Raw genomic sequence first — 70,190 nt, 5'->3', positions numbered from 1 at the left:
TTATTTGTCTGGTCCTTCATTCTTTCATCAGGAGATAATTCTCCATGCAGCTCCATAACCACAGCTAAAATACACTGCAAAATGTCAACATTTAGAAAAACACCCCTGGAACTATCAGTGTCTCCTGGATCTGTTCCCCCACAGTTTTGCACACATATGTACATGTGATGATGAGAGGTTTATGCATTATGAAATTCAGTTTTTAAATTAGATGTGGGGGTTTTTACATAGCTGTTTTACTTCATGTTGTCTTGTCATACAAAGTCTTTGAAATTCTGTGTCATTCTGGGATTTATTTTTTTGGTGAAATTTATTTTCTTAGCTTAGGCGGGGATGGATAAATCAACAGGGCCACTCATTTTGGGTTTTTTGACAGAGTCACATTCTCTCTGTAACTGCTGGACATGGCATTGGATGCCAGAGCTTGGGTTTTGGTTTCTTCTTGTGCTAAAAAGCACCCTCCTAAATAGTAAAAGTTAATTTACTTACACCTAACTGGCATTTAAGATGACAATTGCCCCAGAGATCCCAGGGTGGGACTGGACAGAATATAGGTCTTTTACATCCCTGTAAAGAATTCTCACATTAATCTGAAATCACTTTTTTCTGAGCCAGGTTATTGCTGCTTTCTGAATTTAGGGTTAGATATAAATCAGCCAATTTCAGCTGCATTTAAGAGCCAGTGCTATTTCACTTTTCCTGTGTCTTGAAACCCCCCATAAAGCAAATTATTTATTCTTAAAATAACAATAATAAAATTAATAGCCTATGTATTTTCTCAAACAAATGTTTTTTATAATTTCAGAATGTCTTGTTTAATGACCATTATCCAGACATTTAAAATAAAGCCTTTCAGGAAAGATGTCTTCCTCCTAAAGAATATTTTAAATTGATTTTTCTATTTTTCATTAAGATTCACCACCAAATAAAAAGCAAATACTGCTTTTCAATGTAGACAGGCTCCCAACATGTGCTGCCAAAATCTGTGCTTGTCACTTTTTTGGTGGAAATAGCTATTTTAGAACTGTTTATATATTATCAAAATTAGGTTTCAAAATGAGCTGCAGTATCTATTAAAAAAGGGGATAATATTATTTTAGAGAAACTAATTGGAAATTTGTTTTTAGCTAAAGTAGTTATTATTTCCATTATGACAAGCTGGAAGCAGATGAAATTCACCTTTATCTTCTGCAGCCTGGTGTCTCACACTATTTATTCAAACTGAAATTAAAACCTGAGAAAATCCCAGCGAGACATTTTGCACCAGTTAAAGATTATTCTTCTGGAAAAGAACTTTTGCTCAACAATTTCATTATGTTGTTACAAACGTATTTATTATAAAAGGGGGGTACACCAATTAAAATATACCTGGCCTTGCAATTCTCCCCCTACCCTTAATAAAAAAAATAGCTTAAAATTGAACTTTTTTAAAGCAACTAAATGTAAGGAAATGAGGACCTGAAAGAGGGATGGTGCAGCACCAGGAAAACCCATGAGAAAACAGATGCTCTGCCAGATTTGGGAACTACCTGGGCCCTCCCAGAGCTGTGTAAGGGCAGAGTTCATGCAAGAGAAGGGCAGAAAATAAGGCAGAAATCTCTGTCTGCACCAGGCTGCCTTCACCCTGCCCTGCCAACCTGTAAGGGGAAAAAAAAAGAATGTCCTGCTTGGACTTGTATGGGAGAAAAGGACAATGTTGATCCTGCACATTGCACAATTAAAAACAACCCAAAAAAAGCAGCTGGATGTAAACTTTGCCAAGGGCTGCACACACAGGTGCTGCCCTTGGGTGAGTTTAAAGCTGTGAGTCCTGTCCCCCTGTGAGGAGAGCCCCACAAAAAGCCACTGGATCCACAGGGTGCCCAGCCTGGCAGTGGCCCTGCGAAAGCATCGCCTGCACATGGGAGCAGTGGGGTGAAAAATTGTTTTCTACTCTACTGCCTAAAGTATATTAAAAGGAATAAGGTCACAGGGGTGCAGGCTACTTTTCATATTTGGAAGAAATTTTTTTCCAGAAGTGTATAATGATAATTGCATGAGGAAAGGGTGGTTAATAATTTTCCGTATTAATTCAAACGTACAAAAGTTAATTGCGGCTTGGCAGTCTGAGATATACAAATTAGGAGAGTTTAATTCTGCTAATCCTCAGTTTAAGTTGCAGGGTATTGAATATAAATATGATTGTCTCACAAAGGGATGAATCCTGCCTCCACCAAAGCCTGTAGGAGCTTTCCCCTGGCTTCAGAAGGAGCTGGGCTCTGTCCCACGTGTCTGGGCTAACTGCGCATGGATGAGAGAACTGGCTCAGGGAAAGGGAGTCTAACATGATTTTTCACTCAGAATATGGGCCAAAAATTCCTTGGAGATCCTGAAAAACTTTGGAAAACTTCCCCAGCCCTGCTATTCAATTCAATCAGCTATTTTTGGCTACTCCCATGCACTGTGGATGAAGTTGAGCTCTCTGTGGTTTTCCATTTCCCACTTCACTGTCTGACTGATCAAAGAGCCAACTCCAAAAATCCCTGAAATTCAAGGGCTGTAACACAGCCTGTGCCATTTCACATTCACCAGCCTGCAGCACTCCAACAGCCTGACCAAACTCTCCTCCTTCCCTGAATGCTGTTGCCACCACTTGTTTTATACGTCTCCTTTGAGAACACGTCAGACTTTAACCCCTTCCTCCTGTGAGTAAACTCTGGGAGATCAGAAGATAGCCAAGCAAACTTACTGCCAGAGGCTGGAAATTGTAGGTGAAAATGTTGTTGTTAGGTTTCAGTGGATGTAGGATGAGGGATGATGCAGTTCAGACCTCTGCCCCTGAGCTAGTGTGTGTTTTGGGGCAATTCTTGTCTTTGAACACCTCTAAAATGGCAATAAAGCTATTTATCCATCTTTGCAAAGTATCTGCATACCTGTCTAGCTAAGAGGTGAAATGTAAGGTTGATTAAGTGAGAAGGATTTAATCTCTTATGTGATATGTCTGGGCCAAGCATCCTGCCATCATTTGATTTGAATTCATGTGCACAAACGACATGATATAAATAATACAATGATCAGTCCAATCAGAAATGTATATTGCTTGAAAATACCCACTTGGCTTGAAATAGTGCAAGAAAATCAATCCAGAATCTCTATAGACTTTAATAAGAACACAAGTTACCACACACACCTGATGTGAGCCAAACCCCCTCATTCTGAGTTCAGTTATTGCTGACCTTTCAGCCATTATTCATCAATTTAAGGGGAAAAGCTGAACCTAGAGTATTTTCCAAACATTTCTCCTGCCTTCCTGGTGATGACTATTATATGCTGTTCTAATTAAACAGCTTAATTTACATCTCCCATCATGAGAGGATATGAGCACCAGAGCAGATTTATCCCTCTGGACTGCTTCCCTCAGTCACCATGAGGCTGCAGCAGAACTTTCCCCCCTGGACCTTCAAAAATGCAGAAACAGAGATGCTCTGTGATTCTGAGTGAAATAATTTCGATGTCACAAGAAATGTCATTAAAACCACTGCAGTCTTTTAATAAGCTCCTTCTTGGGAGGATGGATGTTCAGCCTCCTCACACCAGGGAGCTTTGTGCCCATGTCCCTGTTACAAAATCTGTTTCTCCAGGGTTTATAATTACGACATGCCTATAAAAATTTACTTTAGTCTGAAGCTCAGGATATAGTTTCTCAGATGGGGAGGAAATATTGCTGGCTGAACTTGGTTTAAATCAATTTTGAGTTTCAAAGATACTAAAATAATAAGGTTTGTGGGTTTTATATGCTTTTTCCATGGTTCTATAATTCAGAAAGAAATCACTTTGTAGAATAAAGTGTCATGTTTGTTTATACAGCAGAGAGGGAGAAAAAAATAACACAGATAAAACTTTTTATAGTGGCTAGTGAAAATTGTCAGAAATTCATTTTCTTAAAGAATTTCCCTATAGCGTCCTCAGACCAAATCCTGGCCCTGAATAGATATGATAATGCATTTTGCAGGAAATCAGTGGGTTGTGGAGAACTCTTTAAAGCAGTAGAGAAATAAGGGACTTATTCTGCATCAGATGAAGATTTGTCTGCTTTGTTCCCTTATCCTGGACAGCAGAAGAGTTATGGATGGGCAAAGGGGCAAAAGGCATTGCTGAGACACCCTGGAATTGTGGCAGATGTGTTCAATCAAAACTGGCTCATGCTTAGCTAATTCCAACAGGCATTTTCCTCATTTCCACATTGCAGCACTGAGGAGGAAAGCAGAATGTGGCCTTACAAAGATTGCTAATAAAAACATCAATAACTGGGCTGTACACAACTGAGAATTCCCATTTATACTGGCATTGCCAAATGTCTTGCAATATTTAGCCTTTGGCTTTTATCAATAAAGAATGGAATGGTGCTGCTAAACTGAAATATTGGCAACATGAGCAGAGCCCAGCAAACACAGACAGAAAAGAAAAGACAGAAAACAAACCCTATAAATCTTAGTGTAATATTTTTAATTTCATTTGGAATACAAAATCAAGTCAGTTTTATCCATTTAAATATTATTCAGTCTGTCTTTGTCAGCTCTTCTGTATTAGACAAAATGTTCCACTTCTCAATATTCTGCTTCTGTGTCAAGTTGACAGGGTCATTTTTCACATGGCAAGCTGAGATTAAGGTGATATTAAACCACTTTGCATACAACAACCAAAAACATGCTGCAACAACAAAACAAACTTGCTATTTTCTTCTGCTGGTGTCATTAAGGATGCCCTTCCTAGCTAACCTGGTGGGTTCCTGAATATCTACAGCTCTCCTTGCCTCAGGGAATACTGATATGATATTGCAGGTTTGGAAATTCTCTTTGGACCCCCAATCATAACGCTCTCTTTTTCCCATTAGCAGCTTTCAGCATAAAGCAGCAAAATTCAGCCAGTCCTTGGTAACCACCAACAGGCAGTGCAGGGGAACACCCAAAATATTGCAAATAAGATACATTTGCCACAGTGAGCTTTTTCCTTACATTTCAAGGGAGGGAAAGGAAGTGTTTTTAACTAGTTCAGTTAAATTATAAATTTTAAGCCTAGCACTAGGACTTCTTTAAAGTCAATCTGTATAAGGAGAATTACCTCCGTGTGTGTTACTTCCACCTTGCAATGGATCAAGCATGTCACTCCCACAAAATGATTGCATAAATGAGTTGTTTTTTTTTAAATAAAAACCTTATCAAGAAACATGGCTATAAATGCATTTGTCCTTCCTTCAACTTCAGGCTTTTAGTATTACTGCTTCAGATTCCATATGTAAAGGAATATATTGAGTGTGTGCGTGGGTATAAGAGGAAGTATGTATATCTTCCATGCCTGGCTGAAATCCAAACGTGTTCCTAAATCCCAAAGAAACTCTGCCCATCTGACACCCTGGCAGTGTAGGAGAGTGTAACTGTGGGGGACAGGGCGGGCTCCAAGGAGCAGCCAGTGCTGTGCAGAGATGCAGGGATAACTTGATGAGGATGCTTTACTCCAGCAGGAATGCTGTCCAGGAGTTTAAAAGCTCCATTTCTGTAGCAGCTCTGGAAATCCCAGAGCAGATGTTGGACATAATTCAGATCTTTGGGTATTTGAGACTCAGTTTTCTGCTGTTGCACCAGGTTTGGTTTCCTATCTGTTCAGATATGCTCCCTGGTGCTAAAAGGCATTGGAAATCAGATTTTTCTGTAAATTTGGGCTGAAATCATCAGGACTAAACAATGCAACCACAGTTCCTGCAACAACACAGAAAAAAAAAGATACAGGGGCATCATCACAAAACAAGTCACTTGGCATTAAACAATCAATACACCACGAAACTTCACTGTTTGTCTATCATCTCTTTTCAATATTTTCCTTTCAAATGTCATGGAAATCTAAGCAGTCTGATTTTTCTGAGTGAGCCTTCAAAAATGCATTTTTCTTCCTTAATAGGAAATTTTTCATGATCACTCCTGTGCTTCCTTTGGCAAAACAAAAGTGATATTCACCCATATTAAAGCAGTGATATGCAATGGTCCATTGCAAGAGAATTCAGGAAGAAAAATTTAAAACTAAACTGTAAGAAGGGTAGCTAGACAATAGATACATTTCCCAAATGAGGACCCAGGGCAGGCCTAAGCCAGTAGCTTTTGCCATTGTTTTACAACATTACTTCACTGCTTTTATTCACCTTTTAGACCCTGCAGTTTCTTAGCCAGTATTCCATAAAGTCAGGGGAAGTTCATCAGTTCAGCTCTTTTCTGCTGTATAAAACTTCCAGACAGTGATTTTTTTTCCTCTCTCATACTCAGGTAACTTCATAATGAAACACTAACTTGGAACCCATAAATCCAGTTACTTTCAAATAAGTTTCAGACGGGCATCAGGACTTTAAAGGACATTTTAAAAAGAAATAGATTTTTTCTAGGTTTGTCCAGTAGCCTCCAGTCCTCATAAAACTACATTAAATATCAGCTTCACTTTTCACAATATTGCAGTGATGAAGAACTAGCTCAAAATTGATTTATTGATCTCTAAAAAGACAGATATATAAGGTTATTAAGTTAATACGTCAATATGCGAAAAATCTATTACTTGGGCTTGCTAACATTGCTGTGTTGGTTAACAGTGGATAGAAAAAGGAAAAGGCAGACCCCTCCCCTCTGAAAGAACTGCCCAAAGGCAAGGATTCAGCCTTTTCTGGAAGGTACCTGCTTCTAGCATGGAGTCAGTGAGAAGCATCAATTGATGTTTATTTACTTCCAAAATTAAGTTTAGTATTTAGTCCACATGCCAAATTTTGTCCTCCATTTTTCCAACCTCAGTGTCTATAGTTGTACCTGACATAGACTTACACTTACACATGTGTCTGAATTATTTGGCTAATTCTTTTTCATATGAAGTTACAGGCAAGGAGAAAAAAAGTGAATGTTCAGTGTTTGAAAATCAGCCATGAGCCAAAGTATGGATTTAAGGATAGACAGATAGATAGATAGATAGATAGATAGATAGATACATACATACATACATACATACATACATACATACATACATACATACATACATACATATGATATAGATAGAGATATAGCTATATATAGATATAGATTAGATAGATAGATAGATAGATATAGATATAGATATAGATATAGATGATATAGATATAGATATATAGATAGATAGATATAGATATATAGATAGATTAGATATAGATAGATATGGATATAGACAGATATATTCAGAGAAAAGGGTTTCACTTCACAGACATAAACAAAATCCTTTTTCAGTCAGAGAAAGCAAGGTTCTTGTGATCCTTTATTTTGAATCCATTAGAGTTTTCAGTGATTTATGCCCATGCAGAGTTTCTGTGCAGTGGGTTGGCTTTTGTCACATCACCTCAATATTTCTAATGAGTCGCTAATGAGAGGTCAATTACTTATGGAAATTAGAAAAACATTCATTGAGGAACTGGTCCGAGGCAAAGTGTGCCACCCCATAATGTTTTGATATAAATCATTACGGCATTAATGAACATTTTACTCTTTTTCATGTTACAGCTTATTTCCCCAACTTATAAAGTAGCCTTAATATGACTTTGAAAAAACACGAGTAACTGTACTAAAAATGTAATCATATTGTATTTATGATAACTGCAGAGAATCTTTTTCGCTTTTGCTATAAATGGTTTGCTCAGGCATCAACATCGTGCTGTGAAACCTTCAGCTGATCAGAACACCAGGTTTGCTGTGCTGAATCAAAGCCCTGGTCTGACACCAGCCCTGGCTGCATTTCCAGGCACTACAGGGTGGGAAAAGCACATTCTGTACAGCACCCAGCTGGCTCGATGGAATCCAAAGTGGTGCTTGCAAATTGTCCTCCTGACCCAAGTACCCAGCACTGCAGGAAAACATCCAGAGCCTGCAGCACCTCATCCTGACCCCACTGCTGCTGAACCCTCCCTCCCTTTTTAGTTAAAAACCATCAAGAATTGGTGGCAGGTAAGAAGTTAAAATATTCCCTTCACAATTCACCTTCCTTCTGGGCATCTATTTTGTGCTTTCTAAAGGTCTCAAATGAATGGTATAGAAGCAGAAGAAAAGAGGCAGAAAGAATTCCAGGGACCAAGATGGATAGAGGGTTAGTTGCAGTACCATGCAATTAAATTTAGAGGCCAGGGATATAATTCACTGCTGAAATTCAGCTTTGCACCGTTGTAAGTTATTATTTCAGAGCAGGAGCTGAAATGGCCAGAAAGGGGAAAGTGTACAAGCAGAAGTATAATTGGACTTCAGTATTTCATATTGATACCCTGAGATTTCCACTGCTAAGCACTGTTTCAGAGTCTGACCAGGGTAACACTGCAGTGCAAGATCTCCCATATTCAGGCCACTAGATTATTCCATTTCCCCTGTAGGCACTGTAAATCAAAAGCAAAAGATATCCTGTTATGTTCTAGAGGACAGTTTTGTTGGCCTTTCTTTTCAAACACAATCTGAACACACATGTTTTTTATGTGAGTCTCATTTACTTCAGATTTACTGTCTTGAATACAGATTTAAATTGGGGGGAGTGAAGGAAAGTAAAAAAAAGCAGACCTTGAAACCCAGGAGTTTTCCACAGAGAAGGAAGGTGGCAGCTGGTTAAATAAAAAAATGAATGCATCATCACATGGATGTGATTTTCTCAGTTTATAAAGAATTACAAGGTCTTTGTCCCTTTGAATCAGGCTCAGTCTGGATTTAGGTGAAACCCCTGCAGGTTTTTGACTCAGAACCCATCATTTTGGTGCAAAGAAATCCATCGTGCGTATTAAGGGGTTGGTCCAAAGTACAGTGCTGCCACTTACTCTTAATATCACATTGGGTGGCACTCATTTTATGTTTCTAATTCCCCCTCCCTCCCTTCCTTCCTCCTCAGAAAGATAAATGTGTCAACAACAATGAGGTATCCGACTACTAATCGAAAGCAATATAGCTCTGCACAGATCAGCTCCGTGATGGAATAAAGAAGTGAGCATGGATCTAAGCACTTTCTCTTCATATCATGGCCTTCATGTTGTTTTCAGGAGCATTTTTGTCAGGCAGTGATGAAAGGCTGAGAACAAAGTGAACAAAATTTCCTTTTACTGCTTAAAAATTCTCAGCTGCTTTGCTATATCAAAACGCTGTCTCTTTAAACAAATCGCATGGTTAAAAATGCCAAGTTATAATTCAGCAACTAACTCTGAAAATGACAATTTAATCAATCAGAACCAACCCTCCTGAAAAGAGGGGTGGAAAAAAAAGGGAAAAAAAATCTTAAAGCTTTCATGCATTGCGAGTGGTTGAAACTATAAAAATGTTCAATCACGGTAGAACAAGCCTGCAGCATCAATGTTTATTAAAGTCAGGGGAGTCATTTATTGACCTGGGAAACAGCAAAGCACCAGCAGCACCGCTGGATTGCATTTTTATGGTTAACAAACAGAGGGTGATATTTTCTTTTTCACTTTTAATTGTGATTCCTTCAAATCCAAAAAGTTAAAAGCCTCCTGATTTTTAAAGGAAAGCAAAGAGAAGGATGCTCCACACCGTTCTACCGTCATTCTCTTTGCTCTGGCTTCTAACATGGGCATATATCAAATAATTTCAAATATTTAGGCTTCTCCACATGCCAGCAGCATGAGTTCTCTCCACCACTTCAGCTGATGGCAGAATATAGAGAGCTGCCATTATGAGGCTGGCTCTTTCTGTAATCAAAAAGGAATTACTCTATTTATTCATACAAAGCTCACCCTGTCACTGGACCAGCCAAAAGCACTCAGAACAAACTGTCCTCTCCCAAACTGACATCAGGCATTTTCTCCAAAGACACATCTTAATTGTTCTGTAGATTTTGTAACTGTTTTGCCACGAGCACATTTTTAAAACACACCTTTCCCTGCTGCACAAGTTGTGAACTATTGAAGGCTATTACAAGGAAAGAGTCAGCAACGTGAACGGTGCTCACAGATCTGTGTTACCCAAATTACAGGAGTCTGGCTGTAATTCTTTCCACATCATTTCCATCCGCAGGAAAACCCATGGTCAGCTGAGGAATGCAGGGCAGGGATTTAAAACATCCTCTGTGCGTCATTTGCTGCAGGAAACAGGACTCCTGTATGACTACTCAATATGATGAAGCAGAAGATGTTTATTGTTTATATTACACACTTATTTATACATTCTAGCTCTACTGCACACCCTGATCATGTTCATTTTCATTGGTGCCTCTGTCTTGTCCAGGTGTTCTGCATGCACCTCTCAGAGTATGAGACTGGTTACAGTCCAGGTGCTTCACAGCCCTCTGTTATCTAGTTCTTGTGGTCTTGGTATTCTGTTTCTCAGCCTCTTCTTTTTTAATTTAACACAGTTTATGTCTTAGTAACTTTGATGCACTCCAGAGAGCTCTGAGAGAACTCTGATAAGAATAGCTACAAGCAGTATGGCTGGTGCACAATGGGGCTTAAGTTCAGATACGCTGCTACAAGCTGCCACCGAAACCGGTGTCAATGCCAGAAAAGCAAAAAAGCAAAAGAGGGTGAATCAGTGCGGTGTGAAGGAGAGCTGGAGCTACCCTGGATCCTCCGTGGATGAGGTGAGGTTGTACAGGATCACATCAGAGGTGATGAATTGTGTAACAAACCCCCGGCACCCAGCACCTCGGCAGCTGCCAAAGCCCCGCATGTATTAGCGGCTCGGAGCGGGGTGGGAGCAGCAGGGATGGAAAACGAGTCCTGCCCATGAGAACAGCACCTCTGCCACGCGGAGATTTCACACTCTCTCCGTGGGGTGCACAGGGGACACAACTGCTTTCCTGATCACACCCAGCCCCAGTGCACTTCACACCTTCCTTCAGGTTTGCAAACAGACCGCCGGCAGCTCCATTTCTCATGTTCTTTTTCTCGTTCATAGAGAAAAACACATAATGTGCTTATTTAAAACACAGTGGAGGAGTTTGACACAAATTAATGATTCGTCTGTCATACTATAAGAATTGTGATATTTGCAAGGAGGGGAAAAGGGCTTCAGGTATTCAGAGGGCTCTAAAAGGCTGCCTCAGAACTCAAAGACAGCTCATAAGAAATCAAATCAACTGATAGGTTGATGTAAGGTTTGAGATACCTGTTTTGCACTAAAATCACACTACTACAATAATATGAATAAATAAAAGATTATGGGAAAAGTAAGCCACGAGCTCCCTCAAATTAGATCCCATTGGCGTGAAATTACTTCACAGCTGCCACATGTGTTGCTCCAAGAGAGATTACTCCTTAAATAATGTTAATGACAACTTTGATTTGACTTCAGTAATTACTAGGGGGAGAAGGGACCACATTTCCTAGGAAGAAAAATCTTTTATCTGCTTGTTTAATGTACAATCTTTGACGAGATGGAACTCCTTTCCCCCAAGTTATTTCCTGAGTATTTTTGTTTTGAAAAAGAAATTGATTTCTAGGTTGAAAATGGAGCTGCTGTGAAGCACTCAGCTGTGGGAGAGAGTCTAATTGTCATTTATAATGACCCTCAATTCTTCTCTAAACATAGAGAGCTTCTTTTTCTCTCCTAACTCTCCTCTCCCTCACTCCACAAGCAGGCGTATTTACAGGGCTGGATTCTTCTCTGAGTTACCTCCACCACCACCAGTAAATCATAAAAATTTCTCCTGCAATCAATGGAGTGTCTTCACATTTACCAGACAGTATAATCTGGTCCACAAGGCAGCTGATTGTTATCTATAACCTCCCCATCCAATTCAAGTGATGGGAGATGCAACCCAAAAATTTCCTTTGGGCTTTTTTACTGCCAAAATAGATCACATTTTTGGCAGCCTTTTTACAATCCCCACTTTTCTAAATAAACATCACAGAACCTATACTGCTTTTACTGCAAAATGCTTCTCCCTGCCTGTATCAAGGCAGGTTTTTAGCTGATGTGCCAACAGACAGTGAGAGAAACTGTGCAAGCCTGGGGTGCAGCACCAAGACATGGGGTACAGATTATTCCTGGACCAGGGAGCACCAGGAATAATCTTCATGGTTAGATAAAGTGAAGATTCCTTGCATTCTCCCCATCTCATACATCGCTGCACGGTGATGTAAATTATTAGATTGTAGCTCCCAGAGAATTTGGGGGCAGGATGCTGCTTCTCAACAAAAGCAGAGAGGAGCTGTTGGGTGCAGTGCCCAAATCCCAAATCCTCTGCTGAGGAATTGTTGAGCTGGAATGTTCTGCAGGATGGAGGGAAAGAACCAGCTCTTGGAAAGGCCACCAAGCAAAGGCAGGCACGACCACAGCTCAGTGGCTGCAGAAGAGCTGAGGGGAGCACAGTATTTAGAAGGAATCATTCAAAGTACATTCCTGCACTGTAAATGAACCGAAACTGCTCAGAAAAGCCCTGACGTTGAAGGTCATGCAATTAAATACTGGGCTCTGATTTGCAATGATCAACAAAAAGTAAATGCATTATTAAAATGCACGGCAAATAGAACAGAACACCAAAAATGGACAGATTCTGGCTGTACTCTGCCATTACATTAATTAGCAGCTTTCCCCTATTGGTTCGCTCACTAAGATTCAAACATATTCGTTCTTTGATGAACATTTGTATTCAGAAAATGGCAAATTTCTTCCCAGCCTTCTTTTGTTGGGAAGGGACGATAGCTGTTAATGAGAAAGGGAACAGAGAAGGAGCAAAACAGCTTAGCTGCCACACTCACAATGTGACTTTCTCACTGGGGCCTTGAACTTCAGAGCAGCTTCAACTCATTTACAGAGCCTGGGAATGAAGGTGCCTTCCCTGCATGAAAATTAAATATTTTCACGCAGTGTTATGACTTTGCCTTGAAGCATTTGTGGCTCCATGTTTCATTGGCATTTGCGGTCATTTTAGTCCACTGAGCTTAAATGTGTAATAAGGATGCCTGGATGTGGATAATTCTCCCTCCTTTCCCACTGCAATCAGGTTTTGTACTTCATTATACTTTTCTGTGGCGTCTATTAGAACATAAATCTTTAGAGTTCTTCAAGCTTTGACCTACATCTTGCATATATGAGAACTTTTCTCCCTAAATTGTCTTTTGGAGCACACCAGTTCATTAAAGTTTTGAACACTGAACCCTCACTCTCATTGCTTTATCACCCAGTTTATGTGCCAAATGTCAAAACAGGCATCAGAAATCTGATTTATGAGGATATATAGAGAAATTGTGGTACATGCTTCTGACTGGGAGTCAGCTGGCAATTCCCTATCAGGATTTCCTCCTCAGCTTCCAGCACCCAGCGGGGCAGTCCAACAACAGCACTGCCAATACTGAATTCATAAATCACAATTCCGGACTAGCAAAGCTTTGAAGCTCTTTGAATCTGTGTGCTTTCCAGTTTTAATCACATCTGACCATTTTGTAATTTTTTTTTAAATAAAAGTCAGTGCTGATTGTAAAAAAATAAGTGCTTATAAAGTCAAGCAGTCTCCAAATGTCAGTGTGGGAAGTACTTAATACCCTTTTTGAAACACCAGAAAATAAGGGATGAAGCTGTAAGCCAGCAGTATTACACAACAGACAAGCATGGGTAAGGCATGTAGGGTTCACATACTGATTTGCCATTTCATACCGAGCGGATTTCTGTCCTGCTCACACCCCCGATCTCCCTCACCCCGCACAGCCGTAAAGTTTATTTTTATCGCTGGTTTTGCACCACCACAGCGCACCCCCCGGCCCCGGCAGCTCCCAACGCTGTGGAGAGGGTGCTGTGGGCAGGGTGCCGTGCCCACGGCCGCCCCCGGCCGGAGGGTGGAGCCGCGCCGCCGCCTCGCCCCGCTCCTCCCGCGGCGTGCGCGGCCTCGGCTCTACGCGAGCGCGGGGATCCGCCGCGGCCTGCGGGCCGCCATGGCCGGGGAGGTGAAAACCAAGCTGTCCAAGAACCTGCTGCGCATGAAGGTGACGGGGGAAGGAGGGGAGGGCGAGCCGGAGGCCTGCGGGGGGGCTGGAAGCTCGGGCAGCAGGGCCGGGCAGCGATGGCGTGCGGGGCCCGGCGCTGTGAGGCGCGGCCGGGCTGCGCGTCCCCGGCCACACGCGGCCGTCCCGGAGCCTGGTGTGGGGCATTGCCGTGCCCATCGCCGGCCAGCCACGCTCCGGATAAACAGATGTGTTTATCGATGGGCTGCTCCCCCGGCAATAAATCGCTGATACCGGCACCGAGCCGCTCGAACGCGGGGGTTACAAACTGCAGGATTCGGTGCAGCCTCATGGTTCCAGCTAAAGCCTGGCCTCAAGGGCCGGCTCCAGCGCGCCTTTTGGGAGTGCTTTCGTTCCAGCTCGCTCCTCTGCTGCTGGGTTGTTTGTTGTGAATGTAAATAAAAATATTGCAACGGCACATTGAAATGAAAATATCAGTGCTGTTTGCTTTGCTTGGGCTTGGGGCTTTTAGTGTTGAGAAAAGAAAGGTTTGGTGTGTTCATTTTTACCCTGTTTGCATTGCTAGCTAAGGAAATCCCAGCCTGAATGAGGATTAACATCTAATATTAGCCAGCTTTCCCAACTCATAAAAGCCAGGGATCTTAGGAACATCCCGATGTGCTTATTACCCTTGGAATTGTGAATCTCGTGTCACCAGTGTGAAATTAGTCTCTGCTCACTGGCTAATGGATTCTGCTTCACACCATGTACTACAACTCCTAATTCAATACAGTACGTTCTCTGATTGATGGTCCTTTATTGCTGGAAAACAACCAGGAAAAGTTGAGTACTTTTTTTTTATGTTAATATTCAATTTTTTAACTGAACATGATGGGGCCTTTGTGGCTTCTTGCTTGTGGTGTTTTATTTAGCCATTTTTTCCCCACGTATATGGGCTTATATTTCACATTCTGGCTGAAAAGAGTTAGCTGACTTCAGTTCAATTTTTCACATAAAGTGCACTCTGATACAGTTGGATGATGGAATATTTACCCTAATTAACAGATGCTTCTAAATCTAAAACTTGTACACATAAGGAACAAAATACATCTTGCCTCTCTCTCTAAAGGGAGTAGGTGTTGAACTGAGTCAGCCAGCAATGTGTGATACAGACTCCCATAACCTGGATGGCAGCATCATTATTTTTTCTTATTTTTGTATAACACACTTTTAAAATGAAATTTTTCTTTCTCTTGTTTGTCTGCATACTAACCCCCTGGAGATTTCAAAAGCAGGTTTTTGGATTGTTTTCCTCTGGAAGGCCATGGAGAGCCAGGCATGTGAATATGCTGCCATGACATTTGCAGGTTCACAGTCCAGGCAGTAATAACCAGCTTTGAAGAGATCAGTAAGGTTTTGAAAAGGTCATACACAGATCTTGCATTTAGCACTTTGTTTCTGCAGATCTTCCTGTTTACAAATGTTTTAATGAAGCCTTTAGCAGCTGCCTCTGCAGGTAGTGATCCAGTGTATTAGCAGCATTCAGCAGGTGGGTGCAGTGGCACCCAGAGGTGGTGAGTGGTGTTGGAAGGACCTTTGCAGTAAATTCTGGGCCACATGGAGACACTTTTAGATCTTGCACCATTTGATCCAGATCTCATAGCTTGGGGAAACTCACCCAAACAGCTCCTCAGTTACTGACTTACACATTCTGTGCCTACCACAACTGATATATTTTTAATTCATCAGTGTGTGTTTACATTCGAGAGAAACCTGATCACATAATTTCTATCTAGGTTTTTCCTGTAGTAATCTTCAGGAACATAATCTTTAAAATGGAGTGTGAAATGATTATTTAATTGGGTTCTTGTAGCAGAATTTCTTGTGTTGAGATTTTCGACTGGCTAACCAATTTCCTTGAGCAATATGTTTTTCCACATGATAGATTCACTTATTTTCCTCAAGAAGATACTGTAATTTTAATTGGAAAGCTTTGACATATTCTGAATTGACTCAGAAAACAGAAGTCAATTTTTCTTTCATTAAAGATCTTGTACAGTGGATGCAAATAGAAACAGAAAATGAAGCCCTAGCTCTGTTGGCTTGCACTTCTGAGTTTGGTTTGGTTGGGCATTTTGTAAAGACTGGAGATGTGTGGGTTGTTTGTAATACATACATTGCACACCTGTATATTTTTACAGGACTGTGTGTGAACTGTACTGTTAGATTTGCCTCTGTCTGGGAGTTAGCTTGGTATAAATGTAGACTTCTGACAGGTACAGTTATCCAAACACTTTCTGTAGATCCTCAGGAAGATCCCAGCTTTTAGGGAGGTGGGACTATATGGGTTATCACCACAAAATTTTGAAGAGTTCTGGTTTTCCCCACCATGTATCATTGACATTGTTTAGACTTCATTGTCACTCAGTTCAGGCACCGGACTTAAGACAAATGGAAATTAAAATGCTGTTTCACAGGCCTCAGGTCTGTAGTTCTGTGCTCTCAGCAGTTTTTTATAGACTGTGACAGATGTCTTCTTCTGCTCCCAGCTGTTGAGAGGTTGCTGTTCCTACCTGCCTGTTCCCATCCTCTGACAGAGGTTATCACCAAGGAAGCCAGTGACAGGAGTGTCCTTGTGTTAGGAGAAAATAGAAACTTGCCCTAAACTTCATTATTGGTCTCAGCTATTTTGGCAGACTGTTCCTGCAGAGAGTTAGCCGGTCCTTGAATACAGTGCTGGACCAGAACTTTACAAATCCAGCCAGTGGGTCAGTGAGAACTGAGGAGCTGGGAACATCTTCCTTTAGCACAGCTGGATACAGAGTAGTTTTCCTCATAGTCTGCTTTCAAACTCTGACATTTTTCCACTTCCAAAGGCAGGTTTGTACCTTCAGAGCTACAAACACAAATCCAGTTCATTAAATCTGAGAAAAGAAGAGGATGGTTGAAAGTACAGATGTTTCCAAAAAAGGCCAGCCTGGTATGAGCCACCTCCAGCTCTGAGCTCCAGTGCTGTTTGTATGGGTGGAGTTGCTTCCTGATGTGCAGCAATAACTTCAACACCATTATCTTCTTTCTGGCCTTTACTGAAACATTAGAAAAACCTCACTAAAATTAGGGAATTGTGACAACTCCTGTCCATCAAAGCTATCCAGGACAGCTCTGTTTCTTTATATGTAAGTACAGGTGTGACTGTTAACTTTCAGTAGATAGCTGTGATCAGCAGCTGTTTTAATTTTCCATTGTCTGTTTGCACAAACTTTGACCAAACTCAGAGAAAAAAAAAAAAACAACAAAAAACATTCACTTTGTATCAACTGCTAAACATTATGTAATGGATAATTGCTATCATGTAATTACTGCATGTTCAGAAGATACTCATGATGCAGAAAACTGAACTGTGTGTTTGTGTCTTTCTTTGTAGTTCATGCAAAGGGGTTTGGATTCACAAACTAAAAAACAACTAGAGGAAGAAGAAAAGAAGATAATTAGCGAAGAACACTGGTATCTTGATGTACCAGATCTAAAGGAAAAAGAGTAAGCTTGTAATCTTTTGTACTTCTTATCGTCATTGGATTGTTTTGAAATGGAAATACCAGATTCATGTTTTTTCCTGTAAGATAAGTATTATAAATAACCAGTTAACAGAAGCAAAAATAGTGACAGACTGGCATTACAACTTTTTTATTACTTATTTTTAGGGCTGTTCTTGAGGTTCCCTAGTGTAGTTTGACCTACTTTCAATTCTTGTATGTGTTGTTTTCTTTCACTCACACATTCTTCTAGATGCATGCAATTAGTTTCTTTCAGTCAGGGTGCAATTCATTCATTGCTGCTTTTCCCCTTCATTAGAAACAAAGTTTGGAACCTTGTGTTAGTAAATTCAGCTCCAGACACATGGTTAAGATGATTCAGGACAGTTCTGTCCTTTTGTGCCCAGCTCACTTCAAATCCTGGTTTTGAAATAGGAGGGATAATGGCAAAAATAAAGGAAGGCTTAGTTAATAAGGAAAAAAAATGTCCTGCTCTTTAGAAAGGTGCCTTAAATAGCAGGAGAACTAGTTTTGAAATTGCTTGGGTTTCATCCTTTCTAAAGTGAAAAAAAATTCCACTGAGGGAGAACATACATAGTTTTGAAAAAGCTGAGGCCCAAGGAATTAACTGTAGCTGAATAAGGCCATTGATAACTCTTTTCCATTACTCTTGGTGGATATGACAAAAATGTATTTGAGCTTCAGTTGCAGCAAGGACTGTTCAAGCTGGACATTGGGAGAACTTTTGTAACAATAAGGCTATTGAAGCTCTGGAGTAGATTGCCTGAGGAGACACTGGATTCTTCATCATGAGAAGTCTTTTGAGGACAGGTTAGCTGGACCTCTGCTGTTCATGGCACACGTGTGACTGATACTGCCTCAAGGCAGGACAATGAGCTCAGTCTCTTCAGCCTCAGTTCTGTGATCATGAGGGTTTGATTTACATGGGAGATGAAGAGGATGAGGGAGCAGGTACATGTGTGTGAGGAAAAGGATGGAACAATCCACCAAAGTACTTTTATCTGGCACGTGTATTATGAATGCCTCAGGGTCATGTTTCTTTTCTCACTCCACGCTCATTAAAAGAGGGAAAAAAAGGAGGAAGAAGGGGGAAATCTGTCTGCTGAACAGAGAGTGACACAGTGTTTTATACCCTGACAGACTCAACTAATGCCAGGTCCAACAGCACAATGAAAAATTAATTAGAAGCTTTTGCTGGTATAGTAGTGCCACCTGGGGAGTGATATTTATGTGGTATTTTTATTCTGGTAAAAGTATTAACGTAGGCAGAACCATACCAGCAAAGAGTGCTTTTTGTCAGAAGAGTTAATTTTGCTTGTGGAAATGGCAGAGCTTTGCTGGCAAAAAGGATTCCTTTGCACTCCAAGCTCTTTGTACTGAAAGATTTATCAGGGCAATTGAGCATAAAGCAGTTGATGGTTTAAAATACACTGTGGTTTTGTTTATTTGTGTGGGGGGAAGACAGCACATTCTTTTTGCATTTGTTTAATTTGATCATTTTAAAGTGCATGGTTTGACAGAATGCTGGGTTTGGGGTTTCAGGAGCTGTATAATAGAAGAGAGAAGCTTTCTGCGATGTGAGGATCTCGTTTATGGCAGAATGTCCTTCAAAGGATTCAATCCTGAAATTGAGGTACCATTTCAGTGTCCTGCTTTGAGGTTGTCTCACATTCGGATTGAAGCCCTTGGGGATGGGGATTTGAGTGTTCACACTGCAGCATTATTGGCCTTTGCAGCACCTTCCATAAACCCTCCCATGTCCCAAAACTCCATCATTCAACCCTAAATGTTGATCAATGCAGCATCTGGTAAATGGAATCTTTTTAGCTCCCTGTGTTGTTGGTCAGTAATTGCAGACTCCTGCAGATTTTCCCTCCCTTAAGTGAGGAAGCCATCCCACATGCTGCTCACCAAAACAAAAGCTCGCTTTTCCTCCTGACATAGAATGCAGAGTCCAATCTACAAACACTCAACTCTATTTATTCAACACTTACTTGTATCAATAAGGGCTTAGAGTTCCAAAGTAAAAATGCTGGGCAAGAGTCTTTAATTTCTTTCTGGCATGATTCATGCTGATAGAAGTACACAGGGACAGGAATCAAAAGGTTAGCACTGAACCTGAAGCAGGAGGATGAAGGTGTAAAGACTGAGAGATTTGCAGAAGGCCATGTAAGGTAATTTACTAGAGAATTCTTTTAGTTACTTTGAACTTGCTGTCCCTGTGACTGAGCATATGATTGCTTCATGGCTTTTACTGTAAATGCTTGAAGATATTCTTTCTTTTTAGCAAAACCATTTCAAGGTCTGTGTGCTAACATCACAATGAAAAATTAATTATGATCTGGTCTCCTGGAGATGTTTGGAGTGCCCTTTAGGATGTTTGAGTAGTACAATACACTAAAACACTGTTGCCTTTTCTTCATGAGTTTTCATAATGATGGGCTCTAGCCTAACCAGGAACAGAAAATAATTACTAAATTTGATTCTTACCTCTTATGCTCTTCTACCAGTGAATTTCAGCACTGTTGCCATTGTGTCATGCTTACATGCTTGAGCTGTTTCTCACTTCATTTTCAGAAGTTAATGATCCAAATGAACTCTAAGTGCAAGGAGGAAAACATTGAAGAGGATGATAAAATGGAGGCTGATGTATCAGATGAAGAAATGGCCAGAAGGTAAGTTACATTTTATGACATAATCAGTACTAGCTAGGAATATGATGTGTTAGTGTATTATGTGTGGGGAAATAAAACCCAAAAATGAAACAAACAAAATTTTTAAGAAGCCCACAATAGATATGGAACTGTACCAGATTGATTTTCCAGGAATGCTGGTGTATTTTCACTTGAATATCCAATGCATTTGGGGGTAAATTCTGCATCACTTGTGGGGTTTTCTGCCCTTTGATATCAAGGTATTCCACGCTAATTCCCTCCTTGTTACCAGCTGCTAACAAATTGAAACTATCAGAGTGAATAATAATGTAATAAGTCATGCAGTACTTGTGTTTCTCCAAGCTTTTAATGACCAGGTTTTTTACACCACTTGAATTGTTGATTATGTTTAGGATATGTGCCACGATTTTTCCTCTGATTTTAGTTGAAGGTGTAATTTTTTTTATTCTCTCTACAGATATGAAACATTAGTGGGAACAATAGGGAAGAAATTTTTGAGAAAAAGGGACCAACGCGTACTCAAGGATGATGATGAAGTTGAAGAGGGGAATAGTAATGCAAGACCTAGTAAAAGAGCTAAGAAAATGTTCTTAAAACCTCAGGATTAATGTCAACTGCACAAGTGGAGCTTGTTACCTAATGCCTACCAAACAGTACCAAGGACTGGAGATTGTTTGGAGTTTTTGCTATTTAATGTGTAAAGTGTGGATTTGTAAATCTGTTCTATTCTCATTGAAATTTCTACCATCCACAGGACAGACACTTTCCAAAGTGGGTGTTTATATAATGGATGTTGTACATCCTTTCCTCTCTCAGCAGCTTTTCAGGAGTGGGGCACTCATCCCATCAGTCTCTTTAAATGTTCTGCATAGTTAAATTGAGTGTTGCATGCAATCAAAAGCAAGGTTATTTACAATTTAGGATAACATCTGAAAGAAGTATTTGGAGCAAAGATGAGCTGTGTCCAATTCAGTAAGGCAGTTCAGCTTTCACTGCTTGCTTTATTATGAAAATGAAACCTGCGCTCTCTTCAAATTGAAAAAAGTCAGCAGAAACATGCTTGGTTTGTGATCTTTTTTACTGTGCTAAAAATAAGATGAGAGAAGAACAGAGAGATGAAATCCACTTTATTGAATTTTATTTTTTATAAAGTTTATTTAAAAATAGAGGATTTTGTAGTGAAACTTTTTTTTTATACAGCAAGCCAAATATTGGGCGACGTTTACAGTTTGACATCTTAGCAGATTGTGAATCTTAGTTTCTGCCTTCCAAAAGAAATTTGCTAATTTTGCCTCTTTTTCAGCAAAAAAATCCAATCTTATAATTATGTAAGTCTTGTCATAAAAGCATAATAACAGTTTCAGAAACATACTTGAAAGCAGAATAAAAACTGTGGGGTTTTGTGTTAATGATTGTGGATTAGTTTATTTAGTGTAAAAAAATTATGCTTAATACAGTCAGATACAAGGAGAAATCCTGGTTTTGTGCTGGCCACAGATGTCCCCCAACATTTAGCTGAGTGCACTGATTTATTTAGCATGTGATGAAGCCATCTGAAGTAGTATTAGGGTAGAAACACAGTTCTCTTTGGTCAGTTGGTGCTCTGGGTTTTTTGAAAAACATCAGTGTGTTCTTTTCTAAAATCATAGCAATTCTTTGTGCACAGCCTTTCAACAAGAAATATTGCAATTGCTACATTTCCTCAGGATGTCCAAACCACTCATCCTTAATGCTGGCTCTCTGCAGAAAGGAATTTGTTAATTGAAGTGAGGAGTGGCCATTTTGCCATGGGCACAAGGCTTTTTTTTTTTTTTGTCTTTTTTTAGCAGCTCAGTGAAACAAGATGTGAAACTCAATTATTTAAAGAAGGACACACTGTGTCTGCTGTATTTTGCTTGTGATACATGAACTATGATCCATATATCAGGAGCACCTAATTAGATATTCAAGATGGATCACACATGGAAAGAGAAATATACTTTTAACCTAGTAAGGGGACTTTGTGCAGGTGGAAAGGCTGTGATTCATGATCTGAGATAGTTTTTGAGAGCTAATTAAATGCTACTGGTTCAATTACTTAAAACCTGATCATATATTACTGCTAGCTGAAAAGGAGTTAATGATGGCAAGACATTTTTCTTCCCATGGAAGATGTGACCTGAGCTATGAAATGATTTATTGTTGGTCATCACAAGAAAAACTTGGAATACATCCCATTATTCTTCTTGCTTATTAGTAGGAAAATGATTCCTCGGAATGGATTTCTTGAATGGAGAGTGAATTTCTGCATAGCTGTGCTGAATAATTGAGGGGTGAGGTGTGTTCTGGTGAGCCACCAGCAGCCAGGAGATGTCACTGCAAATGCATGTCCTGAGGGGCTGTGGGTTGGGCAAGTGTCCAGTGGTGCCATGTAAAGAAGCTTTTGGGTTATTTTGGTAACAGCAGTGGCTGAGATGGATTCTATGTGGAGTCTTTCTTTTTCAGGGTTATGCAGAGAGCTCTCCTGCATTGCAGGGTCTGTTCAGTCCAGTGGGGAGTAATTCTGGTTAAGGGCATCCTGCCTCCTTAATTTCATGTCATTCCCTGAGGGATAGCTGGACACGAGAGTGCCACAGTGCATAGATAAGCACATGAGAAGCTAAACAGCTTCCTAGAAAATCCACGATTTTGGAATTGGGACAGAGGAAGGTTGGTTCTGTTTCAACAGAACTGTGTTGAACAAACTGTGAAGAAAAGGTAGATTTTAGTTTATTGTCTTTAAATCTGGGAGCTTTGCTGTTCACATTCAGCTGGTGGCTCAGTGCTACAGTAAAACCAGCTACTTATTTTAGAACAATCTTTTATTCATGGGGCATTTGCAAAATGTGCCTTTAAGAGCACCATCCATAGTGTGTTTTTGTGAGCAAGACAAAACCAAAACTCAGCCCTGTGTGACTTTTTAAATGTACTTTAAATACAGAGTTACAAGCAGACATGGTGGGATGTTCTGAAATACTTGTCTGCATTTCCAATGGTATAAATACACTTATGGATGGATTTAAGTCTGACTTGAGCTTCCTACCTGAGGTAGAAACATGTGCTGTATAAAATCTATGCTTGAACTACTCTTGACAGAGGTGTAAGCATAGCAGTGAAATATTCATAAAGCAAACCTGCATTGATTAAGGCTTTCTTGGCTCTGGCACAGGCTCCAGTACATTTTATGTGCAACCTCCTAGGCTGTAGCACTTTCCCACGTGGTCATGTTTCTAAATGAAAGTGTTTCTTCTCTGGAAACAGAAGCAAGTAGGGTAAGTAGTGGTTTTGTTGTAGAAAATGGCTACCTGCAAACTGGTAAAGTGTTACCAGACCCCAGAAGTGAAGTGTGGTTTTAAGTAGTGGTCACTGACGGCTCATGTCTGTCCCTTGTCATGTGAAGTTTGGTCCCTCCCTTTGGCAGGCTCTTGGTGCTTATTTTGTAATAATTGCTGGGCTTGAAAATATGGAAGTATTGAACAACTTTGTCTTTCTTGCTGATGTTTCTCTTTTGCTTCTCTTTTGCTTAGTATTGGATCTTAAAAAGTCCAGGACAGAGTCCAACTGAAGTGAGCCATCCAGTAATGCTTGAGCTGATTAAACTTTGGTTCTTGGGGAGGGGCAGGAGTTCAGTGTTGCTGTGGAGTTTGAACCATGTTTTGTGCTCTGCCTTGTTCTCTAATGAGACTCTCCATGATGCAATGTTCCAGCCACGGGTGACTATCATTGCCATTGCCTGTGTGTGTAATGGGCAGCTGGGCTGGGATTCTGGGACTTCATCCAGCATTTAAGCTTTAAAAGAAATTGTTTGTCTTTCTCTTGATTGGAATACCATGATTTTAAATTGTATTTGGAATTAGATGAATCTGGGGGTGGAGGGGGGCGGTTTCTCAGCATTTGTTTTGCTTCATTTGAACAACAGTCCCCAACTAAAACTGCAAAATCATTTAGGCTCTCATTAAACCCTTCTCTGAGAATGCTAATGGAGCATCATGGTAGGGAAGGATGGCAGCCATCCCACAGTTCCCAACCACATGTGAATTCAAGTTTCTGTGAGAGCTGATGCTTTAAGGACTTGGTGGTTTGTTTTCTTTTCAGGCTGGGAGAACATCAGCTTCCACAATACTGCCTTGCTAATGGAACCCCAGCATGAGGCCTCAGAGTTTGTTTGGTTTTGTTTGGTTTTACACCATTCTCATCTCAGACCTCTGAGGGATTTCAGGCCTGGCATTCACACCTCAATAACCTGCTTTCATCAGCTTTTGGGAAGCTTTAGTTAAACTGTGAAACTGTTCCTTAGCTGCATGTGTTGACATTTCTTTGTGTGATTTCATGTTTCTCAGTGAGGACCTGCTTATAATTGTCACGTCAAGATGAAAAATTAACAGATGGGAGTCAGGGAGATGGTTGGAGCCTCAATCACCAGCAGCTCTGTAGATCTTTGGTAAGAACCAAACAGTGGACGGGGTAGCTGGGTGAGTCCCATCACTGCAGGCCCAGTTAAATGTTGATAGGAGCCCACTGATCCCCAAGAAACCCTTGTGTACCAAAATCCAAGCAATTACCTGGGAGAAACAGCAGGAAAATCTCTGGGGAAGTTGGGACGCAAAATTACCACCCTGTAAATGGCTGTCCACAAGACAAGAAAACAGCTGCGGTTGGTGGCACAGAGAAATGTGGTTTGGTGAGCTGAGTAAATGAGAATGCCATCAGATGGAATGGAAGTGGTCAGTGTTTTGAAGCTTGTAATGTTCCCTGGCATCTCAGGGAGCACCTTGCCATGATCAATTATTTAGAAAGGGGTAAAAACCCTTAATGGGATATTAATATGAGGGAATAACAGAACACAAATTACTGAACAAATTCCATCATTCCATTATTAACAGAGAAGCTGTGTTCTGACCTCAGTAAGATCTTTCACTGTCCTCTGTCACCCCTTCTTGGCTCTCAGTTCCTTATCCCTATGCAACCATGTGTGCACCCAGGCCATGAGCTGCCACCACAGGAGGTGGCACACACCAAGCCCAGCAGAGATGACTCTTGGGCCTCCTCTTCAGTGATCATCTTCCTCATCCTACAACCTTTTCATCTAGGCACCTGCAGGAACTCACCATCTCCAATACCACTGCTGCATTTGTTCAATATTGGCCTGTTTAGTTCAAGAAGTGTCAGGTAACAGGTTCCAAGGAACAGGTAACAAGGGACTGGATGTCAGGAAATGGCATCCAATTATACCAGGGAAAGTTTTGATTAGATACTAAGAAAATCTTTTCACAGGGTTGGAAAGGACTGGAAGAATGTCAAGGGCAGTGGTGGAGTCACCATCCCTGGAAGTGGCACCTGAAAGGCAGAGTTTAATGGTGAACATGGTTGTGATGTTGGGTTGATTGTTGAACTCTATGATCTTAAAGGGCTTTTCCAGCCTCAATGATCCTGTGATCCTAAGAAGTCTGAGGTGGGAAGGGTTGGCCAGCAGATCAGTAGCATGAGTGAAGAGCCCTCACTTGGCAGATGGGGTGTGCAGGAGTCAGTGCAGCTGGGGCCAGCTGTACCTAAAACAACTCATAATGTCTTTATTTTCCTTTTATTTATTTTCAGGTATACACTTACAGCATTTGTGAGATTAATGATCAGATTATGTCTTTGAGCAGAAAGACTGTTCAGTGGGAGGAATCAACATTTGACTGATATTCAGGCTTATTACAGACTGAGGAGAAAGAGTGTTTTTTGGTGTTTTTGCTATTTTTTGATGCATTTAAGAATGTTTCCCCTTTCTTAGTGCTTTCCTTGGTTGGGCTTTTTGCAGAGAAGCATGGTAGGAGGCACAACATTTTCTGGAAAATGGGGAAACGTGATTGTGAAAAAATAAAAGGTTTCCTTTAGGCTGGCTTCTTGGGTTTTTTCACTTTGATACAGATGAACAAACACTAATGGCATTAAAGCTCCTGTGCTAAGTGGTACCCATTTAGGACAGGCATATAGATACTCATGTTTGCAGGACAAAATTAAGGGTATAGTTGGCTTAGCTTCATACACAAATATAATGCAGTCCTAAAAGTACAGAATTTCCACCCCTTGTGGGACAAAAGTAAATCTAAGCCAGCTGTGACATTTAAGTACTAATCGCAGTTTACAGGATGATTATATCTCAGAAACAAAGCTTAGTAGTTATCTCCTTAGAGCCCATCAGCCACAATACACTGCAATATAAAGAATTTTCATCACCAGAAGAATAGTACATACCAAAAATTACTTGGGGCAGTTTACTGCAGTAATGGCCAGAGGGATGCACATGATGACGATTTTCATTTTGTACTATGGTTTGTCTAAGGATGATGGTGAAAGAATTATGCCTCCTAATGCTCTTTTCCAAGATGACAATGTTTTACTCATATTAAAGGTAGAGGAATGAGATGAGCTGTGAGTGGTTTGATCTTGTGAAAAATGAAGTTTTAAATGCGTGCTTTCTTGTCTAAATGCTCACAGATTACTTGTCTCCCTATAATAACCTTAGAAAATGTGTTGGCAGCATATCACAATTAATAATCCATACTCATGTGCTACAGGCAGTCCAAAATTCCCCAGACATATTTCTCACCCAAGCTTATAACCAGATTCAAATGAAATCCTACATTTGTGCCAAAAATTGAACGGCAGTCATCTCCCAGCAAATAATTTTACCTAACTGACTCAAGAGTCTTAAATCCCTGATTTTTCCCAAAGTGAAATTCTCATTAATCTCATACTAATGTATATATCCTTCAGTCACCTGCAAAAGAATCCCATAACCTTGCAGTAGGGATTGCACAGACAGTGGAAGCTGCTGTACCCACATAGCCTTACTGTAGGTTTTCCTGGCCATCTAGATTGTGTAAGATCCTTTAACATTAATGGGGACAAGTTTTCTCTCTAGGGTGATGTTAAATTTCTCTTTGAGGGTTTTTTCCACCTCTTCATCTTCAAGAGTTACAAACTCCACCAGATCCATGTTTTCCTTGTAGTTGTACGTGGTCTCAGTGAGCGTCCACCCAATCAGCGCCCGGAATCCCTCGGTGGTCTGCAGGGTGCAGATGGACTTCTTTGTGAAGAGGGAATCTGGAGAGGTCTGGAGGTACGTGCACTGGAAACGGAAATCTTCCACTGTCCGTGGCTCCAGGCTGAACATATAAACCTTGCGACACTCCTTCTTCTCCAGCAGGTCAGAGTTGGAGAAGCTCTGGTTGGGGATGTATTGTTTCCGTCTCATTTTCTCCAGGTACCAGACACCGTTTTTCTCCGTGAAGCGGAACACGCCGGGAGCCTGGGGCTGGTCTTTCCCTGACACGAGCTCCATGGGCTGCCACATCTGGTAGGACACCCCAAAGCCTCCATCAACGATGTAGGCTTTGCCATCGATGACCACCTTTACCACCAGGTGGGTCATGAGGGTGGCGTAGGCGTTCTGCTGAGGGTTGAACACGTAGGCTCCCAGGAAGCTGGTGTCATAGCCCAGGCCCTTCAGCACCCAGCCCAGCAGCTGGTTGTTTTCCATGCACCAGCCACCCCTCTTTCTCCTCACAATCTTGTTGTAAACATGCTCCAACTCCAACGTAATTTTCTCCCCACAGTGAATGCTGAGGTTTTCGAAGGGAACAGCACGGATGTGATGCTGGAATATATCGGTTAAGGTTTCCAAATCTTGTTTTTCAGTGGAGCCTTTATAGCCAGTTCTTGCAAAGTACTCTTCAAGGTTCATCTCACCTGTAAAGGAAGGAATTGTGTTTTGGTTTCTTTACATCAGTGATTTATGATGCTGTGAAAAGCTGCCCTGGCTCTGCCAGCAAAGATTCTTTAATCTACTGAACCTCATCAGAACAGCTTTTAAAGGAAACAAGCATTCCTATCAAATGGTTCCCTGAGCAAAGAGCAGTGCACACGAGATTTGCTTTTGTCTTAGAGTCATCCCTCTGGCAGACAGCTGATGCCATTTCACTTTCATATGAGATAGCTGTGAGATTAGGATTTCCTGTATTTGCATTGTAACAGCAGGGTTAAGAAGAAATGTAAGGTCTTGCTGGGGAGTGTGTACAAGGGTTCATGAGAAATGGTCTAAAGTCACTGCTCAGTGACAGGACTGTCACTGGGAGAGGCAGTGTCTGCCAGTGGGAGGGAGGACATTCTGAGCCAGGATTCACATGTTCTTTTCATGAGTCTGCCACTGATGGACGTGACAGTAAATGAATCGCTTGTTCAGCACACTCTTCCACCACTTACAAAAAGTTAACATGAAAAGTAAGTGACAAGCTTTATTCAGATAACTGAAAAAAGTCTGACTTTTGAAAGTCACAGACCACTGAGTCTTGTGTCTGCTCAGAGTGTTGTAGAAACTCATTTTGGTGTTGGACTAATGGATCTGAATGGAGGGAAGTGAGTGGCCTAAAAGACAAGGAGCACATCTCCATTCCCTCCTGTGCCCTGTGTCTCACAGGCCACTCTGAAAATGAACAGGGGTGGCTTTACTCTCTCTGGTCCTGAGCTTTCTCAAAGCCCATCAATCCTTTAAGTCAGCAGTGAACTATTGAATGTTTACTGCAAACTGGAATTTCTCACAATGATTCTCAGTGGCAGATTGATGCTGTACATATTCATGGTGTGGAGGCAGCTGGCCCAAGTGAACAGAGAGTACCAGCAAAATCTACACATTACCTGCTACAGAGAGGAATTAAGTTCCAGTGATATCTAGGTATGTTGTTGGAGGATATATTCAATGTAATAATATTTTTTAATATTAACATAACATAAAAGTCATGGCACTTTTGATTTGCAGAATCTGAGCATATCTGATCCTATCACTCTGACTGTGAATGCTAAATAGATCACACCAGTGTAAAGCTGGTTCTCAAGTTTGTATTATTTGTAATTTCTTTGTGCAGCTCCATAATATGCTTGATCAGCACTAGATCTGGACTGCAGGAGATGAAAGCCACTGTTCTTTTGAAATGTGAGCAGACCAGATGAAAAGGCAGGTACTGAAAAGGTCGTCCCACAAATGTGGTTATGATTTATGTACAGAAAAACATCAGCAGGAGAATATTAAAGGTGCAAATGAAGGTGTTCATACAAAACTATTCCTTACCAGGATTATACACAGTATCAGCAATTCCACTGTTGAAAATATGTTGTCTTCTTTATCCTAATACATGGACTTTCTGGGTTGTACAACCCAGAGTCTGTAATTTTTTAAGTTGTTTTTAAAAAGCTGTAATTTTATTCCCTTAAAACAGAATCTATTGATTATTAGACTGAACTTTTGTTTCCTTTGCACTTGCAATGCTTCTAAATAAATTCAAGTCTCTAAAAGCACGATTTCCAACAAGAAGTTGCAGTTCTAAATTTATATCTACTATTGTACCTAAACAAAGGAATCTATTTTATAGTGAAGCTTCCCCTGAAGAGTGAAAGGTAGAAGAATTGAAGTTGCACATCCCTGTTTTGCCCTCTTTAACAGCCCCTGTTTAGCAGGTGATATTTTAGCTCTATATCCACATATTTTTAGAACATTTTTCCTAGAGAATGTTGCTTACGTTATTGTCCATGACCTTTACCATCATAAAAAACCCAGGGTTTTGTATCTTTCTTTGGAGGGGATTTTTAAGAAAATAAACTTACCTCTTATGAGATCCCTTTTTATTTATTGAGGTATTCAGTTTCTGGGGGGTTTATTACAGGGGCAGCAGTCAGTGAAGCCAGGAGTGGATACAGATTGTGAGGGTTGTCTTTCTAAGCTCTGCTGGTCCTCGCTCCTGAATCTTAAATTCCAAGAAAGGGCAGAGTCCATCCAAATAGAATTCACATTTTTGGACTTCGCTGATCCGTGAGCAAATTAAACTTTGTTTCTTCCTATTAGTAGATGTTTATGCCTTCCCCTAGTTAAGACCAGAATGAACTCGTTTTCTATGTAAAATAATTACAGTAGGCAATTGCAGATGGCGTTATAACTTTTTTAAAGCCAAGGTGTTGCAGGCTGAGCTCCATGGATGAACAAATGGCCCTTCTTTGCCCACACAGGAACCGTTTCAAGCTGTTCAACTCCTCAGCTGTAGCAGGGAGTTATTGTGGAGCTAATGAATGCCATGGCAAATATTTATTTGCATCAAGTAATGCATTTCTGCTCTAAAACCTGGCCTCCTGCATCTCCACAGCATTGCAGTGCTGTTTATTTAATTGCTGTTCATTTAATTCTCCGTGGTCAAGCCCGTCCCGTCTTCATTGGATGGAGGTGGAATATCAGAGGAGGCCTCTGGGAAAGGCAAAGAGCACATTAGACTGCACCTGGGGAAGCACCTGAGTTTTAGGCAGGTAGGTAGGTCTGTGTGGTTGATTAAAACAAGAATCAAAGACTTCTCCTTGGCTGATGTTCTTCTGTCACCCTCTTTCATGGCACGTCCTGTACAGTACCACAGGTATCATCAGGGAAAAGGCTTCTGTGTCATGGGTGTCTTGCTGTGAAACCACACTGGTGGCACATCCTCACTTCCCAGGGCTTTCTTTTGCATCCACACTTTTTAAGGTGGCTTTTGTGCAGAATACTGTTTGTAATAAATATGAAGATTTTATCTATAATACCATCATCTCCTCTTGACATCACATGAAGGTTTGGTCCCGAAAGTTTAGATTATAATGTGCAAAGATTGATCTAACTTTTTTCCAGTTTTGATACCGAAAGCCTGATTTTTAAGAACTGTTGAATCATCTCATCTTCTACAGATTTTATTTTGAATTCAGAGACACAGATAAATCAGAAAAAGTAGGTACTCAAAATTAGAGAGATTTTGGGGAGGGTTTAGGTACCCTTGGATAAATATCTTCCTTTAAGTCAGTTTCTGCAAAGGGAGCAGGACTTAAGTCTTTCAACTTTTCATAAGCTAATCAGCACCTAATGGTGGCTTGTTTTGAGAAAGTCTTAACCTTTCTTTTTTCTACAGTATTTAAAAGCCAAATTCAGCTCAACTTTAAGACTGTTAAGAGAAGTGAATAATTTGTAAAAGATTGGAAATAATGCCAAAAAAGATTAGAGGTCCTTTCTGTAAAATGGTAACACAACCTCTCCTTCTGCATAATTTTGGTCTCATTTGCCACAAAATATATCTGCAATAAAATGAGTTCTTGAGAAGGTGAACAAAAAGTTAAGGAGTCAAAAACCAGCTTCCATATGAGCAAAACAGAGCTAGTAAGATGTCTTGGTTTCTAAAGAAGGAGAGGTTTAATAAAAAATATGCAATTCATATATGCAGTTAATTAGCAATGTACTGGAATTTACCAAGATTTGTGACTAGCTCGAGTTAAAAATGAGATTATTGTAATTAATGTTAATTTTAGAATTTTCTTCTTGGCTATTTAAAGATCCATCTAGCACAGTGTTACAGTTAAATCTTATCCACTAAATTAGGTGGCAAGCCACGAACGTTTACTGGTACGAGTTTGTTCTGCAGTTCTATACTGAATTTATCTTTCAGTGTCTTCTCAACCTCTTCATCTGTAAGGGTTGTGATGTCCACCAGGTCCATGTCCTCTGTGTAGTTGTACTTCATCTCACTGAGGGTCCATCCAACCAAGGCAAGGACCCCATTGGTGGTTTGGAGACTGCAGATTGACTTCTTCCGAAGGAGGTTATCTGGAGACACTTGGAGGTATGCATTTAGCTCCTGGAAGTCATCTATGTGCCGTGGCTCGAGGGTAAATTTATGTATTTTTCGGATATTCCCCAGTTCTGGAGTATGAGGGAATTCATCCTTGCTGTGCTCAGCAATGCAATGCTTCCTTTTGACTTTCTCCAGGTACCAGGTGCCGTTGTCTTCCACGAAGCGGAAAATGCCAGGAACCTGGGGCTGGTCCTTCCCAGAAATCAGCATCAGCGGCTGCCACATCTGGTAGGCCCCACCAAACCCAGCATCCACTATGTAGGGCTCTCCCTTCACCACCACCTTCAGCAGGAGATGGTTCATCTGAGCACCATATCCCTTCTGTGCTGGTTCATAGCTGTTTGCACCAAGAATACAGACATCATACCCTAATTCTTGCAAGGCCCAGAAGAGGAGGTAGTTGGTTTCCAGGCACCACCCACCACGTTTCTTTCTCACAATCTTATTGTAAATAGCCTGCAAATCCAGCTCGATGGGCTCCCCACAGTGCATGCTGAGGTTCTCAAAAGGAATGCTGTGGATGTGATGCTGGAAGATGGCTGTCAGGGTTTGCAAGTCTGCATCCTTATGGGGCTTGTTGTAAGATATTCTTCCAAAGTACTCCTGAATGTTCATTTTGCCTGTGGGAGCAGAAAAGTAGCCAGTTACTGCTGTGCAGCTGACAAGGGGTTCACTGCTGTTTCTGTAGCACAGGTTACCCAGCCTGCACATGTAATCTGGGCTGTTTTATTGAAGATTTAAAAGAATTTTCAGTATTTCTTTAAAAAGAGACAGGGACAGGAGCAGGTGGCAATAATGCTTCCCCTCTCTTAGGGGCTGCCTTCAAACCAGGAGGATGTTTTTCCCATGGGAAGATACAGCACATGCCATAACAGAATCTATGGCCACAGAGGAGGATAGCACATAACAAAATTTTTCCAAGTCGCAGCAAGATCTTACTGTTTCTTTTACAGGTAAGCAATTCTTTCTTTATCCCACAGTAATTTAACTGGAAGGTTTTGCATTCATGGATTAAGTTAACTGGGATTAACATCTCAGTGTGCCACCATTTCAGACAGGTTTCCATGTGAAGTAGAACATTGTTTTCTTAATCTCTTAAATTTCCCTGAGGAGTTTAGACAGGGCTTTGACTGTGAAAGGAAAGTACTTCAATTTTTCTAACCTAAGGATCAAAGGAATTGATCTAAAAGTACATACAAAGCAAGTCATAATCTTTTCTTTTCTTTGATCATCTTTTACAAACTAAAGGCTTTAGTTTCAGATCAAATTATTGGAAATATTTTGTGCTTTTCTGTCTGTATCTCTGATCCCCTTTCATTAGCAGAAAGACACTGTCATTGGCACTGGTTGTGTGGCCAAGATACAAAAGGTTCCCTGTAAGACTTTTAATTCAGTGACTCATCTTCTCTCTGCAAGGATTTCTTTTGCCCTTAGTTTAGATTTAATTTGGCTTTTTCCCATGCAAGGATATTTGTTGTCCAGAACAATTCACAATCTGTTAAGGGCTGTGTTAATTTCCAGAAAGTCTGAGGATTTCTTGCTTCCTTCAACTAGTTGAATGTTCCCTGGGAGGATTTTCCAAAAATCCTTCGATGTGGATGAGATGGGACAAACTCCCTTCCACTGAATATTCTCAGCTTTGCTCCAAGTGTTTCCCCCCAGCAGTTTGACCCCATGTCCATGCCAGAAGCCTGTGAAAATCCCACCTCAAATCCATGGGTGGAAATGCCCCCACCCAAGCAGATGAGCGCAACCAATGGCCTAATCTCTAGACTATAACCCCAATCTTGATGCCAGCAGCACAACTCACATGATTTGGTTGTGTTGTTCCTGATCTGCACTAGTACCAGCATTCAGATTGGCTAATGCAAACCACAGGAAAATTTGATAGAATAGAAGATCATCCCAGTAAGGGAATAACAAATAAACATTATCACTTCAAAAGGAACGAAAGAGTCTACATGAAAAAACAGCAATGTCTCTTTGATACTGCATTTTATGATTTTTTCCATCCCTTTCTTAGGACAAGGGTCTCATCTGTAGCAGGATCTCCTTGGAAACACTTGTAAAAAGCCATTTCCCCCCCAACACACAGCACACGTGTTGGGCAGGCTCATCCTATGGGCCTCTGCCTCATTTTTCCTTCTCCTCCCACTTTCAGCTGTTTTACATAGGAAGATAGAAACATCTTTACCCCATGAGGGCGTGGAGCTGAATCTCTGTGACCTGCAGGAGTCCAGAGAAGTGCATCAGCTTGGTGAGTCTGACACACTTGGAATTTACCTTCAAGCAAAACCAGATCAGTCCCTGCCCTGGGTCAGAGCAGAAGGCCTGATGCTCCCCCTGTAACCCATCTCCTGGGCCTGGGTGTCCCCATTATATGGTGAAAGCACAGAATAAAACCAGCTCCCTTCATCCAGCCGTGGAGAGCCCCCATAGGGCACTGCCAGTGAGGCTTTGGGAAAATATGTTGGGAAAGCCTTTTGGAAAATTCCCTTCCATGCCTCAGTTTCCCCAGCTGCCCCTTCTCTGGCCTCATCAATTTAAAGAGACAGCCTTGCAGTGGCTGACAACATGTGCTCTAATCTCAATGAATACTTAAAGAGGTTTAAGTACAATAAAGCTGCACTACAACATCATTGACATTAGGGAGCATCCACATAAATCAGTGTTTACTCCCTGCCTTTCCTGCAGGCAGATTTTTCCTTGGCACAGCCATTGCTGCTGTGTGAGCCAGGAGGCTGCAGCAGTGAGCAAACCCTCTCCCAGGGGACAATTTGCATTCCAAAACTGAGTTGCCAAATATCCCAAGCCTCAGTCCAGATCTCAGCCTTGTTTGCTTCTGCCCCTGCAGCAGCTGAGCTTTGCTCAGTGTTCCTGCAGCTTCGAGATTCAGATGTTGGTTCTGCCTGTCTGCACATGTCCCTCGGGATCACTGGGTCCTTTTGTAATTAGGCTGAATATTAGGATCAGTTCTCCTCTGCTGAGAATCAGGAGCGAGTTACAAGGCTGGATCCTCTTGTACATGCCCACATTGTTTGTTTGATTCAAAGTTACACTGTGAGTCAATACCGGCATTTTTCACACACTCTGGCTCAAAATAAAGGGTTAGTTTCACTCTCAAACACTCGGTGTTGCACTTAGAAATGCCCTTCACTCACCCTCAGCCTCGGTTCCTGTAGTTTGTGCTTTGCTAATGCACCTGCAGGGCTGTGCACAGGCTGTGCAGACTCACAGGGGGGAGCTTTCCCAGAGGGGCTGACCCAGAGCTGCAGGATGCAGTTAAAGATCAGGCATGCAGAGCTCACCTCGCACGCAGTCAGCTCAGGCTTTCCACCCTGCGCTGCTCCAAAGGTCCCAGGAAGAGCTGAACTGGCAACAGCAGCTCTTAAAGGTCCAGGCAGCCTTTATTGCCTGTCAGGGACTGCCTTATCCTCCAGCACAGCAGCCACAGAGGGCAGAGTTTCTTCTTTAATAGTAGTTTATATTTGATGGTTTTATTGCTTTATTGGTATTGGCATATGTGTGGAAATCCCTGTCAAGCATCCAACCAGTTGTGTTGGGTGCTGCACAGAGAGCCTGGAAATGATCCAGTCCCCAAACTACTTAAAATGTTGAGGAAATTTTAATGTTCCACATCACTGAATGACAGCTGAACTCTCCTGCACTGCAAAGCATGGGTACCATGAGCAACTTCTGTAAGTGGCTATCACCTATAAACCCATCCTCCACCCTGCAGGTCACCCAGGGGCTTCAGTGCCTGGGGCACCTTGGTGGGTGCACCCATGCTAAAGCAGCAAAGCACTGGTGCAAAAATGATGCAGATTTTACATTGTTGACACTGATGTGGTCTGGATTCTTGTGGGAAGTGACTTATGATAGACAGAGAGCAATCCAGGGCAGGAAGTCACTGATTTATGGGTGGGGATGGCAGCTGTTGAACTCATCACAGCACACTGAGCTGTTCCTCGTGGCTGACACCAGCCCCAACGAGCATCAGGGTCAGATTTGCCAAGTCACAGAGTTGTCTCAATTCCCCAGGGTTCAAAGAGAAGCCCTGTCCTTTGAAAGGGAAGATGCTGCTCCCAGAGAACTCTGAGCTCCCTCAACCTGCTGTGCCTTTGAGTATCTTCCCCCAAGGTTAGTGATAAGAAAAAAACAAACTAGCACAATCTGAAATGGAAACCTCTTTTCTTTTTTTTTTCTTTCCATCCTCCAACAGTAAGTTCCATTGCATTGCTGAGCAGTGCACTGTTCCTCTGTGGTGAGCAGGAGGCAGGAGCTCTGAGCTGTGATTCTTGGCTCTGTGTGGATCTTCTCCTGCTGCACATATTTGCAAGACCTGCCTGCACTTTTACCTCATCCCAATGCTTTCTCCCTGCTGTCCCACTGAGTTTAGCTCTTTTAGATCCCCCACTAGACTGAAGGCCATAGAAAAACTTGGGTCAAAAACCAAGATCCTGGGACAATTTCTTCTGATCATTTGTGTTGCAAGGTCCTGGTCCACACCATAAGAAGCCTCTCCTTCTTTTACAACTACATTTCATCTTCTCATAGAATGGGAGGGCCGTAAGTGCTATGAAGAACTACTACAGCCAAGCATATGTAAGTGAATATGACTCTGGGAAGACGAGGGTTTCAGGAGCTTGCTGTGCCTCTAAGTAATACATTATGAACATGCAGAATAGCAGCTTTTATTGAATCTGAACTGCTAGTTCTAGAAACCTGTAGGTCTGCATAACAAGTGAAAAAGATTCAGTGAGATATTCTCCTTTTACAAGCCATAGCTGGCAAAAAATAGCACGTACAAATAATCAGGACAACTTCATTAATTAATCACATTTACTTTTTACTATGGGAATAAATGCTGTAATCTGGGGGGGGGGGAATGTCTGAATAATTCCAGTTCACAGTGCTTGATTTTTTTTTTATTTAATTGTAATTCACTGATATAATTTGCTTAATTATAAGTGCGTAGTTGTAATGCTTCCAAGATTTGTACATAAAGGAACATCAAGCATCTTTTAAAGGGCAAAGGGGTCACGTATGAGTCGTTTCTCCTACTAGGAATCTTAGCCCTTAGGTATGTGATTAAGATTCACCACATCTCCTTATATCAATATAATTAGTGTCACTGCAAACACATCCTCAGTAGAACAGATCTGTTTCACAGAAAGAGTTATGTGCATGTGTTTGGGTTCTGCTGTAATAATTAATGTGCAATAGCACCCAGAGTAGTCTGAGGAAAGGAACATGTATTGTCAGCAGTCTGTTGCTGAGGGTGAGCAAACAAAATGCTCAGGAGATGCTTTCAGTTCAAAGAAAGGTTATGTCACTGGTTATGTCACTGAGAGAGCAGGAGCTGTGCAAAGTCTGAAACAACAAAGCATTGTCAAGAGCATTTTTTATCATCATAAATAACCTGTCCTCAGGTACTCACATGGTGACTTTGCACAGGTGTGGGATGGCCTGAGTGCCCTGTGAGAGGCTGTTGTGGATGTGAGAACAAAGAGAACAGGCCCAGGATGTCATCGTGGTTGTGGCTATTACACTCCCAAAATAATACAGTATTCATTTTAGAGGCAGGTATCATTTTCCCCAGGTGGCAGCACCAGGTAGTAAAGACAAAGACATACAGCTCCACCATTCTGCCCAGCTACACTGGGTGTGTTTAGAAAAGCTTTTAAGAGATGGAAGGAGTAGGGAATGAGCTGAGTCTGCTTCCCGCTAATCACAAACACAAGAGTAATGATTTGATTGAACTTAGCAGAAATTATTGGTACCCAACCTAAAGAGAAATGCAGGAATAGTTGTGAAAATCCATTTGTTTTCCAGATTCATGATAGTATGTTCTGCCTTACACAGGTGTAGCTGGAAGGAGAAAGATTAACCTTTGGATGCTTATCAGAAAGAGAGGGCAGAATTGCCTGTAATGCCACTGAATTGAATTGTAATCCAGGCAGTGAGTTAGAACAACTTGTTATCAACAGGTACAAATTTCTTGTCTAGTGTTAGACTGAATTTCTCCCTCAGTGTTTTCTCTAATTCTTCCTCTGCAAGCATTCTGATTTCCACATGATCCATATTGTCCCTGTAATTGTACTTTATCTCTGTGAGTTTCCACCCCACCAGTTCACGGATGCCGTCAGCAGTCTGCATACTGCACATGGACTTCAACACAAACTTTGAGTTAGGTGCTGTCTGCAGGTGGGCATTGCAGCCCCTGAACTCCTCAATGTCTCGTGGCTGGAGGGTAAAGAGATAAACCCGACGGCAAACTTCATTTTCCACATTTGGGGAAGTCGAGGTGCTCGGGTTCAGAACCCACTGCTTCCTTCTCACCTTCTCAAAATACCAGATCCCATTCTCCTCCTGAAAACGAAAGACCCCAGGAGTCTGAGGCTGATCTGTCCCTGAAATCAGCTCCATTGGCTGCCACATCTGGTAGGCCATCCCAAATCCTGCATCCAGAATGTAGGATTTGCCATCAAGATCCACTCGTAGCAGCAGATGATTGATATCTTCTGGGTAGGCATCACGCTCTGGGACATAAACTTTTGCTCCCAGAAGGGTGATGTCGTAGCCAAGAGTTTTCAGGACCCAAAACAGAAGGTAGTTGTTTTCCATGCACCAGCCCCCACGTTTCTTCCTCACTATCTTGTTGTAGATTGGTTCCAGGTCCAGCTCAATTCTTTCTCCACAGTGGATGCTCAGGTTTTCATAGGGGATAGCTCGGATGTGATGCTGGAATATATCTGACATGGTAGCCAGGTCTGGTTTATTGTGGGACCCCTGGTAAGAAATTCTGGCAAAATACTCCTTGATGTCCATGCTGCCTCTGAGAGAAAGGTAGGAAAAAATAATAGTCTATGTCAGAAGTGTTGGAAGGCTCTTCCCCATCCCTTATAATGGGTGCCCAGAAGAGGAGCAGGATTTGACTAATATCTGAATCAAAGGCAGCTGAGTAATAATGCTGAGAGAAGCCAATGGGACACTGCTGACAAGCACAAATGTTATTTTTATTTGCCTCTCTTACAGCTGTGATGAGAGGCTCCAGCTGTGCTAAGCACATTTCAGCAGAGATCCTGCCCAGCAAAGCTACAAATCTCTGTAGGAAGGAACAAAAGCAGTAGCAGCAATATTACCCTGCTAGAAATTATGGGAGCTGAGACAGTCCAGATCTGAACTGCTTTGCTCATGATTTCAGCAAAGCAGAAGCAGAAAACAAACCCTCCCACTCTTGCAGGGGGATCCAGAGACAGGCACTGCTAAATATCAGACATCTGTGAATATGGAGCAATCTGGTTCCCATTATTGACATGATGTGTCCAAAATGCTCTCACGTTCCTGTGTGCAACTCCCAAAGTATAATCAATGGAAAAATATCGAACTGTTCAACAGGATTATATTCCCAATCTCATGAAAACTGGTAAACCAACAATTGTATGGGAATATTGGAAAGGTACTTTCAGGACATAAACAAAACAACGAAAATGAAAAATTCCCATTTGGTATAATATCCTGGCAGAAGCAGAGGGTGCCATGATTTGGATCCCCACATAATCTTTAAGACAGAGGCTTTACAGAACTCTGATTATTGATCATGGCCACCACTGTCTCAACATCCAAGCAGGCCTGAGTGATCCACGATAGGGTTAAGAGCATTAGAGTCAGGAAGTTCTCTTTGTTCAGCTTTTGGCTGTTCCCAGGATTTTCCCAGAACTACAGTTCCATTTATTTCTGAAAACTTGGCACAAGCTTAGTTCTTCTTTGTGAATTTTAAACCAACATCCCAGTTAAAGCAGTTTTTCCCTTTTTCTCCCTTTCTTTCCCTCTGCCACAGCAAGCAGAACAGGTGCAGTAACTTTTTACTCACAAGGAAAATGTTAATGTGGGTTTGTCTGTCTGTCCATCTCTTGAAGGTGTTTGCAGAGCTGTTTTCATGGGGGTTGCTGAAATGAGGCAGATGGCACAAATGCCCGAGTAGCTTGAGGCTCACCACTGAGTAAATAAAGCAGCGTAGCTACAACAGCGAGCAGCTGAGCTCCCTGCTCTGCCCTTACACCATTCCTGCTGTGTTCTGTCCCCAGACAGATTTAACTTCCTGGTTAGAGAGCGCTCAGCTGCCAAGATCCAGGACTTAAAAAAAGGGCTTACCTGGAAATTCAGTTCAAGTGCCAGTGTGCTCCGGGGCTTGGGGTGGTTCTAGGTTAAAGTGGCATAGCTGGCTGTCCTATATTTAGCACAGAGAGGGTTTGAGGACTGCTCTCCAGCTGCTCTTCAGGGGAATGTCCTTTCCCTCAACGTGCTGTCACCCGCCTCTGTCCGATAGCAAAGGCTGAAAAAAAAAAGCCAAACAGAAACGGAAACCCGGAAGGGTGGTGCCTGAGAGCTGCTGTGAGCCAGCCACACCAGCAGCAGTGTGTGTTATAGATACATGTTATAATATTGGCTTTTTGCAAATATTCCGTGGATTTTGTATGTGCGGTGTTAAAGTGACTTTGCTATAAAAGTACAGTTTTTGTTTCGGTTGTTAATTAAGCTTAGACATAGTTGTGAAATAGCTGATATAAGTATGCTTGTGTTAAAGTGCCTGCTTGGACAGGATAACATCCAATGAGCACAGGATGAGGATCCTGCTACAGATGTGCCAACTATCAGCACTCACTGTCTGAAGACAGTGTGGACCAGGGCCCAAAAACTGGAGGTGATAAGAATGGACTAAAACCGCAGCCAAGGAATGGGCATGCACCAAAAAGGAGGGACAAAGGAGGAGCTATAATAAACACTTCTTGGAAAAGATAAACTAATTCAGGGAAAAGTTTAGTGTGCATAATCGTTTATAAATGTGTAACAGGCCAACGCAATAGAAAAGGTATATAAAGGGTGTTTCCAAACTCTTGCCCGAGTGCCAAGATGCACCCGGCCGTCATAACCTTTGCTCTATGGTCTTTGTCTCCCATTGTCGTTTATTCAACTTTTAAATTTTTACAGGAGAGTGAAGCCTGTTTTTTCACAAGGGCAAACCTGGCTGTTGTCAGAGCAGAGGCTGCTTCACATTTTCACTGGTTTGATGCTGTCTGCAGGGACCTGCTCAGGCCAAGATGTTTTGGTTTCAATAGCTTGCTGGATGTGGTCAGGTGATGTCATTTTTTTTCTCAGGTGTTTTTTTTTCTCAGGTGTTGTCATTTTTAACATTAGATTACTATTTGTTTGAAAATGTGGGGAGGGAAAGCTTGCATGCGTTCAGTCCAAGAAGGTTTTTGCACTGTTTCTGAAGAACACCAAGATTTCAACACAGTAACCTACACCTGCTTGCCCCAGTCTGCAGTACAGGAACTTCACTGCTGCCTTTGCTTCCTTTGCTCTGAGTGACTTCATGTGGTTTTTATTGCAGCAAATTTCATAGAATGTAAGAAAGCAATGGGGCAGCAGTGTGTGTGTCTCCTTTGCTCTTTGCCCACAGGAATCACCTGCAGATGTTGCTGATGGTCAAGATGCTCTTGGCACAGAGATGGGGCATTAACACACAGGGAGCTCCATCCTCTCACAGTATTTCATATTGCTTTTGTATCTCCCAACTGTGATTGCAGTTTGTCAAGTCTCATTCATTCCCTGACATCTGCAGCTGGATCTTCCCTGGTAGCTCCCCAACAGCAGCTCCAGTCCTTCACATGTAGTGCCAATGCCAAGTTCCATTCAAACACTGATTTATTGGGATAATTAGCAGAGCTAATAAATCAGATCAAACTAAGATGTCTGTGATAACCCATTACTAGCTCCACTCCCATATCCAAATTTGGCTCTTTATCATCCCATCAGTGGCCTGTCTGTGACCCCACAAGACAGAACCCATGCCCAAGCCACAAGATGCTGAAGGGAAAGGAGAACCTGCCCTCATCAGGCTCATCTGGGCAGCTCCAAATCAGTACAAAGAGAAAGTTCATACTCCTGTCTGGATCTTACTGGTCTTCTCTTCCCACAGACCCTCATTTTGACAGGGAGAAGCCAGAAGTCAAGCAGGCAGATCCCAGTCCTGATGGAAACCATCCTGAAGTTCTGTGGACCCATCTCTGTATAATGTATGAGGAGACCCATCCATGCTCCTTGTCCACAGTTACTGGGACAAATAACAATTTTTATTGTTCTATAGGGTGCCAGAACAGAACCCTTGCCAGTTCTCTTATGTGAACTGGCTCAGGGTCAGTTCCAGGGAAATGTGGGGACCCTTTTTAAATACAGGTGTTTTCTCACCCAGAAGGAGCAAAACCCATTTTCCCTGGTTCCTGTAGTTTGTGCTTTGCTAATACACCTGCAGGGCTGTGCACAGGCTGTGCAGACTCACAGGGGGGAGCTTTCCCAGAGGGGCTGACCCAGAGCTGCAGGATGCAGTTAAAGATCAGGCATGCAGAGCTCACCTCGCACGCAGTCAGCTCAGGCTTTCCACCCTGCGCTGCTCCAAAGGTCCCAGGAAGAGCTGAACTGGCAACAGCAGCTCTTAAAGGTCCAGGCAGCCTTTATTGCCTGTCAGGGACTGCCTTATCCTCCAGCACAGCAGCCACAGAGGGCAGAGTTTCTTCTTTAATAGTAGTTTATATTTGATGGTTTTATTGCTTTATTGGTATTGGCATATGTGTGGAAATCCCTGTCAAGCACCCAACCAGTTGTGTTGGGTGCTGCACAGAGAGCCTGGAAATGATCCAGTCCCCAAACTACTTACAATGTTGAGGAAATTTTAATGTTCCACATCACTGAATGACAGCTGAACTCTCCTGCACTGCAAAGCATGGGTACCATGAGCAACTTCTGTAAGTGGCTATCACCTATAAACCCATCCTCCACCCTGCAGGTCACCCAGGGGCTTCAGTGCCTGGGGCACCTTGGTGGGTGCACCCATGCTAAAGCAGCAAAGCACTGGTGCAAAAATGATGCAGATTTTACACTGTTGACACTGATGTGGTCTGGATTCTTGTGGGAAGTGACTGAGGATTAGAGAGCAATCCAGGGCAGGAAGTCACTGATTTATGGGTGGGGATGGCAGCTGTTGAACTCATCACAGCACACTGAGCTGTTCCTCGTGGCTGACACCAGCCCCAACGAGCATCAGGGTCAGATTTGCCAAGTCACAGAGTTGTCTCAATTCCCCAGGGTTCAAAGAGAAGCCCTGTCCTTCAAAAGGGAAGATGCTGCCCCCAGAGAACTCTGAGCTCCCTCAACCTGCTGTGCCTTTGAGTATCTGCCCCCAAGGTTAGTGATAAGGAAAAAACAAACAAGCGCTATCTGCAATGAAAACTATTTTTTTTTCTTTTTTTTTTTTTTTTCTTTTTTTTTTATCCTTCCAACAGCAAGTTCCATTGCATTGCTCCTGTGGTGAGCAGGAGGCAGGAGCTCTGAGCTGTGCCCTGCAGGGGCAGCTCCCGGGCAGCTCCGGGCACACACTCCAGATGAGTCAGCAGAGAGAAAAGTGCCTTTCCCTGTTCTTGCCCTCCACACACTACATCTCAGGGCCAATGGACATAACTCCCTACTCTGATCTTAAAGGTCTGTGATTTTATAGCTCTGGACTCATTCCCCAAGCCTATGGGCCAGCACAAAGTGCAGGAAACACCAGGACACAGGGAGAGAGGAGTAGGCACAGCCCTTTCTAGGTGTTTCCAATGTTTGTTCCCACAAAGGATGGAGAATCTTGGCTCTGTGTGGATCTTCTCTTGCTCCATGGCTTTGAAAGATCCGCCTGCACTTTTACCTCATCCCAATGCTTTCTCCCTGCTGTCCCACTGAGTTTAGCTCCTTTAATTTGGGGGCCACAGAAAAACTCAGTTCAAAACCAAGCCAGATCCTGGAACAATTTCTTCTGATAATTTGTATTGCAAGGTCCTGGTCCACACCATAAGAAGCCTCTCCTTCTTTTACAACCACATTTCATTTTCTCATAGGATGGGTGGGCCACATGTACTATAAGGAGCTATTGCACTCCTACAGCCAAGCATATGTAAGGGAATATGATTCTGGGAAGACCGCAGCTTCAGAAACTTGCTGTGCCTCTAAGAAATACATTATGAACATGCAGAATAGCAGCTTTTATTAAATCTGAACTGCTAGTTCTAGAAACCTGTATTGCCTGCATAACAAATGAAAAATGTTCAGTGAGATATTCTCCTTTTACAAGCTATAGCTGGCAAAAATTAGCACGTACAAATAATCAGGACAATTTAGGTGATTAATGACATTTATTTTTTGCTATGGGAATACATGCTGTAATTTGAGGGGGGGAATGTCTGAATAATTCCAGTTCACAGTGCTTGATTTTTTTTTATTTAATTGTAATTCACTGATATAATTTGCTTAATTATAAGTGCGTAGTTGTAATGCTTCCAAGATTTGTACATAAAGGAACATCAAGCATCTTTTAAAGGGCAAAGGGGTCACGTATGAGTCGTTTCTCCTACTAGGAAACTTAGCCCTTAGGTGTGTGATTAATATTCACCACATCTCCTCATATCAATATAATTAGTGTCACTGCAAACACATCCTCAGTAGAACAGATCTGTTTCACAAAAAGAATTCTGTGCATGTGTTTGGGTTCTGCTGTAATAATTAATGTGCAATAGCACCCAGAGTAGTCTGAGGAAAGGAACATGTATTGTCAGCACTCTGCTGCTGAGGGTGAGCAAACAAAATGCTCAGGAGATGCTTTCAGTTCAAAGAAAGGTTATGTCACTGGTTATGTCACTGAGAGAGCAGGAGCTGTGCAAAGTCTGAAACAACAAAGCATTGTCAAGAGCATTTTTTATCATCATAAATAACCTGTCCTCAGGTACTCACATGGTGACTTTGCACAGGTGTGGGATGGCCTGAGTGCCATGTGAGAGGCTGTTGTGGATGTGAGAACAAAGAGAACAGGCCCAGGATGTCATTGTGGTTGTGGCTATTACACTCCCAAAATAATACAGTATTCATTTTAGAGGCAGGTATCATTTTCCCCAGGTGGCAGCACCAGGTAGTAAAGACAAAGACATACAGCCCCACCATTCTGCCCAGCTACACTGGGTGTGTTTAGGAAAGCTTTTAAGAGATGGAAGGAGTAGGGAATGAGCTGAGTCTGCTTCCCGCTAATCACAAACACAAGAGTAATGATTTGATTGAACTTAGCAGAAATTATTGGTACCCAACCTAAAGAGAAATGCAGGAATAGTTGTGAAAATCCATTTGTTTTCCAGATTCATGATAGTATGTTCTGCCTTACACAGGTGTAGCTGGAAGGAGAAAGATTAACCTTTGGATGCTTGTCAGAAAGAGAGGGAAGAATTGCCTGTAATGCCACTGAATTGAATTGCAATCCAGGCAGTGAGTTAGAACAGAGATAACTTGCTCGTATTGGCAGGTACAAATTTCTTGTCTAGTGTTACATTGAATTTCTCCCTCAGTGTTTTCTCTATTTCTTCATCTGCAAGCATTCTGATTTCCACATGATCCATATTGTCCCTATAATTGTACTTTATCTCTGTGAGTTTCCACCCCACCAGTGCCCGGACGCCATCAGCGGTCTGCAGGCTGCAGATGGATTTGGTCACAAAAAGGGAGTCAGGTGCTGTCTGCAGGTGGGCATTGCAGCCCCTGAACTCCTCAATGTCTCGTGGCTGGAGGGTAAAGAGGTAAATCCGACGGCAAACTTCATCTTCCACATTTGGGGAAGTCGAGGTGCTCGGGTTCAGAACCCACTGCTTCCTTTTCACTTTCTCCAAGTACCATGTCCCATTCTCCTCCTGAAAACGAAAGACCCCAGGAGTCTGAGGCTGATCTGTCCCTGAAATCAGCTCCATTGGCTGCCACAGCTGGTAGGCCATCCCAAATCCCACATCTACAATGTAGGATTTGCCATCAAGATCCACTCGTAGCAGCAAATGATCAATTTCTTCTGGATAGCCGTCGAGCTCTGGGACAAAAACTTTTGCTCCCAGAAGAGTGACATCATAGCCAAGAGTTTTCAGGACCCAAGACAGAAGGTAGTTGTTTTCCATGCACCAGCCCCCACGATTCTTCCTCACTATCTTGTTGTATGTCGCTTCCAGGTCCAGCTCAATTCTTTCTCCACAGTGGATGCTCAGGTTTTCAAAAGGAACAGCTTGGATGTGATGCTGGACTATATCTGACATGGTAGCCAGGTCTGGCTTACTATGGGAGCCCTGGTAAGAAATCCTGGCAAAATACTCCTTGATGTCCATGCTGCCTCTGAGAGAAAGGTGGGAAAAAATAATAGTCTATGTCAGAAGTGTTGGAAGGCTCTTCCCCATCCCTTATAATGGGGTGCTCAGAAAAAGAGCAGGATTTGACTAATATCTGAATCAAAGGCAGCTGAGTAATAATGCTGAGAGAAGCCAATGGGACACTGCTGACAAGCACAAATGTTATTTTTATTTGCCTCTCTTACAGCTGTGATGAGAGGCTCCAGCTGTGCTAAGCACATTTCAGCAGAGATCCTGCCCAGCAAAGCTACAAATCTCTGTAGGAAGGAACAAAAGCAGTAGCAGCAATGTTACCCTGCTAGAAATTATAGGAACTGAGACTCCCCAGATCTGAACTGCTTTGCTCGTGATTTCAGCAAAGCAGAAGCAGAAAACAAACCCTCCCACTCTTGCACTGTGATCCAGAACCTCTTCTGCAGCCAAATCTGAAGCAAGTCTGTCCTGCCATGGTGTTTCATCCATTATTAGGCAGCCAGGCATGAGCTGGTCTCACCTGGTCCTGCTCTTTCTGCCCTCAGTAACAGACATGACCTGGAGAGCAGAAGGGTTTTTAGGGCAGAAAATGCTGTGAGAGGGTTTTTACTGCATCTGCTGGGAGCTGCCTCCCCATAGCACAGCTTAGCTCCCCAGTCCTGATAATCACAGCCCTTCTCCAGCACCAGGAGGAAACCAAGGTTTGGGCCTAAACCACAAGGATCAGAGGCCTCACATTTTCTAAAATTGTGTTTTGGGACGCAGTTCCTCTTTCTGTTCTGTGTCTTCCCAGTGGTGGGTGGCTGCCCATGGGTGAGGGAGCAGGCATTTCCCTCCTCTGAGATGGCAGAGGGCTCAATGCAAGGCTGTTGCACAAACACAGGGCTGGAAAGCAGCTCAAGCCTTCCCAGCCCTTGATGGATGGAATGGGATTTTGATGGAGCCAAGTATTTTTGTTATTTCTCCCCAGGCACGGCTAAATTTCAGATATCTGTAAATATGGAGCAATCTGGTTCCCATTATTTACGCAAGAGGTCCAAAAATGCTCTCACGTTCCTGTGTGCAACTCCCAAAGTAAAATCAAAGGAAAAATATCCAACTGTTCAACAGGATTATATTCCCAATCTCATGAAAACTGGCAACCCCAAAATTATATGGGAATTTTGGAAAGGTACTTTCAGGACATAAAACAAAGATAATGAAAAATTCCCATTTGGTATAATACCCTGGCAGAAGCAGAGGGTGCCATGATTTGGATCCCCACACAACCTTTAGGACAGAGGCTTTACAGAACTCTGACTATTGGTCATGGCCACCACTGTCTCAACATCCAAGCAGGCCTGAGTGATCCTCGATAGGGTTAAGAGCATCAGAGTCAGGAAGTTCTCTTTCTTCAGCTTTTGGCTGTTCCCAGGATTTTCCCAGAACTACAGTTCCATTCATTTCTGAAAACTTGGCACAAGCTTAGTTCTTCTTGGGTGAATTTTAACATCCCAGTTAAACCAGTTTTTCCCCTTTTCTCCCTTCCTTTCCCTCTGCCACCACAAGCAGAACAGGTGCAGTAACTTTTTACTCACAAGGAAAATGTTAGTGTGGGTTTGTCTGTCTGTCCATCCCTTGAAGGTGTTTGCAGAGCTGTTTTCATGGGGGTTGCTGAAATGAGGCAGATGGCACAAATGCCCGAGTAGCTTGAGGCTCACCACTGAGTAAATAAAGCAGCGTAGCTACAACAGCGAGCAGCTGAGCTCCCTGCTCTGCCCTTACACCATTCCTGCTGTGTTCTGTCCCCAGACAGATTTAACTTCCTGGTTAGAGAGCGCTCAGCTGCCAAGATCCAGGAGTTAAAAAAAGGGCTTACCTGGAAATTCAGTTCAAGTGCCAGTGTGCTCCGGGGCTAAAGCCTAGAAGGTTTGTGGCTGTGCTTTACTCAGCACAGACAGGCAGACAGGGCTTGAGGACTGCTCTCCAGCTGCTCTTCAGGGGAATGTCCTTTCCCTCAACTTGCTTTCACCCGCCTGTGTCAGATTGCAAAACTGAAAAAAAAAACAAACCAAACCCCGAAGGGTGGAGCATGAGAGCTGGAGTGAGCCAGCACAGCCAGCAGCAGTGCAAACCTGCCTGTTGTCAGAGCAGAGGCTGCTTCACATTTTCACCTGTTTGATGCTCTCTGCAGGGACCTGGTCAGGCTGCCACCAAAATATTTTGGTTTCTGTAGCTTGCAGGAGGTGCTCAGGTGATGTAGTTTGTTAATCCCAGTCATTAGATTACTATTTGTTTGTAAATGTGGGGAAGGAAAGCTTGCATGCGTTCAGTCCAAGAAGGTTTTTGCACTGTTTCTGAAGAACACCAAGATTTCAACACAGTAACCTACACCTGCTTGCCCCAGTCTGCACCACAGGAACTTCACTGCTGCCTTTGCTTCCTTTGCTCTCTGTGTGATTTCCATGTGGGTTTTACTGCAACAAATTTCATAGAATGTAAGAAAGCAATGGGGCAGCAGTGTGTGTGTCTCCTTTGCTCTTTGCCCACAGGAATCACCTGCAGATGTTGCTGATGGTCAAGATGCTCTTGGCACAGAGATGAGGCATTAACACACAGGGAGCTCCATCCTCTCACAGTATTTCATATTGCTTTTGTATCTCCCAACTGTGATTGCAGTTTGTCAAGTCTCATTCATTCCCTGACATCTGCAGCTGGATCTTCCCTGGTAGCTCCCCAACAGCAGCTCCAGTCCTTCACATGTAGTGCCAATGCCAAGTTCCATTCAAACACTGATTTATTGGGATAATTAGCAGAGCTAATAAATCAGATCAAACTAAGATGTCTGTGATAACCCATTACTAGCTCCACTCCCATATCCAAATTTGGCTCTTTATCATCCCATCAGTGGCCTGTCTGTGACCCCACAAGACAGAACCCATGCCCAAGCCACAAGATGCTGAAGGGAAAGGAGAACCTGCCCTCATCAGGCTCATCTGGGCAGCTCCAAATCAGTACAAAGAGAAAGTTCATACTCCTGTCTGGATCTTGCTGGTCTTCTCTTCCCACAGACGCTCATTTTGACAGGGAGAAGCCAGAAGTCAAGCAGGCAGATCCCAGTCCTGATGGAAACCATCCTGAAATTCTGTGGACCCATCTCTGTATAATGTATGAGGAGACCCATCCATGCTCCTTGTCCACAGTTACTGGGACCAAAGAAGGTGCCAGAACTGAACCCTTGCCAGTTCTCTTATGTGAACTGGCTCAGGGTCAGTTCCAGGGAAATCTGGGGTCCCTTTTTAAACGCAGGTGTTTTCTCACCCAGAAGGAGCAAAATCCATTTTCCCTGGTAGTTTTATACTCAGCTTTTCTCAACTCCTCTCCCTAAAACCTTTCTGCTACTGAGCATTTTCTTCCATGCCTTTCAAATTCTCATCCCAGCCCACTACATTAATTCTCTTCCTTATGTAATTCCAGCCATCAAAGCTGTGGCTGGGCGTCTTTCTGGATTTGTATCCTCAACATCCACCATGTGCACGTGGGTTTTGTCCATCCCACAGGCCGGAGGATGAGCCTGCAGCTCCAGAACCCATCTCCTTTTTCTTCAGGCACATTTTACAGCCAAGCCATTGAAACCACGAGCTCCCACCCTCCCCAGGCAGGCCCAAGGCCAGCACAGGGCAAAGCTCAGTCAGGGAGTGCTGAAGGTAAGCAAAGGCTGATCTTGAGCCCCAAGATTTGCTGAGGTCTGCTCAGTGCCATGCCAGATCAGCAAGGCTAATTGCAGCTGGGGCAATAAACTGCAATCACAGCTGTGGGTAATGGCCACAAGGTGCCCCTACCTGCCCCCAAGAGCCACAAAGGATGGGGAACACAACCACAGGAATGTCCTTGGACAGGACACTGCTGTCCACCTGGACACTGAAACTCCATTTCCCAGCCTTGGCAGGAGCTGGCTGAGATTGTTCCAGAAGTTCCTCAATGTAATTGCACTCACTTTTATATAAATTTAAACTGCTGACAGCATTAAATTTAATACTGAAATCTTTCTCTCATCCTGACTCTCTTGAGAGTCCTCATCAAATATCTGTCCCTCCCTGCTTTAATGGAGCATTTGATGCTGCAATATTTGCTTGGGGAAATAAAAGCATTGGGTGCCCTATTTGAGGTAAAAGCCAAGTGTCTGCTGCTTTCTATACTCAGCTCTCTGGCACACCATATAAGAAATGAAGGTATATTATATTATATTATATTATATTATATTATATTATATTATATTATATTATATTATATTATATTATATTATATTATATTATATTATATTATATTATATTATATTATATTATATTATATTATATTATATTATATTATATTATATTATATTATATTATATTATATTATATTTTTAGCTATATATATATATAGATCAATATAGATATAGACATAGATAATTTTTTTTAACCTCTAAACAAAAAAAAGTCTTCATTTTGGGCATAAATATGCCCAAATGCAGCAGCAGCCACCATTTATGAGTCATGAAACTACAAGCCTCATCCTCAGCAGGGTTAAATTGTTCACATTCCACCACAGCCACATGGCAATGCTGCTTCCACTCCCTGGCTTTGGGTCTGCTCCTCAGAAAAGCTCCTCTAAAACCAAACTGCTGTTTCAGTGCAAAAACCCTCCTGGATTTCAGTGGCAATCTGGATCAGTCACAGTTCAGGCAATCAGCCTGGAAGCATGCAAAGCAGAACAATTACACAAGTTCTGTCATTCCCATTACTCAGGGGTTTTTTTTGGGTTTTTTTTTTTGTTTTTTTTTTTTTGAGGTAGGTGGGAAGGAAACCTTTTATCTTGGCAAAGAGTGTTATAGTGACAACAAAGGGGGAAAAAAGCAACTGTGCCTTTGGAAAACACATTTTCATTGCAATGTGCTAACACACATCACAGAAATAATATATGTTTGTGATGACAAAGTATTCCCATCACTCCACTGCTGAATTTGGTATAGAAGCAGAGAAAAGAAAGGAGAGATGCTCTGGATTAAAAATGCTCTCCCAGACTTACCTTTAGTGGGATTTTTCTGGTTTTCTGCCCTGCAATGAGCTCAGGGGGACACAATGGTGTGACTCCCAAGTGGGAGTGCACACTTAAATGTCCTTTTCACAGGTTTCTTCTGCCTGCCCTGTATGTTTACAGCTGGTCTGGAGAGCACAAAGCCATGTGCACCATGCATGGGACAGAAGAGAGGGGACATTTTCACACCTGGAGCAGGAGGGGAGCAAATTCCTTCTGATGCTTAAAGAGGCTGGCCTGGAACAGAGGCTTGACAGAGTTAAGGGAATAAAGTAGGGATTTATTAAAAGGCCTTCAAAGGATGCACCTTGGGCAGCACAGGAGCCTGGCCATGGCTCTGCCCAAGATGGACGACAGGTCACAAGTTTTCACACTTTTATAAATTTTGGAACATTTTCATATTAGGGTCAATTGTTCAATTACAGCTTCAGATTATGATGTCCCATCCTCCCAGTTTGCTCTCCTCAATTCTCTGGGTTTTTTTACTTTTTGGGCCTGAAGCTGCAGTGGTGTCCTTGGTCCTCAGGCTGGACAAGGATTGTTCTCTCTGACTAAGCTGTGAAGAGAACTTAGTAACACTTTATATGAAGTTCAGAGTCACACTCTAAGGCAGTACAGAATCAGAAAAATATGAAAGTTAAAACTTCAGTCATTACTCCCAGCCTGGGATGAATTGCCCACAGATTTGCTGACTGTCACACTGCACTGAGGTACGTGGGCAGGAATGGGAGGAGGAGTGAGTCCTCCAGGAGATTGGAAGGGGCTGAAAGCTGATTTTAGATGTGGTCAGTGCAGGGAGTCATATTCTGGAGAGTGGGGAAAGAAATTCCATGTAAATTTTCATAGCTGGTGGGATCTAAAATCACATCCATTCTGCCCTGGGAGATGAGTGAATCCTTTAAAAAAAAATATTCAAGTTGCTGAATGTAGTCAGAAATCCAGTATCCAGGAATCCAGCTATGCCAAGAATCATCCCTTTCCTAAAAAAAAGCTCCACACCTGCTGTGATAACCCACACATTACCCATAATAATATTACTTTTTTTTTTCTAGCAAGGAGCAATTTGATCCTTGATCATACAAACTACTGAATGGCCTTTGCTGTGAGATGATGAACCTGATTAATTTGACATCATCCCTGGGCATTTTCAACCCATAAGGTAAAAGGTAGCTAATTTCCTTGCAGTGGTCATGGTATTTCCTTTTCCTCATCACACCATTGCAAATCGATGCTACACCCAGGGCAGTGTCTCCTCACAGGACTCTGTCATGATAGAACATTGTCATCCCCTTCCCAAACCCTTATTAAAATGGAGCTGTGCTGTGAAATTCTGGTCAAATAGTCCTTGAAAAGTAACCACCTGCTTTTTAAGCATCTGGAGGCACATCTCTCCTGCTCCTCTATTTAAAATAAATAGAGCTGTCATGGAGAAAAGCCTGTGGTTCAGCCACATCCCCCTGAGACCAAACCAAGCACTAGATTTGTCAATTCCCACTAATGCTGTTTTTAATTGCTTTCTCAGCAGTTGTGCTGGACCTGCCCAGTGCCAGGCTCTGCGCCTTGTGTTGCAGGGCAGCCCCTGCCATCCCCTGGGCCACACAAACAGACTCAAACATGATGTTGACAAATCCATTGCTGGCTCTGGGGCTGGAGGCTGAGACCTTGAACCCAGGGTGGTGATGGAATAAAGTGCCTCCAAGTCAGGACAGCTTTCTGCTAAAAGATCTGAGCTGTGCAAACCCTTTGGGAAATTTCCAAGATGCAGCAGCCAGCCAGGCCAGCAAAGCAGCTGCAATGTCCTTTTTCCTCATTTTCCAGCTTCCATCAGTGGCACCAGGTGCTCCCCAGCTCTGCAGGGAAGATGGGGTGAGCAGGTCTGTAAATCCTTCAGCAAGTGAAACCCTTCCCCTACATCCCCATGAAAGCACTAAGCAAACTCACCAAATCATCTGTCTTTTGCCAGGTTCTTACCCAATTTGCAATTATTCCTCCAATTCCTGTCCATGTCAGCATAGCTAATGAGTTTCCAGACAGAATAATATCAAAATCTTTTCTGAAATTCAGCACCTGAAGTCCTACTACACATTTCTTCCTCCTAGAAAATCTCATACCTAATCATAGAAACCCAGTAGTTAATTTGTGCTAGCATTTTTAATAAACTCCCATTCTGTGGCTATTGCTCACAACAGTCAGAGGCAGCCACAGCATCTGAAGTGCCTGCCTGAATCTGTCTCTCCCCTTATGCATCTATCTGAGAGATATCCTCCAGTGGCATCCACAATCAGACAGTGAGAATGTATATTCTGCTTTCAGCTAATAATTGAGAGACTAAACCTGCCTGGCTGCTGGGGACTCGAGGGAAGGGCTTGGAAATTGGCTGAGAGCTTCCTTCTCAACTTTTGTCAAAGCAGCTCCTGAATGTTTCATCATATGAAAATTTGCCTGCATATTGATGTGGCCACAAAGACTCCTGGGTTAAAGCTGCAAAATTGATTCACCCACTGCATCAGTTCTCCATGGCCACTGTAACTCCAGCCAAGCTGTCTGACTGGGCTTTCATCACTCTGCACAATGAAGACACAAACAGGCAATGTCCTGCCCCATCCTCCTTGGAGGAAGAGTTTCTCTTGATCCTTTGCTCATTAATGCACCATTAATGGGGTTCAGCCCCAGCAGAACAGGACAGGGCAGGACAGGACAGCAGAATTTGAATCCAACCAGGCAGTCAGTCAGATTGCCTGGCTGACACAACCAAAAGAAAAACCCTTTATTTTTAAACTGCCATCACTAACCTGGAGTGGAAAACCCTCAATCAACATCACGAAACCAGTTAGTTCCTCCTGCTGCCAAGCACAAACCCAAATCCCTCTTTGGTTCAAGATGCAAACCTGAATTGCAGCTCTGCTGCCCAGCTGGCATTTCCTCTTTATTTGCCTTTTCCCTGTGTGTGCCTGGCACTGAGGCAGAGCTGCTGCCACACCACATATCCCAGCCCTGAAACAAGGTTCATTTTGCTCTCCCCGCCCTGGGGACCAGCTCACACTTCCAAAGCTGCACATCATTTTATTAGTTCTACTCCCAGGCTCCAAAACGTCAAGTTTCTTTTATATGAATGTGCTGCAATTTAGTACCATCAGCAAACTCTGCTGAAACAGGGAGAAATGCAGAGCCAGGAAAGATCCCTGCCGAAATCATCCCCCAGCCCTTGCACAGCTGTGGCACTGTGCTCTCTGTCAGCCCTGCAGCACTTTAAGTCACATAATCTACCATCACTTCTAGCCCACCTCTTTCCCTGGCTTCTGATTTTTTGTGCTAAGTGCTTAAAATGCTGATTTTTTTTTTTTAATTTTTTAATGAATGTTTATTGTTTCCATTGGTAACCCCTTTGTGAAACATCAGTGATCACTAGATGTCACTGTGATTTTATTCTGTCTGCAGTCCAGCCCTGCTGAACCTTTGTGATCCCTGGGCTTTAGAGAGATTGCTTTAAAATGCTTCTGGAGAATTTTTTAGTGATCAGAAAGTCACCCAGCTGCTGTTCTGACAGAGGGTTTCCTGGGCTGAGAACCAGCTTTGGCTGAGTTTTTTGGCGCAGGTTTTTTGAGTTTTTTGTTGGTTCTGGTGTGTGAATAATGCAAAACCAGGCAGCTTTGGGGCCAAACACTCACACACGTGTGTGTGCATGTGTCGTGTGGCTGCACTCACACAGTTTCCACTGAAACAGCTCCACACCTGAAATTCCTGCTAATTTTGTGTGAGTTATTGTTAATTTTGTGTGAGTTATTGAATCTCTCAGGTGTGGGCAGCCCTGCAGAGCTCTGGCTGTGTGTGGGTCACTGGGGCTGGGACATCTATAAGCCTCTTCTGCAGATTTCCCTGTAGCTTTAATGACCAAATGCCCTGAAAATGTTGTTGTTTTTCCTCAATAATCACCTCACTTCTCTCTCAAACACAGAGCCCAGGTTCCCTCACCATCATCTAAGCACTCCCATCTCCTTTTTTTCCATCCAATCATCCCATTCCTACTGTAACTTCAGGTAAAACCACAAGTTATAGAAAACTCTATAGAAGCATTTTGCCTCTTTTCCTTATCTTAAAAGATGTCACAGAATACATTTCTTCAAGGCCAATGCAAATCCACACTCCCTATTTCCTGAATTGTTGATTTCTCCATTGTACTCAGCCCTTGGGATATGGCAATTTAAATATTATAGACCACACTCCTGCATGGGCACACATGGGATTTATCTTTTTTTTCCCTTTAATTGGAAAAAAATCCACCATTAAAATTAGTGAAAATGCCTGCTTAAAAATCATTTTTCTCCATCTGATGACATTATCCAGATCAGCAGAATAAGGCTTCACTCTGCACTCCAGTCCCACTGGGGAATATGCCAAAATCAGACCTTTCAAGGAAAATCAGCTCCCGGGTGTGCAGCACTGGCAGCCGAGCCCGAGGAACCAAAGCTCTTTGCTGGCACCTTTTGGTGAGCAGGGAGAAAGGACCAAGGGGCTGTCCCTGTCCCTGCAGTGCCGTGGGACACAGTGGCAGGGCCTGGGCACCTCCAGGAGAGCTTCAGAGGCCAGGAAAAGGAATTTTCTGTGAAGCAGTCACAGGGAGTCAGGATGGTGTGAGAACTGCTGGGGGACGTGTGTGGGTACAAACCAGATTTCTGAAACAATTTCGTGCCCTTTGAACTCATCCACGTTGACTTTGTCACCTTCTGCCAGGGTGACAACAGGATTTCAAAGGCTCCTGGGGTGGGCTGCCTGGGCAAGGGGAAATGCCACAAATAAAGGCACCTTCTGCTACTTCCACCCAAATTACATGGCCTGCCCACCTCCAGTAACCCCAACATTTTGGCTGCCTGATACCCCTGGTACCAACACCACCTCAGTTTTGATGAGCCATTCGGGACTCATGAGCAATAATGCTTCTGGACCAGCATTTTATTTCTCTCTGGAGCTACCAGAGGAGATTTGTCAAACATCTTTTGTCTTCTGTGTCAGCCACAGCCCAAAAAGTCCTAAATTTCCTTTGGGTTCTGTTAATTAGTTGAAGTGGCACAGTACCCTCTTTAGAAGCTCTCCTTCACTCAACAGCACACAACCACATTTTGATGAGTAACAGCAACAGACAAATTCAGAGGTAAAGAGAATATTAAAAGTTTTGCCACTGAATTTAGGCAAACATTAGTATTTTGCTGCTTAATTAATTCTGACTGGCACTTTATGCAAAAGGCCTTGAATGAAATTATAGTACCCATATACAAATCTCACTTATCAACATGACTTGGAGCCTTGTTAGATCATTGTAACCACATCTCTGTTAGAGTAGTGCCCAACAAACAGAAGAAATTGTTAACTGGAGACTCATTAGCCCTGGGAAAAAGCTGATACAAAGCCACTGGTGGCTTACCTGGGGCAGGAGGAGTGGGATTGGGATTTGCACGCAACTCTTGTCACACTCAGGGTCCTGAGGGTCCATGTCTGTGGTGGCACATGAAATCATGCCAGCTCTCATGGTGTCCCTCTGCCAGGAACTGGAAGGTCTTTCCTGGAAACAACTGGTAAAAAATGTAAGGAGGGAGAGAGAAAACAAAGGACTAAAGCAAGTGAGTAATGAAAATAACATCTTGAATCTGCTTTCATGTATACAGCAGGCTCCCCTTAAGGAATTGCATGCACTTTCTGACTTGTCTTGAAGGACCATAGATTACCTGGAACCTGATTGTGCATACATAAAATGCATTGAAACAGTTCAGTTACAGGTGTGACAACTTTAAGCCCCATTTAAACACAGGCAACTCCTAAACACAGAATGGCTCTCCAGGCCATTGACTTCCTTCAACATAATTCAACTCAATCAGGAACCCTTTCAACAAAAACCAGCATAAACCACTGTCAGGCCAAGGTGAGGGATTGCACATTAAGAGTTAGCACACATTTCATTTCATCATTTGGAAAACAGATTAATATTGCATGGAAAACAGCTCAAAACAAGACTGAAGTTATGTAGAACACCCTTGCATAAACATTGCTGTAAATCATATTTTTGAACAGATTTAATCTTTGTTTACCCAAAAATACCCCAGAAGACTAACTTGAACAACACAGGGCTAAGAATTCAGAGCAGAGATTAGTTAAAGCAGATGGTGAGCCTGTGTGGATGTGCTCCATCAGAGAAAACATGGCCATAATTGGATTTATTTTAATTCACTTACATTTTGACTACAGGAGAAGTGCAGGTAGAGTTCCTCCTGCAGACAAGCCCTGAGGCTGGGGTTTGCAGGGAGCCCTGCTCTCAACTCCATTTTGCAAATTGGACTTGAATGAAAAAATAGCATTAGGTGTTGATAAACAAAAGTGAATCCCCAGTCTGGAAACATTTATCCATGGTCAGACCTTGCCTCCATAATTCACTCTGGCTGGCACTTTATGCACGTGGCCTTGAGTGAAGTGAGAGTCCCCGCTAACAGATCTGAGTTACTGAAGGTTCTGTGCAGCCCAGGCTCACCTGCAGTGGGTTCAGCTCTCACCTGGGGTGCAGCAGAGGAAGGAGACAGCTTCCCATGGGAGTGCCACTCCTGTCCTGCAGGACGGAGCCCGGGGAAGGCAGGCAGGAGCCTCCTCCAGCCACATCTGGAGCCTGGGATGTGCTGCATTCCCCCCTCGGCAGCCTGCTCCCTCCAGGGGTTTTCTTTCTGCCTCTTTATTTGTAGGTTCTTGTGTTCCCACAGCTTACCTGCTGCCTGTTTGGTACCCAATAATCATTTTTAACCTGTTAAAAAGGAGACTGCTTGCTTTTTCCTCCTAGGAGGGTGCTGGTGGTCTGAGCCCTGACTACTCTGAGGATTCGAATCACTGCAGCACGAAAGGGGAAGGGGTTCATTTTCTCTGTACTGAGCTGTAATGGGTGTAAATATATCCAGTAATTACAGGCACATTGCTGTGCAAACACATCATAATTGCAGCTCTCATTTCCTGATGAATTATACATGATGGGCCAGCCCCGCTCCTAGCTGGACACGTGCTGTGTTGACTGGCCATGCTGAAACCTGTCAACTGCACCATCAAGAGCCTCAGTTTCCCTTGTAATTTCTCTCCTTCAAACCTCCCCAGCAAGCCACGAGTGCAGGACACGTGCAGGCTTCTGCCCAGCTGCCCACAGCAGCAGCCAGGCCAGCTGGATGACCAGGGGAGATGTGGGGACTGCAGGGGCAGATGGTGAGTGGGAGGGGATGAACTGCCTGGCTGTGCACCTCTGGTATTTTTTATTTCATTGAATCTGGGTCCTGGGTCTGTGTGTGTGTGTGTGTGTGTGCTGATTCTGTGTTTGGATCTGACAGTCCTGGCTGGGTGAGGCAGTGCCCAGCTCATGCCAGGCTGTGGCTGTGGCTGCCTGAGAGAGCAGAATCACACAGAAACAGCAGAATCACACAGAAACACAGTGCTGCCCCACGTGCCAGCCTTGTCCCTGGCTCAGGCACTCTGAAATTACTGCTGATTTGTTCGAGCACAACCCAAATACAATTTCACTCATTCATCACAAAATCAAAGCTTGTTTTCCCCATTCCAGGCACAGAGCAATGGGAAAAGGCCAAGCTGGCATCTGTGCTCTGCCTTAATGAGGGTAACCCTTCCCTGAGGCTGCCCTGGGGGAAACAGCTGCCAGGAGCCCTGCAGCACACAGGTGTTGCTTCCTTTCTGCAGTCGTTGTTTTCCAAGCCTCTCCTCAGCCACACTCACCTCCAATTGCTGATGCACCCTGGCAGGAGCCTGTTCTTGCAGGCTGCCCAAACTTCGTGTCCAAACTCAAATCACATCAATGTTCCTTGTCTAAGCACCAGCTTTCCTTGGCATGAAAGCAGCCTTGGCATGAAAGCAGGTAGAACATGAAAGTGTTCTACCACCCACCCCAAATCTCCCAGCTTCACTCAGTATTTCCTTTTGGATTTGCTAATTAACACGTAGTGCCACGTTGTGTTCCTTGCAAATTGGCTTTTCAAAATATTTCTGTAATTGGCCCAAATTTCTCTCACCAGGCATCTGCAAACCAATTTTCCTGTGACACATTTGAGCACACAGCCAGGCAGTGGGACATCAGGGACTGTTCTAAAGGAAATCTGGATTTATTTACTTTGGTGACATCACCCATTTCTGGTGTCTCCAAAGCATTACAGGTGCTGGATGTGACCAGGAAGGTGGGACAGGACTGCTTAGACTGCTGCACAAATCAAAGCAATTCCAGCAATATTGTCCTTGAGCAAGATGGGGAGGTCTCTAAAATCAGGTTGTGGGAGTCTGCTGGTCTTGAAATGTTCATTTCCATCTCTGTTCTGTGCACAGCCTGCTGAAATGCCCAGAGCAGAGGCACTCTCACCTCTAATGCCTCAGAGAAGCCCCAGCTGCCACTAGATGTCACCAGGATTTTATTTCCTTGGTAGTTTGTGCCCAGCCGGGACCAGAAGAAAAGAAGAGGAAAATAAGTAATCATTAGTAATAAAAAATTATCCCCCTGTTACAATGAACACTGGGCTCAGAGAAGGGAGAAGTGACACAGAATCCTGCTTTTGTGTCTCCCATCTCTATGGTGGATATGACTTTTGTCTTTTTATGGCAGGAGGATAGTTTGGTATCTTAAAATCGAGTTTCTCCAACCAGGCATCAGGGTAAACCTTAATGCACTTATAGAAGCTCTGTTTAATTATCCAACCTTTTATGTGTAAAATTGTATCCCCCCTGTTTGGTATTCCTGCCTGGAAAGAAGCAGCTGAGGGAGAGCAGCACCACCAGGGCATCAAAGTGGACAAGGGAAGATTTGGGGATGGGATGGACCAAATGGCTCCACATACAAACAAATCAGAAAAGCCTCTTCTGGGAATTCTTCCATTTCCAAAACATGGGCAGCCATAAGAAAACAAAGGGCCCCAGCAATCAGTGCGGCTGACACATTTATTTCCATTAGCCTGCACTGTTAATTATTAACCTGAAATCACACCATTCAAAATCCAGGGGACAGAGATTAGATATTGTGCTCATAGCCCCAGGAAAATCCACTTTATCTCTCACCTCACAGGCACAAAATCACGTTAAGTCAGCCCAGGCAGAGATGGGATTTTGGCAATCCAGCACCAGCTCAGTGAGCACTGGAGCCTATTCCAGTGTCCCAAATTCCAAACCTGTGCCTGTTAAAATGCAGGAAACCTCCCCAGATATGTGCTCAAACACAGGATGCACAGAGCAAGGGCTGTGTGCAAACCCTACCAGGTCCCTGCAGCAGCACAGCCCATGCCAAAGCATAAAAACACCTCTCTGCTTTTGGGGGTTTTTCCCTCATTAACACCAAAGAGCTGGTGCTAGTTCAGGTGTGCCATCAGACATAGAACCTACAGTCTGACTTCTAAGATATTTAGATACTGTATTGAACAGAATTGGAGAGAATTCTTTTGGGTTTTTTTTCTCAAAAACCCTGGTTTTCAACTCTTGGGGTTTTTAACACAGATATTTTCATAATCCTCCCCCTGTGGCCAAACACCAGCACAAACCATAACACCTGCAGGTTCCTCTTTGGCTGGCAGATTCTCAGTCCAGCTCACCCTTCTCCTGTTGTTCTGCTTCCTTGTGTCCAAGGAGCAGAACAAGTCCATTGAGCAAGTCCATTCCCCCCATTTACACCAAATCCCAATACAGCAATAAAAAAGCCCTTTAGAAGGAGCTGAGGCACTGACCTCAGCTCATGCAGTAATTCAGCAGATCCCTGGCAGCCTGGCTTTGGATGAGCCCTGAAAGGCACAAATTGCTGTAAATAGGGCTCTCTTTCTGAATTCATTCCCTTCAAGATGTCTTTAGCAGGGTGAAAGTGTCCATACCCCCATCAGACCCAGACCCACCCCATTTCTCTGCTCAGATCCAGAGGCTCATACCCTGCTACAAGAATTACTGGAGATACCCACATCTGCTGAAAGGATTATTCTGCACATATTCTTTCAATCTGACGTCCACTGTCATCCAAGAAAAGCCAAACAAACAAACAGTCCTTACAGCTCTGTCTGAAGACAGCTCTATGAAATAAGTCCAGGTTTATTTTCATTTTTGCCTCATGACATATAAAATATTTAATAAAAAATATGCCTGGCTTGGAACTTTGGCCAAAGATGACAAGTCCAAAATTATCTCAACTTGGAAATATTACTTACCCAGATTGTTTGTCTGAGGTTTGGCTTATGAGCACTTCTTCCAGCAGTGCTGCTACACTTGAAATTAATTGCAATTTTTGTATTTTCTGCAGAAAGAGGGTGAAACAGGATATGGATTTCACGGTGACTTCTTGCACAAATATAAAAGGGCAAAATTACTTCTTTCATGGAGAATATCTGTAACTTTGTCTCTTTGTACCCTGCTATTGGTTCAGTTTTTTCTGATAGTAAAACCAGTGTAACACCCAGAAGGACTGACCAGAGCTCACTTCCACAAGGAAGGCAAAAAGAAGTTAATCTTTCATGCCACATTTTCCATAATCCTCTTCTCTTACTTCCCACACCACTGCTCAGCATGGCAGAGATCCCTGACAGGTGGGGAGGGTGATTCTGTACCCTCTGCCCATTTGTGATAATCCCTCACAGAATCAGAGCCACAAGGTGTCTGCTCAGAAATCAGACAGCTACTCAGACTCCCCAGATTTGCCTTCTTTTGTTTGCTTGTTTGGTTTAGTTTTGGATTGGTTTGGTTTTGTTTTGTGGGTTTTTTTTTTTATTTTTTTGGGTTATGGATTTCTTCTGCTTGGTGGTTTGGGTTTTTTTGTGTGTGTGTTTTTTGATGTTTTGGTTTGGTTTGGTTTGGTTTTTTGTGTGGATTTTTTGTTGTTGTTGTTTTGTTTTGTTTTTGTTTAACCCAGGTGATTATATCCATCCAGGGCTATGGTCTCTTAGGAGGTGAAAACACCCAACTCTTTCATTCCTGATGTCTAAAGAGATGATGGATCCTCCCCTGTGTGTTGACCCCACCATTGTGTGAGCGGGACCACTGTCCCCAGCAGTGACACTTCCAGTGTCCCCAGTTGGTCACCTCAGCAGCCTGTGAGCTTTGATCCACAACCAACACTTAAAAAAATGCAGCTGCAAATGGCACAGATGGGAAATTCTTTCTCAGGTAAATCACCTGGCCGGAGCTCCTGTCTCAGTGCCAGGTGAGAGCATTGGGAGGCCAAATTTGCCATCACACCCTCAGTGCCTTTATCAAGCTGCCCCTAAAGCAGGTGCCAGTGTGAGTGGGGCTCCTGCCAGTGCCATGAATAATGCACTGGAACAATGCATCTTGCCACTTCTCAGCCCTGTTGCTTTAATACCACTTATTTAACTTGTCTTTTTGCATTAAGCCCAACACTTGGGATGCCCTGATGTGTTTTATGACACTTCCTTGCTGTTGTGTTTGATGGTCCTATTTGGGATTCAGCAAATGGCACCTAAGTAATCAATATTCTGTCTGGGTGGACATTTTATTTATCTACAGAGCCACCACATGAATTCAGCTGGTTTACTAGAGGTCAAACCCTTTTCATCTCCTCCATGAGCCATGGAAAACTGGAAGATTTAAACCCCCTTTGAATTCCTTTGATTAACTCAGTGAAAATATCACACTCTTTTTTTTTTTTCAAACTCAGAAGCAGAATTATCTTCACTGTAAATCTACCTCATTTTGACACATTGATCTCTGCATAATGGGTAACATCAAGTGTGGAGGCATAAACTGGGAGCAGAGGAAGAGTTATGAACGGTGCTGTTAGCAATTATTTTCCATACTTACACAGCTCCTTTGGGCTGGTTTAAAAATACCCAACAAAGCATAAAATTGATAAGAGCTGTATAATTGGCTGTGGGGGAACAAGGTCTGGGATCCACTCATTTGGGAACTGTGGCACAGAGCCCCCATCCTAAATCAGCAAATGGTCCATCAGAGCTCCACACTTACCTCAGCCCCCAGCTGGACCAAACCCAAGTGCTGCAGTGCCACTGCTTTCATCACCCTGCTTAAAAAGCAAGAGAAATTCATTATGTGCCAGGAATGTGCAGGGAAGGAGAAGCTCAAGACCAGATTTCAGCTGCTTCACACCCACCTCATGCAGCAGCACAGGGCCTCAGCCTGCAGGGCCAGCAGGGACAGGGAAATCCAATGGTTAAACCAACAGAATAATGAAAATAATGTCCTGGATCTCTCTCATATGCTTTTCCTGCTGTCATCTTTGATTATTTCATTAATTTGTAACTTTTTAGAGTTAAATTTTTAAGGTTGGTTAACTGATCCAAGCCTTTGCACATGAAAGTTACATCATTTTATATAAAAGCAAGACTTAAACCCCATTTAATTAAACAGGGAAATCCCCATACAGACACACTAATATCAGTTTTAGTGACTTCTTCCTAGTTATTGCATTTGACCTGGAACTGGTTTAAGATTAATTAAAGTAAGCCACTCTCTCAATACACTGTGACTTGCATTCATTTAGCTAAATTAATGTGAAAAGTGGAATCAGATTAAACAAGAAATTCTTCATGTTGGCAGGACTTAATAGCAATTGTTGGTGTGATTTAGACACTGCTGCCCATGACCACAGAAACTTCAAATAAACTTAATCATTTTATCCTTAGTTTAATCATCTTATCCTTTATCCAAGTGAGGACTGACTTCTTCCAGTACAATCAGCCTGAGCACCTGGACAAAACACCCATAAATTTTTTCTGGATAGTTTTCAGGGATGCAGAGCTGAGATCATGAGAGTTCTTCTCATCCTTCCCATTTTAATACATAATTTTTTTTAGCCTGTATTTCCTCCACTGGTTTAAAGGAATGGCACAGGCACAACATCTAAAGTCCTGTGAGGATAAACACAGATCTATGCATATATAGCTCCATCTCAGAAATAAATTAGATTGGCTTGAAATTATTTGCTTGCAGAAATCTCTTTAGCAATGTATTTTCCTGTAGACATTTCTATATTATTCAATAAGACTTTCCAGTGACATGCTTGGTGTCAATGAAAAAAGGAATACATGGGAATAAAAATCATGCCGGTGAAGCAGAGGGGCAGGAGCTGAATGGTGGGGAAATCCTGGTGGATACCCAGGTGGTTTCAATGGAATTCTTCAGTTCTTCCTCCATTTGGAAATTAGCAACGCTTTCATGCAACTTGGATGATTTTTGTCAACCACTGAGATGTGATTTACCCCCTGACAAGGAGGGGGGTGTGTGCACATCCCCAGACACATCCCATGGCCCTACACCTCTGGGCTCACCTCTACTCTCTCCTCATTCAAACTTTATATCTTTTCATGAGGCAGCAGAGCTTCTGTCCATGGTTTACAGGAGTTTTGTGTTCCCAGGATCTGTCAGGATGTTTGGGTTTGTCCCTGCCCTGCTGGCTGAGCACCCAGCTCCCACACCATGGCCAGCCAGCCACTCCCTCACAGCCATCATAAAGAGCTTCCATCACTAACTACACCCAAGAAAATAAAGGCATGGAATCCTTGCCTTCAGCAGGACAGCAAACTCAGCTCTTGGCTTGGGTGCCACCGTTGTGACCCTGCTGTCCCTGCAAACACCTCTGGTTCACACAGTGGAGATGGGGAGGGAGCACAGAAGATGGAAGCAGGAAATGCACTTGTCAACACCACAGCAGTGAGAGGAGGTTGCCACAAGGTCGAGGCAGAAGTGCCCAATATAAGGATGAACAGGGTGGCCAGGAGCAGCAATGAGGTCACAGCCAAGCAGGACACAGCCCCTGGCTCTCAGGGAATGGCACCACTTCAATGAGCTTTATAATGTCCTTAAAAAGATGGAGTGAATGAGTTTCTCTTTCCAACCAACTGCCAAGGTAATAACAATTTGTTTGCCATCAACCATCTGACACAGAGGCAGCAGAGTGCAGGAGTACCAGGGCTTTTCCTTCTGTCAGACCCTGAGCTAAAGGGAGCCAGTGTGCCTCTGTCCAATTTGGCCAGGAAAACGCTGGTGAGGTATTGACAGCAGCCCTGGCCTGGGACTCATTTGGCTCTGGAGACCTTCAGCAGGGTTTTCTGGCCACCTGATTTCCTGCAGCTGGGCCAAGATGACTGGCTGGCAGTCAGAGAGGGGGAAAAGCAAGAGAGGATTGAAGCAACTTGTGGGTGGTGAAAAGTCTCATCTCAGCCAGCAGAACAAGGTGACCTTCCTCTGAGTAGCCTGAATCATGTTCTGACAGTGTTTGGGGGTTGTTTTTTTTAAAGTGATGATCCTTTACTATGTTGAAATACTTTTCCATTGAACTTTTCAAAACCTTTCCTGGTGACCTGACTCACAGCTCCATGAATCATCAGATGCTCAATCAATCAATCAGTCAATCATCAACTTTTGTTTTTTGTAACATAGCTATTGCTGTTGTATGTTATTAGTTTCTTGGCACCTTATACTAGAATATCATCAAAGCAAAATGCTGATGCAATTAGCAAAGGATATCAATTTATGCAGCAATTCACATTATCCCTTAAAGCTTCATTAGCCTCAGAAGCTCAGGCACTGGAGGGAAAATCTGGGGAAGTGCTCTGTTCCCTTCTGCAGCTCAGCCCATCTGTGCTGCTGCAGTGCTCCCACCTTAGGCTGCCCTTTGAGCTGGGGAAGGGAGATTGGGCAGCACCCAGCTGGGGATATGCATGGGGACATCAGGACATCAGCTGCCTCCCTGTCCCCTGCTCAGCCTGGGCACCCACTCACCCTTTTGGCACCAGGCAAAGCTGATGTGTGGGACTGAACATGTTCCAGCAGTCAGAGCAGCACGGGGCATTATCTGCAAGAAAAAAAAAAGAAAACAAACTAAAATCCATCTTTGCTGTCCCAGAGACAGTGTGGAGCTGCTGCTGGTGGGTGATGCTCCCCCTTCTGTGCAGCGTGCCCTGACCAGCTCCTGCTTTTCCTCCTGTTCCCTACAAACACTCCTGAGGTCAACAAGGCATAATTGCCCCATTATTTCACAGAAAAGCCACAGCTGCTGGTGGGATGGAAACCTCACTCAGCAGCCCTTTTGCTGGGAAGGTAATTTGGTCTTTAAAACTCAGAACACAACCACCTCTTTATACCTGTTTCACTGCACTTACCAGTAAATATTTGATGTCTGGGGTATTGGTGTGGTTGTTGTTTTTTTTTTTCTCTTTCAGCTGAATAACTTTAATAATGTTGATCCGTGTTGTTGTCTGTCTCTCTGCAATTCTGAATATGAGCCTTGCCCTTGACTGCACAGCACAATGAAAGCCTCCAGGTCACAGCTTTCAAAACACTTGATATTGTGTTTTTTTTCTTTCTGGAAAAAATAAATAATATTAACCTCTCTTTTAGTGTAGAGGAAAACATAAAAAGGAAAGGGCTTTCAGTGACATGTCAAAAAGACTGGTATTGGGCTGGGAGGATTTTAAACCCATTGACTTATTTGCACAGCTTGACACAAAAATTAACTCCTCTCCTAATTAGCTGAATAATTGAAGTGCACCATCAAATTTCCAGTCACATCCAGGAGACAGATTTACTGGAGAAGCCAGGTGAAACAATATTTTCCTTTTGCCTCCACATCCCAGCTGGAGCTGGCTTGCACAGTAGACAGGTACAGCCACAGTGCTGTACTTCTTGTACCTGGAGGTTGTCTCAGGGAAACAACACAGGCTCAGGCTGCTCCTAGACAAGCAAAAAGTAAATGGCGTGCATGTTCCTTCATGCAGATATTTGATTTATCCCACTCTAAAACCGTTCTGATACAAATCCTACCTCTTATTATTCTTAATTATTCTCTTTAACATCCTAGTTTTCAACCTTCTAGCAAGTTTGCAAGACAAAGGAGGTTAAAAAAAAATTAAAACACAAGTAATTGTGCTATTTTACTTGTCTACAGTGACATACATTATTGTCTTCTTAAATTTTTTAGCAGCTTGGAAAACAGCAGGAATTAGCAGAGGATTTTCTAAGTGAACAAGTCCATTTAAATTAACTGCATTATCCAGCTTTCCTTCTGGCTCCATGCTTGAAAACAGCAAATCTGACTGCTAAAAACCAGCATTGCTGCTGAGCTGGAGGTGAGAGCAGCCTGGTGTTGGGGACATTAATGGGACTTGGAGAGGGACACCCAGTTCCACCCTCCATGGCTGGAAGATGAGTGAGCTCAGGGCGTCAGGTACAGACACATTTTAGAGGCAGCCACTGCTGATGCAGATCAGCAGCCACAGGAGCTCCTGGGCCATTGTCTGTGCTAAAGTGCTGAATTGCAGGCTCCCAAGTCACATTAATAGCAAACTTTTGGCATGCACAGACCTTTTAAATAATTGGATCTTAAATTTAATTAGAGGAGCACTTCAGAAGATCAGGTGCAAGGAGCCCAGGGTGTCCCAGGGCAAACAGGGCCCCTCGGGAGGCCTCAGTGTCTGTGGCAGCTCCTGGGATGTCCCAGAAAGGAAACAAATCCCAAATCCCACACCTGACACCTTGCAAGGGAAACACTGGAGCTGAAATTCACTTTTTGAATATCACATTCAGGACAGGAGACACAGCTTGGCTCTGACAGAACTTCTGGGTCTGGTTTTTCTAAGCAGGTGTTTCAGGAGTGTCTATTGACACCCAAAATTTACACCCCTGATCCAGCTGAGGGTCTCTGCATGAGACAAGGCAAAGATGGCTTTGCTCTGAAATCCAAGACACCTGACACCAGTGGCTAAGCAGGAACTGCTCTGTCTGACAGGATTATCTCAGTGCTCTCTTTGGCCTTCCCTCCATACCAGCCCAGCTGATCCATGGCAGGACCATCCACAGCAGGGCTCAGGAGGGCTGAGCCTCTCCTGCTGCCCTGGGCAGGACCTTCAGGAGGAGTTCAGGAGTTAATTTAAGGAATCCCATAGGAATTCTGAGCCCACAGGGCCAGCACACCTCACTGAGCCCCCCATGGCCACTGTCACATTCATCCACCACTGCTGAGCCCCAACCTCACCCCACTGAGGCCAGGGAGTGTTTCTGCAGGACAAGAGCACTCCAGGTGTTCAAAGGGTACAACCATGCTCCAAGTTCCACCCTTGCTGCCTTTTCAGCTGTATCTGCAAGACAGCTAGCAGATTGTGACACAACCACAGCATCTCCTGTTTAACTGCAGAACAGCTTTCCCTCCTGGCTTCATAAACTCCATCACTGCACAAGCCCTTGGTGGCAGCTGCTGGGAAATCATGGAATAGGAAGAAGCTGCCATTCATATTTCTCTGAACCTCTGCAGAATTGATAAAATTGTATTTCTGGATGAGATTTAAAAGAATAAAACTCATCTAATTAAGAAGCACGGCCAGGCAGTCACATAGATTAAGAAGAAGAAAAAGAAGTTTCAAGGTGAAAAATTGAATCTGCCTGGATGGACCCAAGAGAGGAGTGTAAGGGCTCTGGAGAGAGAGGTGCTCTTTAATTAATGCTGTCTGGTGGGAACCTCTACCAGATACAGCCTGAGGGGAACCAGGGGCACAAAGGAAGAAACAGTAAAGGATGGATGAGAAGGAGAGAGTTCTCTCCAGCTTCATTTTAGTGCAGTAAGCTGAGACAGTTTTTCTCATTTCTTCATGTTTCATTTTGGTTTTGTTTAATTCCTACCTGTGTTACTTATTCAGTCATTACAAAAAAAGACCTAACTCCTGCTAAGGGGCTGATGGGCTTCAAACCTCTCATGCTTTTCCAATTCAACACAGATCACCACAAGAGAAGACTGCTGGTGCTGGGGCTTGGCCTCCTCCCCTTGCAATGCTTTTTGCTTAGGATAAACACGTCGGGAGCCCTGGCAAGGCCCTGGGCAGCCAGCTGCATCTGCAGCAAACTGCAGTGCTTCCCATGCCCAGGCAGATTTCACAATTTCTTCTTAATTATGCATGAAATATGATTTCATTTGTAAATTCAAGCCCTATACTTTTTTTTCCCCCTTGGCTTTTGCTGTTTACAAGGATCTAGATTTTAATGAGAACATCCTGTGAATCTCACTCTGCATATTCTTGGCAGTAAGCATTTACTCAGGATGAGAATATCAGATTCCTCAGTTTAGTGCATTTAGCTAAAGAAGGGGACACTGTGTGTCTGCAAGGAGCTGAAATGGTTGGCACTTCTCTTTCCTTAACCTGGGAGGGAAATTTGCAGTTAGTTGCTGTTCAAAGTAATTAAGGCTCTAGGCTGGGACAGTGTGTACTGTGCTCTTTATTGCAAACCACCTCCAGATTGGTTCCCACTGTTTTTATCATTAGGTTTACGCTCATGGAGTGCACAAACATCATTTTTTTTAACAAGAAAATGCAGCCCAGGCTTGTTCATTGCAAACAGTGAGAATTACCTGCGCCACTGTAACAACAGCAACTGGCCAGCTCATTAGTGTAAAAATTAAGACACTTAAATGCTTTGGTATTGAAAAACTAATATGTTAGATGTAGAAACATCCACGGACGTGTTCAGTCCAAAAATGTCTGTGAGGGCAACGATGTTTTTAAAAAGCAGCAAAAACAAAAACTTTGTACAAAACACACGCTCTCAAAGGTAGATCCAGAGTCCTTCCTGTGTTTTCTAGAGCTGTGAGGCTCCTGCACAGTGAGAACCAGTCTGGCTGGGTGCAGTCAGTGCTGCCAGGAGCAGCCTTTGGTACCCCCCTGCCTCCATGGGCTGTGCTCAGCACACCTGACCCCTCTGCAGGGTTCAATGGGAGATGTCCTGCAGCCAGCTCCAGATTTCCTGCTCCTGGCACTCAGGATGCCTCATTACCTGCTCCTGATGGCCCCTCACAGCACCATTGCCCTGCTTCTCATTCATTTTCACCTCTGTCATACAGGCACTGGCGCTGTTCCCCCGTCCCCCTTGGCAGCGCTCATCAAAATGAAACATCCTCAAAAATCCCCTCTCAGCCATGGAGATCCTTGATTTCCTTCACATTCTCCAGGTGCTACCTCCACTCCAGCCTGATTTTCCTCTTCATCTACCACAGACAAACAGCTAAATCATCTGCCTGTCTCCCTGTTAAATCTTCCAACAGTTGCATTGTTGGAGTTCAGGAGACCACAGCTCAGCAGCAGAGG

The 70,190-nt window shown here is 43.0% G+C and overlaps 5 protein-coding genes and 2 long non-coding RNA genes across 11 annotated transcripts; 2 read left to right on the top strand and 5 right to left on the bottom strand.

Moving 5' to 3' along the window:
- The first annotated feature begins 13,819 nt into the window (after window positions 1–13,819).
- On the top strand, window positions 13,820–21,535 carry MPHOSPH6 (M-phase phosphoprotein 6). Its single transcript, XM_063168105.1, has 5 exons — window positions 13,820–13,939; window positions 17,322–17,434; window positions 18,994–19,084; window positions 20,029–20,126; window positions 20,584–21,535. The coding sequence occupies exons 1-5, from the start codon at window positions 13,889–13,891 to the stop codon at window positions 20,732–20,734; spliced, it is 504 nt and encodes a 167-aa protein (XP_063024175.1). The 5' UTR covers window positions 13,820–13,888; the 3' UTR covers window positions 20,735–21,535.
- A 4,174-nt stretch (window positions 21,536–25,709) lies between these two features.
- LOC134424369 (arylamine N-acetyltransferase, pineal gland isozyme NAT-10) lies at window positions 25,710–29,945 on the bottom strand. Its single transcript, XM_063168102.1, has 2 exons — window positions 29,790–29,945; window positions 25,710–27,881 (listed from the first exon to the last, which is right to left on the bottom strand). The coding sequence occupies exon 2, from the start codon at window positions 27,874–27,876 to the stop codon at window positions 27,004–27,006; it is 873 nt and encodes a 290-aa protein (XP_063024172.1). The 5' UTR covers window positions 27,877–27,881; window positions 29,790–29,945; the 3' UTR covers window positions 25,710–27,003.
- A 199-nt stretch (window positions 29,946–30,144) lies between these two features.
- On the bottom strand, window positions 30,145–48,032 carry LOC134424368 (arylamine N-acetyltransferase, liver isozyme-like). 5 transcript variants are annotated; one of them, XM_063168100.1, is made up of 2 exons: window positions 47,900–48,032; window positions 30,145–32,442 (listed from the first exon to the last, which is right to left on the bottom strand). In XM_063168100.1, the coding sequence occupies exon 2, from the start codon at window positions 32,435–32,437 to the stop codon at window positions 31,547–31,549; it is 891 nt and encodes a 296-aa protein (XP_063024170.1). In that variant the 5' UTR covers window positions 32,438–32,442; window positions 47,900–48,032; the 3' UTR covers window positions 30,145–31,546. The 5 variants fall into 5 exon arrangements, with proteins under 5 accessions (XP_063024170.1, XP_063024169.1, XP_063024171.1 ...); XM_063168099.1 differs by lacking the exon at window positions 47,900–48,032 and adding an exon at window positions 39,980–40,117; XM_063168101.1 differs by lacking the exon at window positions 47,900–48,032 and adding an exon at window positions 38,165–38,282.
- On the top strand, window positions 32,639–53,434 carry LOC134424373 (uncharacterized). Its single transcript, XR_010029400.1, has 4 exons — window positions 32,639–32,775; window positions 33,984–34,079; window positions 52,149–52,255; window positions 53,410–53,434. It is a non-coding gene; the product is annotated as an uncharacterized LOC134424373 (long non-coding RNA).
- LOC134424371 (arylamine N-acetyltransferase, pineal gland isozyme NAT-3-like) lies at window positions 35,997–40,118 on the bottom strand. Its single transcript, XM_063168104.1, has 2 exons — window positions 39,980–40,118; window positions 35,997–38,660 (listed from the first exon to the last, which is right to left on the bottom strand). The coding sequence occupies exon 2, from the start codon at window positions 38,651–38,653 to the stop codon at window positions 37,790–37,792; it is 864 nt and encodes a 287-aa protein (XP_063024174.1). The 5' UTR covers window positions 38,654–38,660; window positions 39,980–40,118; the 3' UTR covers window positions 35,997–37,789.
- LOC134424370 (arylamine N-acetyltransferase, pineal gland isozyme NAT-3-like) lies at window positions 44,034–48,038 on the bottom strand. The gene is made up of 2 exons (XM_063168103.1): window positions 47,900–48,038; window positions 44,034–46,054 (listed from the first exon to the last, which is right to left on the bottom strand). The coding sequence occupies exon 2, from the start codon at window positions 46,045–46,047 to the stop codon at window positions 45,175–45,177; it is 873 nt and encodes a 290-aa protein (XP_063024173.1). The 5' UTR covers window positions 46,048–46,054; window positions 47,900–48,038; the 3' UTR covers window positions 44,034–45,174.
- A 3,099-nt stretch (window positions 53,435–56,533) lies between the features above and the next one.
- On the bottom strand, window positions 56,534–65,866 carry LOC134424094 (uncharacterized). The gene is made up of 3 exons (XR_010029336.1): window positions 65,842–65,866; window positions 63,067–63,121; window positions 56,534–56,663 (listed from the first exon to the last, which is right to left on the bottom strand). It is a non-coding gene; the product is annotated as an uncharacterized LOC134424094 (long non-coding RNA).
- Window positions 65,867–70,190: the final 4,324 nt, after the last annotated feature.

This window comes from Melospiza melodia, chromosome 13 (assembly GCF_035770615.1).
Source record: "Melospiza melodia melodia isolate bMelMel2 chromosome 13, bMelMel2.pri, whole genome shotgun sequence".
Taxonomy (NCBI): Eukaryota; Metazoa; Chordata; class Aves; order Passeriformes; family Passerellidae; genus Melospiza; species Melospiza melodia.
The sequence above is the reverse complement of the archived record's forward strand: the minus strand, read 5'-3'. Positions and strand labels throughout refer to the sequence as shown.

Bases quoted from the DNA above. Each gene is read 5' to 3' on its own strand.
- LOC134424369 (XM_063168102.1), bottom strand. From the start codon at position 27,876: ATGAACCTTGAAGAGTACTTTGCAAGAACTGGCTATAAAGGCTCCACT.
- LOC134424371 (XM_063168104.1), bottom strand. From the start codon at position 38,653: ATGGACATCAAGGAGTATTTTGCCAGAATTTCTTACCAGGGGTCCCAC.
- LOC134424368 (XM_063168100.1), bottom strand. From the start codon at position 32,437: ATGAACATTCAGGAGTACTTTGGAAGAATATCTTACAACAAGCCCCAT.
- LOC134424370 (XM_063168103.1), bottom strand. From the start codon at position 46,047: ATGGACATCAAGGAGTATTTTGCCAGGATTTCTTACCAGGGCTCCCAT.
- MPHOSPH6 (XM_063168105.1), top strand. From the start codon at position 13,889: ATGGCCGGGGAGGTGAAAACCAAGCTGTCCAAGAACCTGCTGCGCATG. The intron at 13,940-17,321 runs GTGACGGGGGAA...CTTTCTTTGTAG, and splicing joins AGAACCTGCTGCGCATGAAG to TTCATGCAAAGGGGTTTGGA. The intron at 17,435-18,993 runs GTAAGCTTGTAA...TTGGGGTTTCAG, and splicing joins CCAGATCTAAAGGAAAAAGA to GAGCTGTATAATAGAAGAGA.